Source organism: Megascapheus bottae, chromosome 23 (genome assembly GCF_031878675.1).
Source record: "Megascapheus bottae isolate mThoBot1 chromosome 23, mThoBot2.hap1, whole genome shotgun sequence".
Taxonomy (NCBI): domain Eukaryota; kingdom Metazoa; phylum Chordata; class Mammalia; order Rodentia; family Geomyidae; genus Megascapheus; species Megascapheus bottae.
The window spans coordinates 14,815,129-14,876,076 of NC_143531.1; the positions used below are offsets into that span (position 1 = coordinate 14,815,129).

Genomic DNA, 60,948 nt, shown 5'->3' on the forward strand with positions numbered 1-60,948 from the left:
CAGTTAGTACCGGTCCTCAATGAAAATTATATGTGCGCGCACACACACACACACACATACACATTCTTTATCTTTTTCCTTTTTTCTTTCCTTCTTTCCTTCCCTTCCTTCCTTCTTTCCCCTCTTTCTCTCACAAACATACTCAGACATGTACATACACATGCATATTCTTTCTCCCTCCCTCCCTCCTTCCCTTCCTTCCTTCCTTCCTTCCTTCCTTCCTTCCTTCCTTCCTTCCTTCCTCCTTCCTTTTTTTCTTTCTTCCTTCTCCTCTTCCTTCCTTCTCCTCTTCCTTCCTTGTTTCCTTCCTCCCTCTCTCTCACACACACATGTACACAGGTACATATCCTTCCTTCCTTCTTCCTTTTCTCCCTTCCTCCCCGCCCCTCTCTCTCTCCCCCCTCTTTCTCTCCCCTGATGGGCTGGTTTGATCTCCATAGACTCCATGGAGGGTGGGATTCTGGAGCTGCTCCCTGGATGGAGTTGCTGTGTTTGGTCTGATTAGCTCCAACTGAACTTTCATCATCTTAGAGGTGCATTTTCCCATGATCCTCCTCTCCTTTCAGAAAAGAATCAACTTCTGTGTTTACCACTGCAAAGGAAGTCAGAGAAAATATGATCCTAGACACCTGGGTTAATACACACTCGTAGACAGGCATCCTTGCTGTATACAGTCATGGAACTTGACAGAAACAATGAGTTTGGATGGTCTAAACCAGACACTTCAGGTCAAACACAGGAGACAAGCCAAAAATGCCTTCTCAGGGCAGCACAAAGGTATCAGAGCTGTGACACAAACTTGTCCTTCATACCTGAGCCTGCTTCACTCCTTGGTAAAACTACATTGAATGAAAGAAAGACAGATGGGGATGAGGAAAACCTTTCTGTTTAGTCAGTCATTGGACTTGAATTTAGGGCCTGAGTACTGTCTCTGAGCTTTTGTACTCAAGGCTAGTGCTCTACCATTTTGAGCCACAATTTCACTTCTGGTTTTTGAGTGGTTAATTGGGAATTTTTCTGCCTGGTCTGGCTTTGAAGTACAATCCTCAGATCTTAGCCTCCTGAGAAGCTAGGATTAGAGATGTGAGCCACCAACACCTGGCTTACTTATGTTTTTATAATAAAAACAGACCACTGTTACATTTCCTCGCTTACTAAAAAGTAAGAGAAGCATGTTCTTCCTTGGTTCCATCCAAAAGCCTAGAATTAGGACCAAAGATCATGAGATTCGAGTCACAGAGCTTCTCATCAGCTATGTGGTCTTGAGCATGACAAATTCTTTATCATGCCTGTGTCATCTCTAATGAGGACAATAATACCTGTCCTTCAATATCTGTATTCATATATTGTGAGCTGCAAAACCTTCTCCAAATTATAGAGCTGTCACTCTTTTACACACTTATGGGTGTATAAGATACCAGACACAGTTCATCATTCCTCAGGATTTCTAGGAATTCTGGTAAAAGCATGGGTCTTGTTTTCATTGTTTATTTGAGTGGTGCCTCATCTACAACTGGCACTGTGTAAGGAACACAGACAGGAAGAGAAGGAATCAAAGATAGATGCCTTCCTTGTTTGTTTGATGAGGAAGAAAAAGAAAAAAAACAGTATGTATGTCGAGGCGATTCACTGTTAATTTTCATAGAAAGAAAAATGTGGCCTACAGGTAAATGTGTTTTACTGCACTGGACAGAGCTATGTTTCCCTAGGGCTAATTTGGAGCAGCTAATCCTGCAAGACATTTATGAAGCAGTAAAGGTACAACAGCAAAACAAGAGGAAGGAACACAATCCATCACACACACACACACACACACACACACACACACACACACACACACACACACACCATGTCTTTGTAGCAGCTGCTTTTGGCCTTTGTCCTGCTGAGTCTGGAGAGATTAAGTTTAGGATTGTTTCCATTAGGCACAGATATAAATCAGAAATTTTGCTGATTTGAAACTAAAATAGCAAGTTTTGGAAACTTGCCCTCTTTTATGGAAGTGCAACCTTTATTTTAGTAAATAGCAAAGGCTATTTTTAGATAAAAAGGCAAACACTGGCTTCTTCATTTAAACAGACCTGTCAAAAAGCAAGGGTTAATTTTTGTGTGTTTGTTTTTTTTGTATATTGGAAAGCATCCTGGTTGGCTGAAATCAGTTATGAATTAAAATCCTTTGGAACATTCTCCTAAAAGTTCTATACTGCTTTCCAAAGAAAAGTCAGCTAGATTAAAAAAAATAACAAAGTGTGTTGTTTCTTTTCCTTGTGCAACAATTTGTAAAACATTGTTGAAATATTTCAAAACACAATCCCATTGTGGTGGTGTGAAAGATCTTAGAGATGATTTCAGTTCAGTATTTACTTCAAAAAGCAAATTTGTTAACAGAGATTATCCAAGGATAGATTTTTATGTCCCCCTTTAGCCCAGTAGGTGCCTAAACTACTTGATCCAATCATAAAATGTCACAAAGGAGCAAACTCAGACTTATCAAAAGGTGGTTTTGCTGAGCTTGCTGGAGCAGGCGAGACACACACCCGTGGAGCTGGCTCTCGGCTCTCAGACCATGCCACGCTCCCTAGGCACTTGAGACTCCAGGGTAAAAATGATAGAGTAAAGGAAAATTGGCAGAAGACAGCCCTGACCCGCCAGCAAGGACACCTGGGATGTATTCCCTAGTGACATTTAGACGTTGACCATCTGTTTCCATTTGCCTTCTGGACACTTGTAACGTGCATTGGCAGGAAATGTACCAATACTCTCATTCAGTCAAGGAATATGAATTTTATGCCTTTATTCTGCCACTCACATGTCCTGTGCAGTGGGGCTATGAAGCAGTGCGACTCACTAGGGTCCCACATATCAGAAGCCTACTCTTTGTCAGAAGGAAGCAGACTGCGTGACACACAAAACTGCAAAGTAGTGTTCAGGAGCTGACTTAACCTTTAAGATCCCTTCCCCTCAGAGAATAAGCAGTTCATCATCTATTTTTAGCACCACATTGTAACAGGGAGCCTTTTTGTATATATTTGGATATAACTAGCTGCCACTAGTTCTTTCTGATTATTCCATTATGACGTTTCCTAGAGCTTTTTGGTTCGGAGGAGTTTTCACACTTTGTTCTGTAGTTAACATTCAGTCCTTTTCCAGTTTTACTCTGCCTCAACGCTTCAAAATAGATAATTAGTAATTTTGCAGGGTGCTGGTGGCTCAAGTCTATAACCCTCACTACTCAGGAGGCTGAGATATGACGGTCATGGTTCAAAGCCAGTCCCTGCAGGAAAGTCTGTGGGGCTTACCTCTAGGTAATTAGCAAAAGGCTAGAAGTGGTGTGGCTCAAGTTGTAGAGAATCATCCTTGAGTGAAAATCTCAGAGGCAGTCCTATGCGTGAGTACACACACACACACACACAGAGAGAGAGAGAGAGAGAGAGAGAGAGAGAGAGAGAGAGAGAGAGAGAGAGAGAGAGAGAACTAGCAATACTTGTTTTATTATTAGTTAGCAATGCCATTACATGTTGGGGTGCTATCTTGTGACCCCACAGTCAGATAGCTGGTCCCGCATAATCCTCCACAGTATACCAGCTGCAAAGCCCTCATTTGCAGCAAGCACAATAATTGACAAATTCTCCACTTTTTGTTCTGGCTAGGCCTTTTAGGTTGTCTGTTTTGGTCTTGAAGGTCCCATTGACACTGGATCTTTCATGACCATCTGTGTAAACTGGGTCTGTTCTAATTTTTTGTCACACATAGCATGTATATATATATATATATTTTTTTTTTCTTCCCTGGTATATCTACTTCATGCCTTCTCTTGCTCTCCTACTTTGATGCTGTATTTTGGCTTAAAAATTTAAATTAATATGCTACAAAATCTACTTAAGTATAGGGGCATAACAATTAAATAAACATATAATACTAATAAAAGAAATATCGCCAGTACTATGTAGGCTAATGGGACCCATAGAAGAGAACTGCAATCATTTTGTTGCCTTTGAGGGTATCTTTGCTTTTTGTTTATGTGTTTGTTTTGTTTTGTTTAATGTTGCTCCTGCATTCCTGATCTTTTCTTCTTTTCTCGTTCTTCAGTTATTTTGACTTGCTCAATAGAGCCCCATAGATCAGCAAAAGGAAGTGGAGGAGAGAGCTAGAGTCAGAGAAAGCTGTTTTTCTAGAAGATCCCACCGAGCTTTAGACAAATCCTTAGATGTCAAATCCAGTCCTTTCATGTTAAATTTGCAAGAGGAAATTTAGTTTCAAAGAAGTTAAGTGATTCTTCTTTATTGTGTCCCTTTGAAGGTAGAACCGGAACCCCAAGCCTGAATCTTCCATACCAGAGACTCATTGGGTTTCTTTCTGTCTAAGGTCACGCTTCTTTAATGGTCTTTATTTTACTTTTGTCCCATTAGCAATCCTTCGTGACTTCTTTTCCCTTGCTATTTGTTTGAGAAATTCATCTTAGCTCTGTGATTGATTGATTGACTTGCTTTCTCTCTCTCATGTGGGGTTCTCATTTCTCTGTTACTTCAACTTGATCAGCTTCCATGCTACACCTTGTACTTTGCCTTTTTCTTACTTTTTATATTTTGTTTCAATCAGAGACTGGATAGCTTAAAGGGCAAGACTGAACAGGCCATGCCATGCCCTCATCTGGGTAACTTTTGAGCTGCTCTGATGGGGTCATCAGAGGGACAGAGAAATCTGGCTGCCCTTTCTTGCCTGTTGGGCAGAGATCAGGTAGCTGAGCTGCAGGCTGCAAACTCCACTTTTCCCCTACTCATTTCATTTCATTATAAAGTCCACATTCTATTTTCAGCTCAACCCAGAATTACACTCTGAAATCAATAGTTTAATTCTTTTAAAAATAACTATTTCACTGTGCAGTTAATGTACAGAGGGGTTACAGTTATATTCCTCAAGTAGTGAGTAGAACTAGGCCTGGTGCTGTCTCTGAGCTCTTCAGCTCAAGGCTACCACCCATCCCTGAGCTTGGGCTTTGTTCCTGAGCTCTTCAGCTCAAGGATTTCTCCCTTATCTTAAAATAAATCAAAATGAAAAATACCAATAATTCAGGGTGATCATTCATGGCATACTGAAGGTTTAACTTCTCTAATATTTTCAGCCATTGCATTTTGCCTCTTGGCCAATCAGCCTGATAAAGGGGTACTTATGTTTTATATATATATACATATATATATGCATATATATATGTATATTAAGTGCAGCAGGCAGCACAGCTAGGAATTGGCTGACTGAGCTGCTGCTATTTTCCCAACTTTAGTTTTATTCAAGGAAGGATAAAAGTCCTACCACAAAGGAAATTCCTCCTAAACTAGACAATGTCCAGCACATACTATGATTCTATATGTGTTCTTCTTTTAATTTAAAAAAAATGAGCCAACCTTTAGTCAAAACATTGTGAGCCTCCTAGAGAAATTAGAGACAGTTTCAGAATTCCTAGAGACGGGAAGTGGGAGTGGTGGGGTAATCCCATGCTCATGTGAGGAAGGAAGCTTGGAATGCACATACATGTGAGAGTGGTAGCCACTTGGAGGGCAATGAGTTAAAGCAGTTTAGGGGCGGGGACTTTCTTTGTGCCTTTTCCTGAAATTCTAGCCTATGTGCCTTGAAGTCACACAGCCCTGACTCAATCTCTGCTACTCAGTGGCCTAGGAAAGTAATTTGTAGTGAGGACAGTTGTGAAAATCCAGTTACAAACGCTCAGCACAGCAGATGGCATGCAGTAAAGTATTCAGTCTCACATGAAGACTCGACCCTCATAAACACCCCAATGTACCTCCAGCCTCTCAGGGCACATCGTCAGAGTTGACACGCAGCCCTACCTTTGCAGATTCACAGGGCAGTGTCAGGGGTCTGTGCCCAGGATCACTCTGCATTTCCTCAGACTAGAGGCCATGCCATGGCTCCACAGTCCCATTGGAATTGGCTGTGCTCTGGGCAGGCCGATTGGCCCAGAGTCAAGGTACTCTATTATCTCCCATGGCTTTCCTGAATGTTATACAACTCTGGACCTGGCTTGCCAACTGCGGGTAGTGATTTTCCTCTCTGACTGGACACAGGACTGTGTGATGGAAAGGAAACTGACCCAGCATGCCTGCTAAAACCCGTCAAGTGCTCTGGTTCTAAGTCACCCAGCCACACTCCCTGGAAACCAAATATACTCATCCTTCATGGCTACTGACTTCTTTATGACACATGATACCACAAAGCAGGTTCTCGAGGCTCTGCTGGGCTTTACTGGCAATTATTATTTGATACTTAATAAGAAACAGAGGGACTTGCAAACAAAATTCCTCTGAAGTTAATGGAAGCAGAAATAATACCTTGCAAGCATTCAGAGAGAGAATATCTGTTGATTACAGATATGGCTACCATATCTCCAATAGCTACCACCATCCAGTAGGCTGGCTCTAGCGCGTACTCTCTCTCATTCTGCTCAGATGACTTTTTCTATCCTTGCTTTGTGAGGGGACCCAGCTAGAGTTGACACCAAATCTCTTACTCATGTCTACATTAATTTTTCTTAGTCTCAGAGTTTCTTCTTTCTCGTAATTATATTTTATTTCCCTCCTGCCATCCTCCATATCCTAAGATGGAAAAAGAAGTTAAGCAAATGAAAGGCCAGCCAACTGCAAGAGCTGTTGAGCCAGGGTGTTGCATGCTCTAAATAAGCATTGGAATCCTTCATCCTGACGATAATTTCTCAAATATGAAATTAAATAAAGTACATTCATTTCAGCTCTCAAGCCATTGTTATTATTCTGGGCTTTGTTTTTTCTAACACATGTATTTATACAGTTCTTTTTTGGGATGACAGGATTGAATTATCTATTACCTTGCTTCTCTGATTGTTTATAACTGGTTAGACAGCTGTCGTTTAATACTACTAGCAGTTATCTTTCACACGATGGAGTCTTCTTAATCTCTAAAATATATTGCCTGTAGTCCACTCTATCCACTCTATTTTTGTCTTGATAATATTGGGATCAAAATATCAACTTGCTAGTGTTAACAGGCATTCCTTGGGGAAAATTCTAGAAGATAATTCATGGCGACAAAAGAAAGGGCTAATTTTTAGTAAGCTTTTGCTTATGTCAGTTCTGTCTTTGAATGAATTTATTTCTTGTAGATTCTAAGCAGTATATCTCATTTAAAGCAAAACATACTGAAATTCCACATAACGTACATAGTGAGTCTTCACTACGAATCTTTACTATCGAGTTTATTCCTTCACCTTGATTACTGACTCATGGAAGGTTTCAAATGTCATTAGGTTTAAATATCAGTTCTGGGGAAGAGAGTAGATGAATAGAGAGAGGAAGGAAGGAAATGCAGTTATTAAAAACCAATGCATATTGTACAAAATTTTAAAAATTGAAGGAAGGGGTGAGGTTGAGAAGGATAGGGAGAATGATGAAAGAAGTGACATTGATGAAGATTCATTGAATTCATTTACTACTTGGTGAAATTACACCGCCTTTGTATGGCTACTTAAAAATAAAATTAAGAAAAATAGCTACAACACAAAAATATAAACATAAAAATAAATAAATGAATTCTGCATGCTACCATTTGGTGTGCATACATTGTTTTACCTTGCAATCAATGATTTCAGTGTTTAACTCTAAAATCTTTGCTGAATGATTTATTGGACTTAATGCAGTTTTCAAAGAGAGACTTTCAATCTAGCTACTTTCCTGAAGTCAATAAAATGCCTCATAGGTGCACAAAACACATTCTAAATTATAAGCTTCAAATTCTTTTTAATGAAATAAGCCAGTTAGCTAACTAGCCTAGGTTTTTGTTGTTTTTTTTTTCTTTTGATTTTTCTAATAAATGAATGTGCCGTCACAATCAACAACCTTTACTTTGACTATTTTTTACTTTTTTGTTTTGCAGGAGCAAGACAGAAATATGGACTGTTCTTCAATCGGAAAGTTGCATTGCCGTGCTAAAAATTCATCTGAAAACTCTTTCCACATGTGTTTCTACTCATTTTTGCTTCTTAAAAGCCACGTGTGCAAGTTTCTCGACTTTCCTAAACAACTCTTTTAAGGCAGTTTTGTTATTTCAGTTTTACTAAGATGGTTGAATGGTTGCATTTCCCCTGTGGGAAAAGAACCCACAAGTGTTTATATTTAATACAGGATATATGTTTTCTATTCACCTCTACCCTCCTGCACTTGTGACGCAAACAATCCATTAAGCTTAGCGTGCTACATTCAAAACATACAACAGAATGGGATTGGTGTTGTGCGAATCAAATCGGCAAGTCTATTATTTGGATGACATTTAACTTTAGAGATTCTCATATTCTATCCAATGTAGCTAACAGACCAGTAGCATGTATTTAGCTTTTAAATAGATATGTCCGCATTTTGAGCCCTATATCAGCTAAACCTCATTTTTCTTTGGGTTGGACTTTTTAGGTTCTTTTTATCAGGTCAGGCCAAGTGCAATTGTGTGGTGGGGGGGGAACAAATGTTTTGATCTTTATTTTACTACTTTTATTTGCCATTTGTACAGCGACAAGAAAATTTTCGTTGCCTTAAAGCAGAATAGCTGGAAATATTGGACAACCAGTGAGTGCATTTAAAATGAGTTCTTAGTCTCTGAGTGGTATACAACATCCAGTTCCCTTTAAGAAATCAATTTCTGCTGAGTGTGCACTTTCTTCTTCAGTGATTCTCCATATCTGCATCCTCCTGCTCACATATATTGTTTAGAGTCTGAGGAGTTCTCTGTCATGGGAAGAAGATGAACTCTGATTCATCTATTCCCAATCATCTCCACAGCCAGTACTTTGAAGGGCAGCGCTTTCTCCTCCTGAGGTGAGAAGATAGAGGCACTTGCATTCATACTCCAGGCTGTCTGGATTGTAAGCCACTCGGAAGGATGTTGGAGGGAATGTTCACAGTTGCCTGAGCAGATACACATTTGGCTTGTCCCAGCCAGGAAGTGTGTCAGGAAACACTCAGCAAGTATTGTAGTGAAATAGCCATTACTTTCTAAAGCAATGTCCCTGTAAAAGCTTGAACATTCTCTTGGACTTTCTTTAAAGAATCTCCTTCCATTTCCTTCTCTATAAATCTAAAACATTCTGCTAGTGTGTGTGTGTGTGTGTGTGTGTGTGTGTGTGTGTGTGTGTGTGCGCGCTGGATCTAAACCTTGAAGTCAGGGCCTGGGCATTGTCCCTGGGCTTTTTTTTTTTTTTGCTAAAAGGCTAGGGCTCTACCACTTGAGCCACAGCTCTACTTCTCAACCAAAGCAAAATAAGAATCTACGAACTATTACCAGGTATCTTATTACCTTAACCAATGTCTTTCACTACTGAACTACCCTTTTATGGTCATATAGTCATTAGTTATGTATTTCCTAAATAGATTCCAGATCTTAACTCTAATCAGAATTGTGGAGTCTGGCTTTTGTAATTTCTTCCTAGGGTTATACATGTAGTTTAGTTTTCCAGGAAAACCATAGGAAATTGTGGAAAAATTCATCCATTTTCTTTTTTCTCCCCTTGGACTTTGACTTGTTTCTGGAAAAACGAAAACACTTATAAACATCAGGACTTGTTTTAAAATTGAATTTTCAAATTGCCAGGATTCTCAAAAACACTCACTGAAGTTTGTCCCCAGGATTAAACAACTTCGTATATAAGTGCTCTATATGTCTATGATTGAAGAAATAAGCTAGCATAAAGTCCGCTTTGACAACTTTATGGTAAATCTCAAATATTATCATGCATTCAATTTTATTTTTATATCATTAGGTGATAGCTTGGAGAGATAAAGTTACATTTTCTTAATTGCAGATTTGACTTTGCTTCTCTAAATGACGGAATGCATTTTCATTGTCTCCCTCCTTTGTAGAAACGAAGGCCTGTGTCTGCTGATTTTGGAAAGCTCACATTACCTAAATAATACTTTGAACTGCAGGACAGTATTGATTCCCATAGATTGACTATGATCTCACAATACGTATGTAGATTGTACATGGAAAGCCAACATTCAGTAATAGTCTTTGTATTTAAAAGTATCATGGTATCCATTTTTCCTACGTGGTGCTTGAGGAGTTTTATTCTACAGTTTACAAGGTGTAGGTTTGCACCCTAAATTCTCAGGGTATGTTATTTTACCCAACTACTTGAAAGGAAAAAAAAGGTGCCCTGTATTTTATCTGTACTGTTGAGGGGAAAAATGTGTGAGTTTGTGTGAGGAAACTGCCTATAAAAAATCAAACCCATAAATAACATTTTGTGAGGTTTTTACATAATTTTTAAGGAGATATGTACATGGAAAAGATTCTTTTTTCAAGAGACTGCTTATATATTCTTTAAATTCTGGATCCTAAATATACCTCACAGGTGCATAAAACCATTTACAAAACATGTAGCATTTGCTGAATGGTGTCCTGCATTTGAATCTAATCAGAACTATAGACATTGGTCCTCTGAAAAGAAACCATGATTGTCTATGACATGTGTGGACACTTAATCCAGAGGAGAATTCTGGCAGTTGGACTCCTTTGTATATGCTGTGTCTCAGAATAGAATAGACTGTTCAAAGTATCTTTATAAGCTATTAACATCCAGTGTCTCATATCACAACTGGAATACATTATAGATTTATTCCTGTCTAATTCTTAATGGTGCAGAATAAAACACATTCATCTCTAGTTTGATTTCTTTTTTTTTTTAACTTTTGGAATTTCTGTTTTAGGGCTCACGGTATAAAGTCCTTCCTAGGGCTTCCTGAATCAAATACCATATTTGTAACCATCTTCAAGCAAGGGGACCTTTCTTTCCCCCAAAATGAAGATGTGGGTTTCTCTATTTGCATATAAATCATATTCTTGTACGGTATAGACAGTGGTGGTTGAAAGGAATGTGAAGGCTGTAGAGGTTATGAATGAACTGAGAAGAATACATGGGTAATAAACAAGAAAGGACATTGATAAGGTAGAATCATACCCCAGATGTTAAATAAAGCCGGGGTCTCTGGAAAGAATGTGAAATTTCAAACTGCAATCAAATCTAAAAACCTTGATGGAAAATTTTCTACTGGAGGCTTGATGTGACTGGATGGTGGAAGGTCGTAAAGCCTGGCTCAGGAGACTTTGAATCCAGCCTAAGTGTGACAAGAATGACCTTTTCAGTACATTGCATATGGAGAAGACTACTTGGGCATGGACTCTCTGAGAAAAGCCTGCTAAATTTCCAGCATTTGTAAATGATTGTGCAATTGGCGTGAGTGTGTGTTTTTAAATTTTGACTGTTTTGGGAAAAAATGGGATTTTCCCCCAGTAAAAGCACTGTAAAATTTGTCATTTGTCCTTCTTTTAACTCACAAAATATGCTTTGGACATTTTCATTTTCTCCTGGCCTTTGGCTAAAATTCTTCACTGAACTAAAACACTCTATTAACATTACATATCCACTTTTTTTTATTGCTGTGAGAATAAATGTGCAAACGTTTGGTGGTTTTCTTTAACATTTCATTTTCTTCTTACAGTTCTGGAGATTGGAAGGCTGGTATTGATTTTTTCCAGTGGCCCAGATATGCCAGCTGGCCCACCCATGTCTGACATATAGACCCCTATAAAGTAACTAAAGAGCATTTATCTAGATGTGTGGGATGCTTTATTCACACCAAAGTATTACCAAGACCACAAAGTTCTACCCAAAGACCCAAGAAAGCAGTGGTGGTGCCTATGCCTCTTAAAAATCACAAATCAGAAGAGTAACACAGCAGACACCTGCCACTCAGCAAGTCTCAATATGGAAACGTTTCCCTTAAATCAACTATGACTCAACTGAAACCCCAAAACACTTGGTGCCGTAAGAAGAACATCTAGGGTGCCTCACAATTATATCCAGGGGCTGAAGAGTACAGAGCACTAAGGAAAATGGACAGTTCTTCGGGCCTTCTCTTTTCTAGTCATCCTTAAGTTTCAGCTCCTGTTTCCATGAATTTCCAAACTATGTTTGCCATGTTACCCCACTGTTTTTCTCTGCCTTGCATTATCTTGCTAGCCTTCCTTGCAGAACAACACCCAGCAGGAAGCTTTCCAGAGTCAAGGGCTATATATGAGGTGGGATAGTCCTGAACATTTAGACAAACTGGATGGGGATGACAGACATCTGTACTGCAGACACCTTAAACCTCAGATAATACATGCATTTCTCAAATAACCTCAGGCCATCTCTGGCATGACGCTAGTTCACAGGTTGTTGAGGACATTTGTGTTCTAGCCATTGTCCTTATTGTGGGAACCTTTTCACTCATTTTTCACTCTCAAACCTCTGCCCTCCAGCTCGTGGCTCTTCACCTTCCAATTCTTTGCCATTTCTTCACTAGAGAAATTTAGCCACCTAATGAAGCCCTAGTATTGCAAAACCACTGCCCTACATGGGCAGGTCATGCTGTTACCTAAGGGTGCATGCAGCTATCTTGATTCATGAATCCAACAAGAGAAGATTTTAGGGTTAAGAAATGGAGTAAAACTCCAGCTTACTGTTATTAAGTTATTGTTATTGTTATTAGAAGTAAATGTGGCTCATCTTACAGAGGTAGATACCAGTTATTACATTCATCCTGGTACAGACTTTTGTTGAACTGTTAGGGTCTTGCAGCATTAAGTCCCACCCACAAACCCATCTACAGGGAATGATTGACATGAAAGTTGTGAGAGAATTCTAAGCTATCTCAGAAATCACTCTGCACATGTGATTACCATGAGCACCAAAGTAAACCACATACAGAGAGAAGACTTAAAAGCACAATGACACTGTATGACATGGTAATGGGCATAGTGTATCATAACCTGTGTGTACCAGGTATAGGAGGATATAATGATGAGTAACATTCCCTAGCAAAGTTAACCTTGAGGAGGATTTAGTATGGGGTCTGCTTATCAGCTCACCCCAGGTCTTTCCCTATTGGTCATTTTTACGAGGCTGAGGAGCCAAAAGTTTAGCTTAAGGTCATGGAGGGCAAATAGGCAGAGGAAGGGTGGTGATTGCAATCATAATAATGAAAATTAAAACCAAGGAAATTGACGAGATGGGTAGAATTGGGAGAAATAGAGGAGAATGGTGAAAAGGGTGACAAGATAAGTTGTGCTCACACATGGATACACTGAATTGAAACCTCTTTGTACAGTGATAATGATACTATAAATAAACAGCACACACAGAGAAAAGAAACGTTTAGATTGAAGTACACGAGGAAACACTCTGAGAAGGAGGTGTTAGGGGAAGAAGTGGCACTTAGTGCATAGGCACTGAATCAAGGAATCTCCATACTTCTCCATGTTATCATTCCCTTTGCATATCTGCTTCACTCATGTCTAAATGCTTCCCTCAGAAACAAGCGCCCCCACTGTTCTAGTTACATATTTCTGAGCAACTGTTTACCTAAAAACTTAGTGACTTAAAAACAATCAAAACCATCTGTTTGATTCACACATCTGCAGTTTAAATTGGGTTGGATGTGAGAGGTTTGTTTGTGCTTCACTCAACGGCAGACAAGGAAAAGGAGAGTATACTTCCATCACAGATCAAGGACATGTCATGTGGGAGCTGAGCTGAGCCTGAAGTAAGTGGCTTCGTCATTTCTTCATTTGCATCCCTGGCTGCTTGGACTCCCTGAAAACATGGCTTCCTGGAAAATGTTACAACGTTGAATATCCCAAGAAGCAAGAAATAGATGCTGCTGGTTGCTTAAGGCCTATCCTAGAAATGATTGCAACGTTCCCTTCATTATCTCTAGCTGACAAGAAATCACAGAGCCTAATGTACAGGAACATAAATTCTACTTCCTAGTAACAAGAAAGCCAAAGAATTTTGGTAAAATATTTTTTTATTGTCAGAGTAATGTATAGAGGAGATATAGTTACATTCGCTAAGTAGGAGATGCATTACATCTCACACACTGATACCCCTTCTCATGTTTTTGTCCCCAGTTTCCTTCCCCACCCCCTCCCATTCATCTTGGTAAAATATTTTAGAACCACCATTTTCACTAATGGATATTTTAAAACTGTTTCTACAAAAGGAGTTCTAGAGTCTGTTCTGAGATCAGTGTAGGCTCAAATCACTCTAGAAAAAAAGCTAGAACTAAGAGCAGTCTAGAAAAGTTTTTGTGAGCATGTGTTTCTGTGCGTGTTAAAAATATGCTAGAGTCTGGAAGAGCAGATGCCAGCTTCTTTGATTTAAAAAAAATGAATGTTACTGCATACCAAATGCTCTGATTCATGAAGAGGTTAGGATTTCAGGAAGCCTTTAAATATGAAGAAGATGCTTATATGTTGACAGTGCTTCTAGGTCTAAGCCTTGCCAAAGATATTGAGCTTAAAAAAGGAAGCTAGTCAATGAATGGCCCATTGACAGATCATGCCTATGACCAAAGATGGAGTTTGGGACAGGCAGGAGGGTAAAGACAGGGCTCTATTTGATCAGAAGCAGGAACAGATCAAGGGAAGAGACTAAAGGAGGCAAAGAGGCAGTTTCCTTGTGCAGGGGTAAAGCAGCTACTGAAGGATAGCAAGGGAAGTGGTTGTGAACAAGTACCATGATCAAGGCCTTAGATAGAACTCTGTCCAACAGAAGAGGAGTGAACAGATAGTCACAGCGGATAGGCATGGCAGAAACTAAGATGGTTTATCTTACTCTTTGAATCTACAGCCTACTCAAGTCTTCCTTGCAGATATGTAGGCTTTTAGTTCCGCTGGATGGAGGGTAAAATCAGGCTTGTTAAAATCAGAAATGCCTTCAAAATTTAATTTTGCTGCTTACTATTAAGTTACTACCACATTCCTTATAAAACTAGCATAATCATAGCAATTGCATAGCATCTATACTTACACATACATTAGAAATAATTATGATGTAAATTATCATACATATTGCCTTTAGTCTGTACTTACCAATAAGGAATATAAACAACTGTGACTTACTACTCTGCTTTTGCACTACTGCCTCTGAAAAATTCAAATTTGTTATTCCACGGACTGATTTAAAACACTTGAAATGTTTTGGGTTGTTTATTCTATTTACAAATACAATATAAATTTATTGAAGAAAATATCATTTAAAAGTTGAAAAATAGGGGGAGATATTTTGAGACAGAGATGTTTTTAAGTCTATGATCTTCCTGCCCCAGTCCGAAATTATCATTTAGACTGGGGAAAAATTGTAATAATCTAGAGAGACTCACAAGTTATCTCTAGAAAAGAAAATTTTTACATATACTTGATACTTTTGTATAAATTTTTCTACTCTCTCTCTCCTTATATAAAACTATATATATCTTTATTGTTCTTGTAACATTAAAAGCCTATTTCTTAGGGCTAGCCTACCTAACAAATATAAAGTTCTGAATTCAGATGCCAATATTCTAAGGAAAACAAAAACAAGACAAAATAAAAACCAATTTACCTCTTTATTTTTCAGTACTCTTTGAGGAATAACTTTTAATTGCAATATTTTATTCTTCGACATGGATATATCATGGTATATTTAAGCTCTTATTTGAAATGTTTCATTTTTGTAGTTTGGGGCTTTGAAAATAAGTTTGGTTCTGCAACAAACATCTTTAGACATCAATCTTTGCATGAATCTTTCCCCCTTATTTCCATGAGATAAAACCACCCCCTTAGAATTACTGAATAAAAAGCCTGAGCATTTTTAAAACTTTCAACACACAAGACTTCGAGATCCCTGTCTCTTTCTCCATATAATAAATAGCCCCACTAACCTCAACACACCTAACCTATCAGTTCTTTTTGCTGTTGCTATTATTATTTGAGACGGCAGGGGTTTGTTGTGCAGCCCATGATGACACTGAACAAAAGTCCTACTACTTGAGCTTCCCCAGTGCTGAGATAACGGTCATGCACAACCGCATCAGGCATCCTATTCTTTAGAAACATTCTATTGAGCCGGGTACTGTGGCTCACACCTGTAATCCTAGCTACTCAGGAGGCTGAGATCTGAGGATCAAGGTTCAAAGCCAGCCCAGGCACAAAAGGACCTGAAACTCATATCTCCAATTAACTTCTAGAAAATGGAAAGTGGGACTTGGCTCAAGGGTAGGGCAGTAGCCTTGAGCTGAAGAGCTCAGGGACAACATCAGGCTGAGTTCAAGCTCAATGACCCACAAAAAAAAAAGAGGAAAGAAAGAAAGAAAGAAAGAAAGAAAGAAAGAAAGAAAGAAAGAAAGAAAGATTCTATTTGAATGAGGAGCTGTACTGAAAATATCCCAGTTAAAAACATCTCCCTTAACATTTCAATGATGAGGTCTCCGCACAATGTACGTCACAAAAGCTACAAACGCGTACATTCACATGGTTTTTCTTCTGGACTTTTCAGTTACTTTTGTTCTTCTGAAGGACAAGTATAAACAATTTCTTCTGATGTGAAGGCAGAGTACTTCGGTTTGGAGGGTATGTCAGAAATCTGCCTTCCTCACATAGCATCTTGGCCCTCCAGAAGAGTAAAGCAAGCTAGAGTGCCCTGACAGCCACAGGGACATTGACGCCATGTTGCCAGGAACACTAAAGATTCTATGCATGGTCCTCGCTTGAGAAGCTGACAGTGCACTTGGGAAGATCTTAACATTAATTTTTTTAAAAAAAGAAAGAAAACAAGGGACCGGGAGTTTGGACTAGTGGTAGAGTGCTTGCCTAGCATGCACAAAGACCCGGGTTTGATTCCTCGGTACCCCACATACATAGCAAAAAGCTGGAAGTGGTGCTGAGGCTCAAGTGGTAGAGCTCTAGCCTTGAGAAAGTCCAAGGACAGTGCTCAAGCCCTGAGCCCAAGCCCAGGACTGGCAAAAAAAAAAAAAAGAAAGAAAACAAAAGATAATGGCAGAATACAATAGAGCAGGCCAGTCATCCAAGTTGGTGGGGTTAAATTGCCAAGTGGGAGTCAGGGATTCTAAGTGAGGAAATGTGCTGGGACTTAGAAATGGGAAAACTCCCTGGTGTCATTCACAAGAAACATACCTATGCGGCGGGAACAAAATGTGGAACATCACTAAGCTCTGCTTCAGTTCTGCACCACAGAGGGTGTAAAATGATAGCTTCTACCTGACAGGACTGTTAAGAGAAGAAAGTGATTTCATACCTATCCGTGGCCCAGCAGAGCACAGAGCACGTAGATGCCATAGAAAAATGTTTGCTAAGTAATAGAGGTAGAGGGAAGCTTTTGGTAGACATAGGTCACTTTCATGTCTGCAACTTTCTGATCATGCAAGTACTTTTTATTTAGCATGCTTAGAGCACACATCTGCTTTCTGGATTTGGAAAGCGTATGAGAACAGGTCTAGTTTTGGGCATCTCTGTGTACCTCCATGCTTCTCCAACTGATCTCTTGCTCAGAAGCTGTGTTTACATGGTCAATCTTCAGGTGAACTCAGTGGGAGATGGTAAGGAGAAAAAAAATGGGGAGAAGTACCCCACCCAAAGCAGAATGGTGTTGACTGACTTCCACTAACAAAAGGAATCAGGCAATTGAAACCAAAAGCATGTTCTGGAAAGAGAACATCCACACTTCTCCATGTAATCCTAGAAGATTATGGCAGGAATCTTTCTAGTAAAAATAGAAGGGTGAAAATAGTTTATAGGTGTAGGTGCTGTTCCAAGTCAACTGTGAATAAATTAAATTTTTATTAATAGGAGGGCAGCTAAGGATTACTGCTGTCATTCTAGACTAATTCTAATCCCTGTGACCGAAGGTCGATAGTTAGCCAGAGTACTCCCAACGGTAGAATTTTTATGGATCTGAAGTTCTCGTACCTCATCAAGTACAAGCTGGTTGACCCCACTCTGGGGTTTCAGACTCACAGACAGCAAAGGAAGCTGATCAGTGTCCAAAACAAGAGGCAATTCTGGGTACTAGTGGGAATTGGTATGAAAAGTAGGGTTTGTCTCACTTTTGAGCTCCCAGATTGTGAGGAGGTTTGGCTGTTTGGGTTTTCAGTAGCTCATTTTCCAAAAGACTAAACTCCCATCTAGAGACTAACACTGCTGTTAGTTTTGCTGTGTTGCTTTGAAGGCTCAGCTATGTGTATAATGCTCGGAAAGAAAGGAAACATGTGCAGCAATGAAAGACAAAAGAACTCGATGAGATGGCCACATATTTATTTCATCACATTTCATTTTCATTTTCAGTTGACATCTATTAGAGGGCTTGGGGAACTTTTATCTCTGCGTGTGTGTGTGTGTGTGTGTGTGTGTGTGTGTGTGTGTGTGTGTGTTATGGATAAATGAGAACCTGAAATTCTGGGGAGCGTTTATTACAATAAAACCTATCTATTCTACTAATAAATATTTAAAACTATCAGACATGACTTGTATAATTCATACAAATAAAGACTTTCTTTATTTGGCCTGGGCATTTCGAAATCCAAATTCTCTCTGTCATTATGGCTATTGTGTAAATCATAGTTGTACAGATTTGATTGTGTCACACCACACAAGAGATTAAGAGATGGCTATATTAGTCTGTTTTTTTACAAAGAATATAATTCCATATGACAATCTCAGAAAGACACCACATAAGAAAATCAAATTATTATTATTACTATTTTTGTATGTGAAAATTCTGGGGTTTTGAACTCAGCTATTGGGCATTGTACCTGAGGTTTTGTTGCTCTTGGTGGTGGTGGTTTTTTTTGTTTTTTGTTTTTTATCAAGGCTAGTGTTCTACCATTTGATCTACCCTTCTGGCTTTTTGGTAGTTTATTGGAGATAAGAGTCTCATGGGCTTTGCTGCCTTGTCTGGCTGTAAGCTGTAAACCTCAGATCTCAGCTACTTGAGTTCAAATGGTATTTCTGAAATGAATTTTCTTATTCCTAAAAGCTCATTCCAGATATTCAAGGGCTGCAGGCAAAGGTCTGATGGCTACTAGCCGTCTTCCTGCATGGGCAGTAGAAACAGTTTGCTTGAATCCTGTGGGCCTTCAATCCTAATTCTCAGATTGCTAACCACAATAGAAGGCATCAACAGTCATTCTTATAGTTGAATAACAACATTCCTTTAGATGTCTTATATCACTTGTCTCACTTAAACCTGTACCCTACCAAAAGATTTTTAAAAAAAGGAAAAAGAAAATAGCTAGCCAGGTTTGGGGCTTTCCCTTCAGATTCACTGTGTGAAAACTTTTGAAAAAAATTGGATTTTCTTGAGTGTTTGTAGATTTTATTTTTAACAAATAGCAATTTCTTCTTAGAGCAGGAACTCATCTTACTCTGTGTGCATCCTGGGATTTGATAGAAGTTACAGAAAAGTACGAATGTTGTCGGAAGTGTCACATGATGACTTAACAGAACACTGAGGGTAGATACACTGCATAGGCCCAAATTCAATCAATTGAGGTTTTACCGTGGCTTTTTACAAAAATCTTAAATATATGTAAATATGTAAACACTGCTCTCAGAGAGCAAGTACTTCATCGGCACCTCACATGTCACGTTGTATCCTTTTCCGGAAGACAAACTCAGGTGAAATATCACCAAGTAGTTCTTAAAACCATCCACTGGAAGAACTCTCCGCTGGAGGGGCAAAGACCACCTTACACATCTCAGAGTTCTCTTGATGGAGTGGAAACTCACATCCTGCTATCAGGCTTTCTTTGCTCCTCCTTGAGATGTAGCCTCTGCCTGTGGAAAGCCTTTCATATTTTGTCTCAGATTGTCTGTAGAACAAAGAGAGCCACGGAGAAACAACACACGTCAGAGTCACCTCATGCTTGTCCACATTCAAGTTCATCATCTGCCACATTCTGAATGCACTTGGAGTTTCTAAACCCAAAGCAGTTTCGAGAAAGGAGTTGAATGGCAGAACTCTCCTAGGAGCAGAGAATATGCCTTCCCTTTCTGATGCACTGCAAATGCCTGGGATATGGGAATCCTGCCATCTATTTTATTCTGGAATGAAGGACTGAATTCTTTGCATCTTTTGAGGCATGTTCAGCTTCCCAGATCTTGCTATGTCTCCCACCCTTCATTCCAGAGCCCCACCTTTAGGGAGGGCACTCTCCTTAAAAGTAAACTGTAAGATTAGAGAGAACACAGACTAGAAAACACTCCCACAGTTCTGAGCTGAGTGAAATGTCAAGCCTAACATCCACATGGCTGGGTGGATGGGTGGTCATTACATTCTTTCTACGAGAAGGCTGATTTATTTTAAATCAGTGAGAGCTTGATAGTTTAAGTGTAAGTCACTATCACATATGCCATGAAATATAATCTAGTCACATGTATACTTAAAATCATTGATGGATTTCTTATAAGAGTTATAAAATGTCAGGAAATAAGGGGCTCCATTTTTATCAAAGAAAACAATGGAAATGGTGACGATATTTGGAGTGTACAAATTGCCTTATGATTAAACACTGCTCTCAGAGAGCAAGTACTTCACTCAGCACATAATCTTGGTCAGAGAATATGTCAAGAAGACCTTGACAACTACAAAAGAGAGAGTCTAGCACCATGGCTAGAAGATTGAAGGCCATGGTGCTAATAAGTTAGGCTAGTCTCTAGGATGGAAGAACTACTGTGAAGTTCATGGGCAACTATATATTTGGTTTGAAAGGCAATAGACATTCTACTAACAGATTATTTTTCATATATGCAGAATCCTGGCTCTCATGTTTGAGTTCAAGTGTAATGCCAAGTTTCCATTCTATAGAGCTACTTGTGCACCCATTTGAGCCCTTAAGTCATAGGAAGTGAATTTCCATGTTTTGAACTCTCTGGGAGACAAGTGGGAAGAAACCAGGTAATGAATGAACATCTGATATTGCTGTTGAAATTTGGAGACAGCACTCCTGCAGTAAATTAAATCTTGTGGGGGTTTCCTTGCAAAGTTATTTCTGTATCAAATATGATTTAACTCAATGTCAGATAAAGTAATCGTTAGACTTGCTCATTCTCTATGAAGCTGTATTTTCTTACTTCTATCAATTGTTCTTTAAGTCCTTCAAAGAAAACTAACCTTTCGTTTGGCTTCTAATGCTTTCTTTCCATCCTGGAGCTTTATGCTAAAATACTGAATGCAAGTTTCTGGTGAACTTGCAAGTTCTGGAGGTAGTTCTAGAACATTCCAGGAATACTCATCTTACCTGAAGGGAGCTTCGGATTTGTCCATCTGCATACAAATTAAGAATGGGTACTGAGAAAACTGCACTGTGGAGATGAACTCCAGGCCTGCCTCTGTCTCGGCCCTGGTTTCCAAGCCGGCTTTCACAAAAGAGGAGTCCACTGTGAGCCCGCCAGTCAAGACCACAGCCACCCTAACAATGGAGAAAGGGAAAAAGAATGTGTTCATATCACATTTAACTAAGTTGAACTAATAGAATTTTTACAGGGTCTGAACTCTTGACATGGAAAACTGGAAGAAAACGCCTAGAAATTGATAAGTGAACCCACATCCACTTAGAACTTGTTGAAATAACAAGTGAAAAACTTACTGCAATCCACGGATGACAGTGGAAAAGAATTTTTTAAACATTCACCCTTTCTTTGAATTTCCTAACTGTATCACTAGCTTTTAAAGTGAAATAACAAGACAACTCCCTTGATCTACAAAGACACTGCTGCATTAAGTACTGTCCAGCTTCTAACTTCCCATGGTCCCTTCCAACCCTATGACTGAGCACTTAATTACAAGCAGGAATCACAGCTTTCGAAGTAGTCTGAGGGCTACCATCACAAAAGTAGCTGTAGTCCTTTGCATAGAGCATCCATCACGCATACTCTGCTTACCTATTTGTCACACGGGTTTTAGACTCACGATACCACAGACTAAACTCCATGGCACCAGAAATATCAATGGCAAGACCACCCTGCACCTCCATGTTGGCCTTCAGTCCAGATTGCAGTTGAAGCTCCTAGTAGGGAAAAGAAAAGAAAAGGATAAGTAAAATGTAGTGAACTCCTTCCGAGGTAGATGGTGCTATTTGACTTGTGTTTGTGTTAGTCTTTTGCATCAAGGTCTTCTGCTGATTTGGTTCAGGGCTGAGGATGTGTGCCATGGAGCCACATCCCCAATGAAGGAGTGGTTTTCTAGACCTGGTAGCACTGTGATCATACAAAGACTACTTGGTGATTTACAAAATCAGGGAAATGCCAACCAAAAAGAGCCCAGGTCCAGATGGTTTCACTGCAGAATTCTACAAGACGTTTAAAGATGAAATAACACTTATACTCTTAAAACTCTTCCGAGAAATAGAAACAGAAGGAGCAATACCAACATCATTTTATGAAGCTAATATTACTCTCATCCCCAAACCAAGGAAAGACCCAACAAAAAAAGAAAACTACAGACCTATCTCTTTAATGAACACAGACACAAAACTCCTCAATAAAATATTAGCCAACAGAATCCAGAAACAAATTTAAAAAATCATACACTATGATCAAGTAGGCTTCATCCCACAGATGCAAGGCTGGTTTAACATTCACAAATCAATCAACGTAACACATCACATCAATAGAGCTAAGGATAAGAATCATAGGATAATTTCTCTGGACGTGGAAAAGGCATTTGACAAAATACAACATCCATTCATGTTGAAAGCAATAGAAAAAATAGGAATAAGAGGTACATTCCTCAAAATAGTGAAAGCCATATATGAAAAACCTACAGCCAGTATTATACTAAATGGTGAAAGACTGGAACCATTCACCTTAAAATCAGGAACTAGACAGGGATGCCCACTCTCTCCACTTCTCTTCAATATAGTGCTGGAATCCTTAGCCAGAGCAATAAGGCAAGAAAAAGACATCAAAGGGATCCACATAGGGAAAGAAGAAATTAAACTATCCTTATTCACAGATGACATGATCCTCTACTTGAGTAACCCAACAAACTCCACTCCCAAACTTCTAGAATTAATAAACTACTTTAGCAAAGTGGCAGGATACAAAATTAATCTTCAGAAGTCAGTAGCCTTCTTGTACACCAACAATACACAAACAGAAGGCCAAATCAAGAAAATGATCCCATTTGCAATAGCCCCCAAAGGAATAAAATACTTAGGAATATCCTTAACCAAAGAAGTAAGAGAATTATTCAATGAAAACTATAAAAGCCTAACGAAAGAAATTAAAGAGGACACTAGGAAATGGAAAGATATCCCATGCTCATGGCTAGGGAGAGCCAACATAGTGAAAATGGCTATACTGCCAAAATTGATATACAAATTCAATGCAATCCCCATCAAAATCCCAAAGACATTCTTTACGGAAATAGAAGATAGAATCCAAAGATTCATATGGAACAAGAAAAGACTAGAATAGCCAAAACAATTCTAGGCAAAAAGAGCAATGCTGGTGGTATTACAATACCAGACTTCAACCTCTACTATAGAGATTCCCTTCTTGAACACTTGTTTGTTAAACTTGTCATTAGAATATGATGTAAAAATCAACGTTAATAAATTCTTTAATAAAAAAACTCAAGTGCTAGGACTTACCTAGATCACATATTTTCTTTAAAGGAAGAGAAGGCAATTTAAGTAAGCTTTAATCAAACTCCTAGACAAGTCAAACGGGAATGCAATGGTATTTTTTAGAGATTTAGCAACTACTTAGAAACAGTCCAGCCTGGAGAATTCTGTTTGTCTCAAACCTGTTTTGTGCTGTTTACTTGCATTTAGGTTTAAGTTCTGTACTTTTTGTGTACATTATATTGTGTAATGTTGTAAGGATGTTTTCACTAGATTGAGATCAGATCTCCTGAAGACAGGGTTAAAAGTGATCATGATTTTGAGAGGAAAAGTGCTCAGGAACCTTAATTGTGATTTTTTTTTCTCCACAATCTTAAGTATTTGGCAAGCAAAAATATGACTGAGCTCTTTGGGCATCTGCTCTGCTCAGACCAAACAAGGCACTCAGGAGTCAACATTAAGTGTGATTTCACTTTCTAGAGAGGATCACGTTGAGCTCCTTGAATTACAAAAACTGTGGCAGGGTTGCTCAAATTACTGGTTGACGACCAGCTCTACTATGAAAGTATGGTCATGACAGGAAAATAATTCATTCTGAAGGCCACTCCCGTGGTGCCAGAGTCATTGGGAGATATGCCTAAAGATACATAAAGCTATCACCAGTCTAGAACAAAAATCTGGTAATCAAAGGACACAGGGACTGTGTAACACGTTGTTAACTAGTGTGAAGGAACACAATTTATCAGGAGAAAGCTGTAATGGTCATGTCTCAATTTTTACCTGTGCCTGTGAAATTGCAGGATGAGATTTTCCTACGTTTTCCACAGGCACTGTAATTGTTACTGTTGTTAAACAAATCCCATTACATCCCCTGTTCTGGGCACAGTTCTTTCTGTTTTCTTCTCTGTTCCCAATGTGAATCTCATATTCTTGTTAATCTATCTGGTGCAGCAGAAGCTTGTGACATGAGCCTTGACCTTCCCGCTAACCATTGGTAGGTGGATGGGTGCAAGCAATCTCTCTCTCTCTCTCTCTCTCTCTCTCTCTCTCTCTCTCTCTCTCTCTCTCTCTCTCTCTCTCCCTCCCTCACTCCCTCCCTCTTCCTCTTACTGTTTGTCCTCTCTCTTTCTCTTTCTCTCTCTCTCTCAGCATGTACAAGTTATACAAAGAGATTTTATTGTAATATATCCACACTTGCATGATAGCTTATTTTCCTTTTTTTTGTTGTTGTTGTTGTTGTTCATGCCAGGGGACCAGGAGAGAATTCTTGTATGCACTTACAATGATTTTTTTTTGTGGACTCCCTTGTGAGAACAGACCACTTAGCACCATCAAAGAATAAACCATCCATCCTTTTACAAAAGGGACTAAACACATGGTTCAGTGAATCTAGTTCCGAGGGATCTGATCTAAATGGACTATCAGTTTGGGAGCACTCGTGGTGTACTGAGTTCTACATCTGATAACTCACTCAGTCCTCCAACCTGTCTTCCACAAGCAGAAGTTTAGGTCCTTGATTGGCCCTCAGTTCGCATTTCGATTCAATTCAATTAACAAACACAATAGTAGAAAGACAACAGTAGAACTTTGCATTTGTAGTTCGTGTGACTCCTATTCTCTTTGGTCCCAAAGGAGTTTCGTATGGATCACATATCAATATTTTGACAATTAATCCAATTTTAAGGAAACACATACTTCCCTGGATTAAGAAGATTCCCTTCTTAAACTGACTTTATCAGAAATCCTTTTCTGAAGAGCCAGATTAGAAAGCATCGAAGAGAAAGAGACAGAGAGAGAGAGACAGAGAGAGACAGAGAGAGACAGAGAGAGACAGAGACAGAGACAGAGACAGACAGAGACAGACAGAGAGAGAGAGAGAGAGAGAGAGAGAGAGAGAGAGAGAGAGAGAGAGAGAGAGAGAGAGAGAGAGAGAGCGCACAAGAGCGCCTGGGACTGAGTAATTTGATCTGTCCCTGTGGCTATGAGGGGGTCACTCTGCCAAAATTTCCTTCAATGTCAGCACTTGACCTAGAGCAGTACGTGCTCTAAAGCTAAGATGATGTTACTGGAGTGGTTTACAGAGCCAGAGGGCCTCAGACAGTTTATTTAGATAGTTAGGCTTAATAGCTAGGGGACTCTACTTCATCTGAGGTACTCTGGCCTACTAAATAGAAAAGTACAATCCAAGGGCAAGCCAAGCTTGGCAAACTATGTGACCTATAGGCAAGTCTGCCCCACTGACTGTTTTCATAAATAAAATGTTATTGGAACAAAGCCCTACTCATTTGCTAATATATTGCTGATGGCTGTTTCCACACTACAATGACAGAGCTGGGAAGCTACGCCCTAAACTATTTGGCCCTAAACCATTTGGCCCACTTTCTATTCATGAAACAAGTTGGCCAACCTAGACCTAGATTATTTCTTACATTGATATCTACCAGCCATTGTTAGTGGCCAGTTGAGCACATGAAAGTGTGTTGGGATGTTATCCTGTGTCTTCCAAAAATGTGATGGAGTTGTGCAACATACAACTTTGATAAGCTGGGGGCTGGCGACTCACACCTGTAATCCTAGCCAGTCAGGAGCCTGAGATCTAGAGGATCAAGATTCAAAGCCAACCAGAACAGACTGTCTCCAACATAACCAGCAAAATGCTAGTCTGGAGGTATGCACCCACTGAACAGGCAAGCCTGGCAAGCTCAAAAACCTGAGGATCAAACCCCAGTACTAGGAGGAAGAAAATAAAAATAAAACTCTACAAATCAGGATGTCTAAACTGAAGGAGAGTAATTCATATTCTAATGATAACCCTGAACAACCTACTTCCAAATACGTCTTACATGGTTAAAAAAAATCTAAATTTTTCTTTTGTTTTTGTTATATATGACCACCCTGATGGATATGATGGGACATAATAAATCTAGAAAAATAAAAAATATTTAGTTCTATCTATTGATACCCTGGAAGAGAGTTTGTTGTTGTGTGCCAGTGTTGGGACTTGAATTTAGAGCCTGAGAGCTATCCCTTCGTTTTTGGTTTTGGTTTTGGTTCTGTTTGCTCAAAGTTAGCTTTCTACCATTTGAAGTATAGACTTCTGGCTTTCTGGTATTTAACTGGAAATAAGAGTCTCACAGACTTTCCTGCCCAGGTTAATTTGAACAGTGACCCTCAGATCTCTGCCTCCTTAGCAGCTAGAATTCCACATGTAATTCATAGCCACTTATGCTTGCTTTGGAAAGAGTTTTTTATCAAATCTGATACATAAGAACACTGCAACTCTTAAAACCTACTAATGAGGGCCAGGAGTTTGGCCTAGTGGTTAAAGTGCTTGCCTAGCATGCATGAAGACCTGGGTTTGATTCCTCAAAACCATATACATAGAAAAAAAGCCGAAGTGGTGCTGAGGCTCAAGTGGTAGAGCTCTAGCTTTGAGAAAGTCCAAGGACAGTGCTCAGGCCCTGAGCTCAAGCCTAGGACTGGCAAAACAAAAACAAAAACAAAAACAAAAACAAAACCTACTAATGAGTAACCAAAACTTCACACATTTGCATTCCAAAATTATCTGGTCTGAAGAACAATAAAGTTGTAAATCTTTGAGCAACTGTCCAAATGTTTCCATTAGGTATCAGGAAATTGTGGCTTCTACTTATCAAGTCACTTCCCAAGAACACAGCAGGAAGACATGGAGACAACATTTAAACTTAAGCTGCTACCTGTGAATTTATTAAGCACAAAAACAAACTCTGGATAAATCCTACACCCTGTAATCTTCACATTCTTATATGTCTCCAGTATAATAAGTCTTATAACACATAATGATTTCCCTGGTAGATCCTTGTTTAGGAAATATTACCATTCTAAAATATTACTTTATTTCCTGAAACTGGAAATAAATCAGGCCATTAAAAAGCATTTTAGGTATCAAACATTCAAACTCAAAGATAAATTCAGATGCATATTAATCCTCTTCTATTTCTCAAGAAATCTAATCAGACACACTATCTCTTACTAATTTGGTCACATAAGTCCCACAGTGTGGATGATATTCACTATCAGACTCTGGTATGGAATGTATGATAGATAAGGTTTGTGGTCAAGGGAGCCTGGACAACATGCTGAAGACTGAGGTTCAAGTGAATGAAAGTTGCACTCCTGTTCCTGAGGAGTGAGTAAACCTTTCTAAGAGTCTACCAACATGCTAGTTTGGAGCAGAGCACCCATGAAACATGTGGGTGATGTCAGTGGTGAAAACAATGCACGAATTGGGTATTCATCATCATTGTCAATACAAATATCACCAGTACATCTTGACACCATGAAGTAGAGTTCCTGCATCTTGGATAAGCATCATCTAAGCCCCTGTGTTCAAGAAAACCAAGAGAGAAGCCAATGCTGGCTTTGCTTCCTTTGTATCCCAGCTGTGCCCCAACAGTATCTCATCTCGGTTTGTTCGTGTCTTTTTGCCTCACCTGCTACTAGCTTCAAAGTAAGGAGAAACTGTAAGCAGCCAAGAAAAGCAAAAGAAAGTGCTAGTTACCTACAGCAAAGGAAAAAAAAAAGCAACAATACCAACAGGACCAAATGCATAGAAGGTGAACAGCAAGATGAACAAAACTTTGTCTGGGATACTCCAGGCATAGACGACAATTAAACTGTGACTAGGCGATTTTAGAGACTCACTAAATACTTGCCGTTTAAGTGATTTACCTGGGAATGGTCTATTAGCAGAATAAGTCCTTTCACCACACTGATAGGGTCGCTAGATGCTGACAGCATTTTGGACATCAAATCACTGTAGCCATTGAAAAATGTGACAGGCCTGAGCTGAACATCAAAGAGGATGGCTGACATGCCTGCATAGGAGTCCAGGTTCTCTTCTCCCTCATCAGGAGTGGCTGCAATTAAGCCTTCCATCCCCTGAGCTTCCAGGACCACCTAGGGAAGAAAAATGAATACAACATTTGAGGCAGCATTCTCTCCTGCTCTGGAAGGGATGACAGGGCTTTTGAGATACAACAAAAATTATGTAGGGTCGGGCCGGGAGTTTGGCCTACTGGTAGAGTGCTTGCCTAGCATGCACGAAGACCAGGGTTCAATTCCTTGGTACCACATACTTAGAAAAAAGCCAGAAGTGGTGCTGAGGCTCAAGTGGTAGAGTTCTAGCCTTGAGAAAAATCCAAGGACAGTGCTCAGGCCCTGAGCTTAAGCCCAGGACTGGCAAAAAAAAAAAATTATGTAGGGTCAAAACCTCCATGCAAATGGTAATTAGTGAAAGAAAAACCCAAGAAAACTCAAAGCACCCAAAACATTTGTGTACCTGAATATAAAGCAAATGAATTCTCTCCATGTTATCCTCATGGATGCGGTATGAATGATTTTAACCATTTTGTAGATAATGTAAAAAAGAAAAAGAAAAAGGCTCAAGTTCACCAGCTAGTACACGGTAGGGGAAGGATTTGAACTCATGATGGAGGACTACAAAGACCATGAACTAGTTTTCCATTTTATGATCTCCCCCTAAAGACTGTGCTTCTCCAGTGCTATCACATTTAACAGATCTGCCATCTTGGAGAGACTCTGAAAGGAGATGGGGAGGTACTGGCAAAATTGTCCCTAAGTCCCTGCTGTGACAAGACATGGAACTCTCTGAGAATCATATTTTTCCAAAGGCCCTGATTTCTACAACACATAAGAATCCTATGTATTTCCTCTCCCACATTCTCAGCCCCTTAGCCATTTGGCATTTGGCATTTTAGAGAGTACAGCATGAAACAGATGGTGATGCCTTGGGACCAGGCACAGCATTGGGACTGTGGCATAGGCCCAGGGTGTGGTGATTTCATACTGACAAGAGCTCAAGTTTCTGTAGCACTGGATCATTTTTTAAAGCGTAAATGACTTCAGTTTGTTCAGTTTGAAGACTGTAATTTGTTATTCACAAAAACTGAAATGAAGTATATTTTATATAAGAAAGCCTTTATGGATCATCACTTAATATGGGTAAAACTAACAGAGCAGAAACCAGCCTGTGGTCAAATGCCCATACTTTATACTTTCATTGTCTACCAAGATTGGCGACATGTAGGTTAATGCCTTAGAGAATCATATTCCATTATAGGAAATCAATCTCTATGTAGAGATATTATAATAAGATAATTTTAAAATTTAGAGAAGATCCTAAGGAATATATGTGAATAAAAATACAATGTTACTTTTTAAGAAATAAGTGGGAAATGCTGGCACAATTTTAATTTTGTGACTATTCATCATTGAAACTCAAAGATTATTCAGACTAAACCTCTTCTGCTTCTCAGAAATCCAAAAGACAAATGAACATTTGATGAGTCAAACAAATTGCATTCATTTTAGCTCTTCTTAAGCCATTCTCTTTGATTTCTATCACGTGGCCCTTTGCAGGTAATGGAATAACACGCAGCAGAAAACACAACCGGCTTACATATTGTGTGGTGGACCAATTTCTTATAAACTCTATATACAGTTTCTTATTATTTCCAAATGATTCGAAAATAAATCACCTGACTGCCATGCAGATGAGTCTTCCCGATGTACTGGAAGATGTTCAGATTACTTTTCCTCAGAATGCCAGAGCCAGAGTAAAGAATGTCAAGACTGTAAGTGGATGATGCATGCGGACTACCTGAGGACAAAACACCACATAACTTAGGAATGTTTCCAGCCATGCCATTTGGGTGAAGTGAGCAGGAGAAGCTCGTTGGGGGGTTACATACGTTCTATGTAGCCAGTGTACGCAGAAGAGGACCCACTCTTAGAGAAACGATCGTAATTGTAAGCCACCATTTCCTTGAGAACTCGGCGGACCATTTTGCTGCAACATAGAAAAAGGAAATGTCACACATCACTGTTTCCCAAAGAAAATTAGGGAATAAACTAAATCCTCAGTGGAGAAAGAAGGGGCCATTTTTTTTTCCCTCATGCCACTTCAAGACTGAATGAGGTTATCAGCTGAATGTTAATACTGAGATCAGGGCTCCTCTCCATTCCTCAGGTGTTTGAAATTTAATTTAGTATCAAAATGATAGCAAGAAGAGGATGCCTCGCTGGGAAATAGCACCAGCTGACTGCTGCCACACAACTCTGGAGCAGAAAGCACACAACCTTTGAATCATTATGATGCCTCTGCTGAATTCCATGAGGGAAGCTGTACTCAACTGAGGGGGTGGAACATTTTCTCTTTAAACATTTTTTTCTAACACCTCTACTGTGAATCAGCTAATGATACACAGCAATATATTTCCAAGATTTCTTCTATAGCCATGTAGTTTCTAATTAAAGAAACATAACTGATGAAACAACTCTATAAAACCCATGCACAATCATCTCTAAAGTTGGTTTGAATTCATTCTCCATGCCTATATCTTACCTATGTTATTAGTGTTGAGAGATTTGTGTTCCTTGTTGTGTGATCCTATCAATTGTAACAAAATGACAAGAGCACAGCAAGGTATCAGAACAATCAATCACAGAGGAAACTTTCCCAAGGCAAAGGCAGGAGACACAGCTGGGCCTCCCCAGGGAGTTTTGTGTAAGCACTGAAGAGCCAGGAGAGTGCTGGGATCTGGAAGATGGGAGCTTGTCCAGAATCACTGAGAACACACTCGTCTACTGATGGGCTATCTAAATCTTCACTTGGCCTAAAATGTGAGTCGTACCTAAGGTTTGTCAACTGAAATAGTAACTTCTCTAACTCTAGCTGTGATAAATCGCGCTTTAATGATTCCTAACATTTGGAAAGTAAAACCGTGCAGCCTCTTATTGTGCCATTTCTAAAAATAGGGTGGTTGAAAATACAGTTTGATTTCCAAGCATTCAGCAATACACATACTTACCAGAAAGGGCAAACATCCAAATCGTCAATGGCTGCATTAAGCCTGACTTACCAGCCTCACTAAGTAGTCCTCTTTGGGAAACCTGAGCTCGTATTATATAGCTCAGTGTAGTGGCCATGCCATCGTGGCTAGCTGCCTGTGTAGAAGTGAGTTTGAACGCATAGACATGTGAGAGGGTTCATACCTGGCAGGCATTTCAAAACGTAGAATGTCTTGAACAATGGAGAGCATGTATTTATTCATTTCTTTGGGAAGTTCCCCAATAGATAGCAAGATGTTTTTCACCTCCATGTAGGATGGATTGCTATTTAAAATGACAGCAGCGGCTGCAGTGCGAACTGTCTTCTCATGAACTTTACGATTCTGGTGGTATATCCTGTTCAAGGTTTTCTTCACCTGAGGGAACATGATGCTCAAACTTAGCACACATCTTGATTTTTTAAAATAACTGTACTATAGTATGTGGTAGTTAGATGTAATATACACTGGGATCTCCTCATAAATTATACAGGATTTTAGACAGTCACACAATGAAACCAAAGGAGGATATTCTTTGGAGGGGAACACAAAGGCACAATGCCTGTGTACCTCTGACCATACAAAATGAACCATCATGCTTAGCCAACCACCTTTAATATAAAACTGGTTGGAAGGTACTTGCCTGCAACCTAGAAATACTTTTCTCAGTGTTAAATACCTCTCACAGGAAGCTCATACTGAGGATTGTAAACCTTCGCCACCTAACAAAATTTTTATTTAGATACTAGCTTCTTGAAAATGTAGTTATATGAAATGAGGTCATAACTTAGCCAGGCTGTTTTCAGTATGGAAATATTTTAACAGCATGGTAAAACATATAAAGATAAAAATCTTTCTGAAGAGTTTTTTTTTCCCTAAGAAAATATGTTTTCCTTGTTCATCCACTATGGAAAGCAGTATGGCAATTTCTCAAAAGACTGAACATAGAGCTCCCCTATCACCCAGCAAGTCCATTCCTTGGCATTTACCCAATTGTCCAGAAACAAGGATATACTAAAGCTCAAGGATGCTTACTGCAGCACTATTTACCATAGCAAAGATATGGAACCAACTCAGATGCCCCTCAGTAGATGATTGGATCAAGAAGATGTGGTACTTATTCACAAGGGAATTCTATGCTGCCATCAGAAAGGATGACATCGCCCCATTTGTAAGAAAATGGAAATACTTGGAAAAATCATATTAAGTGAAGAAAGCCAGACCCAAAGGAACATAGGCTCAATGGTTTCCCTCATTTGTCATAATTAGTACACATCTAGGACTCTTCTAGCAGAGGATTACAATAGCGCAAAGCCTAGACACATAAGGCCATATAGGATGAGGCTAAATGAAAGGATCTCCAGGATATGGAAACGAGAGGTTTATCTTGTGTGCCTGTTGTCTTAATGTACTATTTAATGTACTATGTTATTTCTCTTCTCTTTTGTTGCCCTTTGGTTAATCTCACATTGTTATAGTATGTGACTTAGTTACCTGGCATATTGTATACCTGTTTGTTTATCTATTTATTTGAAATAGGAAAGGGAAGGAGGGAAAACAAGGTGATTGGGAGGGGGTGGGGGAGGAAAATGGGGACAAAAAAAATGAGAAGGGTTATCAATGTGTGAGAAACAATGCACCTACTATCTGGTGAATATAACTTTAACCTATCTATATATTACAATAAAAAGAAAGAAAATACTTTTTCATATTTGTGTCCCCTTAAGTGAAATTTAAGAATTATTTCTAAAGCAGAAAAAAAGAGATCATTTGGAAAAACAACTAGAGTGATTTTAAAGGAGCTTATGTTCACTTTATGTTGACATCTGGAATATTTTTTCTCCTTCTGTTGTTAATGATGGGAAAGTTCTCAGGACCCTTACCTCATCAGTGATGAGGGGGACATCATATCTCTGCAGAGTCGTGATGGCAAGGTGGCTGATAGACCCTTCTCCTGACTCTGCGAACTTGAGGAGGAGTGGAATGGCCTCTGGAAGTAAGGCATTCTTCAGAGCCAGCAAGTACATCATTGTGTCCTCTTTCTTCTGTGGCTTCTCAAGGCCTCCCAAGATCAGCTTCTTGGCTTCAACTACTGCCTAAAAACAACACAAACAAAAACAGAATCAAAGACACACGCTCAGACATATGCCCACAAGGTGGCCTACGTTTTCATTGGCTACCTGCCTGACATACCTAAGGAAAGCTAACAAGGAAGGCTTGATAAAAGTGCCTTTCGAGGAAAAACACTGTATGGAGACATTAACTCAAGCAGTGAGTGTGATAAGTATAGGTATATTTAGCTCTGGATACATTCTGAATGTGAAAAGAAAATATGAACATTCACCACAGTCTATCTGGTAGCCAAAGCTCCTTATTAAAAAAAGAAAGAAAGAAAACAGAGATTTTTTAAAATTAAAAGATGACCCAAAAGCATGAACAAAATTTGAATGAGAATGACAAAGCCAGTGAAAGTTTTCATCGACTTCCAAGACAATGTAAAAGATGTGTTAAGAACTAAGCTCTCCCATGATCAGAAGAACTTTAATTTGATCATCAATCGACATCCTTTTTACAGGACAGGCCTTGGAAAGCTAGTAAGAAGGAACTGTATAATAAGCAATAACAAACAGTAGATCAAGGACTAGGAGAGCCAGCAGAGGGCAGTGTGTCAGGGATTAACCAGATGGGCTGGAACGGTAGCAGGCCTGAGATGTGATATGTACTTACTTTGAGTTTGCAGCCTTCATTCTGACACAGCTTCTTGACCAGGGCTCCGATGACGATCATAACAGTCTCTCTGATGTCGTTGCTTCCAAAGGAACCTTTGAATTTACTCTATCAGCCAAATACAGATAAAATAGGTTACCAAGACATTTAAACATGCCAATGGACACTTCTTGTTTAGAGAAACAAGTAATCAATATCCAATGAAAAGAGTTTTTATGGCCTTGGAAAACAAACTCAGTATTTTGCTTTGAGATACTCAGAAGTTTGCTATCTGGTTTTGAATGAAGAGGTAAGAGAATGTCTCCTTAATCGTGGCCTATGAAGTCTTTCAAGGTTAAAGAGATTGGATTCTTTGAATTGTTAGAAAGCAAAAGAAAACGTTGGTCAACTTTTATATGTGAAAGCTGTGGGGAGTCATTTCCTTGACTAGACTCTCAAATATGCTTATTTTCCAAAAAGATTATAAACTATTCCACTAGATCATAAGTAGGTATGTAGCTGGACATGGTGGCTCACACCTATAATCCTAGCTACTCAGGCAGCTGAGATCTGAGGATCATGGTTCAAAGCCAGCCCAGTCGCTAAAGGCCACGAGACTCTTACCTCCAATTAACCACTAGAAAACCAGAAGTGGCTCTGTGCTCAAGGGGTAGGGTGCTAGCCTTGAGCTGAGGAGCTCAGGGACAGTGCCCAAGTGCAGAGTTCAGTCCCATGACCGACAAAAAAAAAGTAGGTATACACACTTGGAAAAACATCTTGAAGTCAAGAACAGTCTAGATTAGTTTCCAATATAATTTTTTATATTACAATGATTCTGTCTGTTCAATATACATAATGCCATAATTTTGAAGCTAAAACAAAGTTTCAAAAATTGCTTTTTGAAGTATAATACAGATGACCTTTTCCATCTGACATCTATTCTATGCCACAAGATACGATGGGCAAACTCAAACTGCAAGTTTCCACAAGCCTTGTTTAGGCTAATTAGTGGGGCCCTCAGGACACTACATGGAAGTTCTACTATAGGGCTAGTAATTAATGGACATAATATAGTCCAACAGAATCTGAATGTGAACATTCAGAAGCTCTTTTTTTCAGCTTCCATTCTACATAAAGGTGAACAATACAATTTTTAATTACTGCATATATTAGGAGTTTTTTTTTAATTAGCAGCTGAGTTATTTTCTTAGTGTCCTTTTGACGTACCACAAGAGTTCTAAGGAGCTCTTCATCTGGATGGGAGGCAAAACCACAAGCATAGAGAAACCTCTCCTGAAGGATAATGCTGCTGGTACTTTTGAAATCTAGAAAGTCCAGGATAGCTTCCAATGAGTCAGAGGTCTGAGCAGAGGTGACAGCGTCTACCAGCTGTGGCCTGCACAGTAGAAGACATTGGTGTGAGTAAACAGTTATCAGATAGCTCTGTCACTCCCAGACTCTTCGTCAATTTTAGTTTTCTACAGAAGTGATCTCTTTAAAGCAAAAGCAACCCAAAATATATAGCTCTCTGGAAAAGATGCTTTCTCCGCTTTATCTAAACCTCTCACTTCATTGTTTCTCTCTTGAAACGTTTATTCAGAATATACCAGCTAACTCTACACTATGAACTTATATACTTATATAGTGAATTATTTTATCACCTCTATTGTATCATTCTAATAGTACAGATGAAATATGCTCATTGTGAGTCATTAGTGAGAACTTACTATTGTATTTCTGATCAAGTGACCCTTGAGTGACTGTGTGGTAGCATAATTGTTCGATGTAAATATGGAAAAGCAGAACAATTGATTTGAAAGTGGGTCAATTGGTTTAAGAAGAAATAACCTATTGGGCTGGATGTTTGGCTTAGTGGTAGAGTGCTTGCCTAGCATGCACTAAGACTCTGGTTCAATTCCTCAGTACCACATACATAGAAAAGCCAGAAGTGGTGCTTTGGCTCAAGTGGTAGAGCCCTGGCCTTGAGGAAAAAGCCCAAGGACAGTGCTCAGGCCCTGAGTTCTAGCTCCAGGACTGGACAAGAAAAGGAATAACCTATAAAGGTTTTAGGGACAAATAACCCCGGGAACTTACAGGACTTCCTTCTTCTCTGTCTTGAGGATTTGGAGAATCTCTTCTCTCTTAGCAGTCCTGAGGTGCTGAATGAAGGCCAGGAAGCTTCTGACGGAATCAGCATTGGAGAGGTTGTCAGGCTCCAGCTGTTTCCTGATGGTCTGCCAGTGCTCTGAGAGCTGCAAGACACGACCACAGACTCATGTGCATCCCCACTGACCAAGGCTCAATGCTGCAGGTCGATCTGACGATTACAAGCCTTTTTGTCTCTTACCTCTTAACAAGTCTCCCTGCGTCTAGCATAACTCACCGGAAGTACAGAAGCAAATAGAGGCCTAATGACCTTGTGTGCCATCCCTCAGTGGAAGATCCATATTTCTCTATTACTATTGAACTTGAAGACCCTTGGACAACAACGAACTAAGCGTATAGGTCATTCAGTGGCTATCCCCAAGGAAATCATATCTGAGGCCAGTTTTAACTATCTTAAAGAAACTGTGCCGAATTTTAATGAACCTCAGGAAAGTGGAAGAGGACTAAAGATGAGAACTGCTAGTGAAGGGGCCAGGAATTTGGCATAGTGGTAGAGTGCTTGCCTAGCATGCACTAAGACCCGGGTTCGAGTCCTCAAGTACCACATACATAGAAAAAAGTCAGAAGTAGTACTGTGGCTCAAGTGGTAGAGCTCTAGCCTTGAGAAAGCCCAAGGACAGTGTTCAGGCCCTGAGTTCAAGGCCCAGGACTGGAAAAAAAAACTTCCAGTGAATTGCTTCAAATTTCCAAATTACCCACAGTGTACTGAAAATTAATTTTTATGAACCTCCTTATATTCTCCTTATTATTTTGTGTTAAACTCAGTATTTTACTATTATTAAAGTTGAAATAGTTCCTTATTTCTATCTATGTCAAGTACAGCAGTGATTAGGTAAAGATATATATGACATACATTGTGGTTATTGTACTATGGTTTTAAAAATAGCAATACTAATTAATGGTATCACCTGATTTTTAAACAACCAAAATGATTTATTTTTTAACCTTCACCACTTTTCCCCTCGTTATACAGAACAAGTTAAAATCTCAGGGTGGCTTCCAATTTTCTCACACTAGGTGGTGGCAACATACTGGCAGCCTTTAATGGCTTTTTCTACTATGCAATAGACACTTATTTTTCTTTTCTGAGGAAATCTCTTTTATCTACCTAATCTTAAGAATGTAAAACCTTTGAGGTGAAGAGCTCAGGGATAGTACCCAGGCCCCACAACCGACCAGAAAAAAAAGAAAGAATGTAAAATCTCAGATATACTTAGCTTAATATTTTCTAGGTCACTTCTGAGGTCAGGGTATATCAATATTAGTTCCTGAATGACATAAACCTGCATTCAATAATTAAGGCAAAAATATGAAAAATCACAGGGGCCAAGTATGGTATGAGGCTTCTCTTAAATCACAGTATTATTTATTTACTTATATGTGTGTGTGTGTGTGAGTGTGTGTGCGTGTGTGTGTGTGTGCTGGTCAACTCAAGCCTGGGTGCTGTCCCTGAACTTTTGTGCTCAAGTCTTGCACTCTACCACTTAAGCCATAGTTCTGCGTCCAGATTTTTTGGTGGTTAATTGGGGATGAGATTTGCACAGGCTGACTTTGAAGCACAATCCTCAGATCTTAGCCTGAATTAAACTACAGACATGAGCCACTGGCACCTGGCTGGTGTATTGATTTTTCTTTATAAGAGATGGAAGTGATAGGTTTCCTTCATTACTTTGGTTTTATGCTTTATCTTGAGTGTGGATTGCTAGGTTTAGCTATCCTAACTGTATGGTGGCTGGTAATCCTTTAGTAACTTTCTGTAGTTGATGCTTTCCCTGGAGACGTAAAAACAGCATATAAGCCACTGCAGCTCCACCTCAGCTTACACTTACAGAAAGGCATCCTTTGCATGCACTCTGGAAGACCTGACCCACAATGGGAATGGCTGTGTACTTGGAATCAACTGCTTTAATTACAGAGGCAAGCTGCTTTCCAGGTATCAGTCTTGGGCCTGCTTCGGTTGTCTTCAGCTCCAGTTTCTGCCTGCACAACACCACAGAGGAACATCACATTCTAAACTGTGTTCTGACTGAATGAGATAATAACTGCTATTCTTCAAGAAAGATGCATGCCAAAGTATTCAACCCAATGTATTCAATGTATTCATAGAAGTTCAACTTTGCTATCTTCCAGAGCAATTGAAACCTCGAAATAGTTATAAAGTCAGTCTGGAGGGACAATTTTATTCCAAGACTTGAAAATTTTAGTCTTTTTAAATGTGATGATAAGAATATAAGGAAGGAAATTTTCCCAGATATGATGTCAACTCTTTTGAACTAAACCCCATGTGTTGAAAATGAGATTTGAATATAATTACATGTCATTTATTAACCAATGCAGTTAGGAAAACTTATCTGCCAGAAACGGTCTCAACAATATATTTGGGGAAAAAATTTATGAAAATAACTAGCACTTTCAGGTCATAGGCATGGCTCAGTTGGTAGAGCACTAGCCACTGAGTGAAAATGTCAAATACCGAGTTCGAATCCCAGTCTTGGACCTAAAAAAAAGGAACAGTATCTTCTAGAACTTTGTCTGTCATCGATGGGGGTTTAAAATCCCCATCCCCTCTGTGACCATCCCAACTAAAAGGATGGGAAAGTATGACTTCTAATGCTGTATAATAAAAGCAAATTCTATTTTCACTAAGCTCTTTATCAGTGCATGATAAGTCTTAAGATGCCATCCACAGAGTCTGGCTTCTTGAAGCTGCCAGCTAAGTGGCTACACAGCGATAACCGATTGCATCAAGAAGCCACAGCTCTTTGAGTCTTCTTAGTCCAAGAACCAGACACAGAAGGAACAATTTTGAAAAGTTCTAGCTCTAGTCAGTGACTGTGCAACTGCTTACCAGATGCCAGACAGCTCCTGTCTAACACCAAAACCATGAAAGGATAACATAGTGACTGTTCTCTTTTGTATCTCTGGTTTTAGGATAGATGAAGACTTAGAAATGGAAACTGACAGACTTAGTAAGTAAAATACCTGTTGTCTATAAGAATATACGAAAATAACATATTGTAAGAAGAAAAATGCAATACTCTACTCCAGATGAGACCTCAATAAACTTTCAAGATTTTATGATGTAAGGCATTTCTCTAATAATTTCTTCTGCTGGTTCTAACATCAGGGCAACTTCAGAAGGAATTTTTTTGAGACACAATGGCATAAGGTACAATAGATTTAGTGCTGGAAATAGGTTCATTTTGAATTAAAATCTGATAATAAAACAAACTTTTATATTTGAAGTCTAGTTCTTCATCCTATACAACTACTCTGACCAGATAGATGACCTCAATTCATGCAGCAGGCTAAATGCTAAAATGCAAGTCTCATGAAAAATACTGTCACAACTCTTTACTATGGAACTTTATGTTTAAACAAAGATAATTTTTAAAAAAAACTATCTAGCAGAGAAAACAAAAATCCCACCACTTTTTAGCTTTATTATTAAAAACAATTTCTCAAAGGAGTTAGAAAAACAACTAGAGTGAAAACAAATGAAGTTGTTTGCCAATTATGTTTTAAATTCTGTTCAAGTAACAACTGCTATCGGTTCAATTTCATTAAAAATAGAGTTTGTTGTCTATTACTATGGGTGATGTGGGAAATAAAGATCAAGATGTAATTTATGCTTTCGAGAAAATCATTGTTAGTGGGAAAGCAGTATAAACACACACTCAGCACATACTACATACCTTGCTCACGTGCACACATACAACACTCCCCCTACACACATACATATATATACATACACACTATACACAAATGCCTCACACACACATATATATACATACCACACAGATAACACACATGCATTATATACACATGCACTACACAATATGTCCACATACATGCACATATATACACGCTACACACATACACATATACTACACATACATACACACCATTCACCTCTATTAACAGATCAATTACCATAATAAATCAGAGAAACACAATGAATGTAAAAGTTTCAGCGTTGTCTTACTTTGACGTTATTTTCCCCGTAATAGTTTGTAAGAAATTCAACCTAAAAGCACGACTCTCTTCTGCCTGCACCGCTGTCACAAAACTGTCTTCTGTCTTATAGGTAGTGACAGATGTGGCTTTCACACTGACACCCAAGACCTAAGTAAATAAGTAAGCAAATCAATCAGTCCATTAATATCTATTAAATAGCAAGTAATCAAGGTTTGAATTGAGTCAAATAGCAAAAAACTCTCAACTTTCAAAAGAGCTTTCCCCTTTACATGTCACACCCAACACGAGCGGAACTATTACTTAATTATAAGTTTCCAAATTGTATATATTGCTATTTTGATATATCTCTATAAAATGTAATTAATTGAAGGTCCCAAAGACAAAATAGGACTGAAGTTTTGATTATACCTGATTTGCAGTTGTAAACCCAGACCTCTCTATTTTGCATGAATCCAGGGCTTTAATTTTGACCACTTTGTCTTGCTGAGCCTGGTAGGTCACTTGACAACTTCCAGAGATATCTTCCTAAATAGAAAAGCAAGAACATAACCACTTTTAATCTGCTGTGGACCAATTGAATTTTAATACTAAGTGATGTGAAAAATGAGGTCTCTAATTATGCCATTAGCAATTACTTCCCCTTAACCCTCACCACCCACCTCCAAGAATGGCAAGAGAAAAAGAATGAAAGAACTCTGAGCAGCTGGGAATGTGCCTTAGTGGTAGAGTGCTTGCCTAGCATGCATGAAGTCCTAAGTTCTATTTCTCAATAGCACATAAACAGAAAAATCCAGAAATGGTGCTGTGGCTCAAGTGGTAGAGTGCTAGCTTTGAGTTAAAGAAGGCCAGTTCCTAAGTTCAAGCCCCAGGACTGGCAAAAAAAAAAATTGAAAACTTTGACTCTCCAAAAGAATGTTGAAGTTTTCCCTCTTTTATTGGTTCAGTTTTTCAGCACCTTCTCAATTGCTCAACAATGACACATGATTTTCTGCTTCTCTTTGAGGCCAATAAGCAGTGGAAAAATAGTACATATGTACCCAACTTTTTCTATCCAGTCACTGGTTGTTTGGTACTTGAGCTGGTAGCACAGTTTGGGTATTGTTAACAAAGCTGTAAATACAAATAGCTATGCAGGGGTGGCTCTTGTATATTGCTTTGGACTCCTCTGGGAATATGTCTAGGAGTGGTGTTATGGAGTCATAAGGTAGATCTATTTTTTGTTTATTAAGGGACCTTCACACTTGTTTCACGGTGGCTATATTGGTTTACATTTCCACCAATAGTATGAGGGGGAGTTCCTTTTTCCTTGCCAGCATTTCCTGTTTGTTTTCTTGGAGCAGAATCAGTACTTTTGATTTGCATTTTGCTTATGGCTAAAGACACTGAACATTATTTCTTCATGCATCAATTAGCCATTTGTATTTCATCTGAGAACTGTAGTATACTCACACATGAATTTCCCTGGTGAAACCCTTTGTTCAATAAATACATGTTTAAGAAGTGAAAAAAATAGTAAATGCCAGGCTATGATGGTAACTCACTCTTCTGCAAGTGAAAATTCTTATCCACAATTTGGGAAATCTTACTTGTCAAATAAGATGCTGAACCCCTAGTACATTTAGCAAATACCTCATTGACGGTTCCAGAGGTTAACTGCATCTGAAACAAACTGGCCAAGCCTCTCTTGATATTCTCAATAGCCACTGGCTCGTTTGGATATGAGTAGTAGTCTTTGACCTAAGGAGAGAATAAGCAAAATACAAATGAAGCAAAGGCACCGTTGATTAGATTTGGTTAAATCAATGGCTGGCCAGCTCACCCATACTAATATTAACAGACATCAATTAGTTATAAAGCTGTTATAAAGAAGCTATTTACACTTCTATGAAGCTGCATCATTTGGATACAAAATCTAGAATGTCTGATAATGAAGGTTCTCAGGATGATAAGCACTGCACAGGGAAGGAAACAAAGGAAAGAACATCAGTATAGACTGGAATTTCTATGACAGAAATTTATCCAAGGAAGAAACATTAGGAACATTCTCTCTGGACATTTCACTATGTCCTTAACCTGTAAAACTGACTGAAACAAAACTAACCAGAGCTTTAAAGAACCACAAAAATCAGCCAATTACAAGGTTGTTGAAGAGAATGGTCATTACCATATCCAATACTTCTGAGCTGACACAACCTTGGGACCCCAGAACAAGAGTGACAAGGATTTAGGTATGGCTACAATGTTCACAGGCTAAATTCACAGTGATGTTTTCCCAGGACATTCATGTTGATCCTGGTAAAAGGCAGTGTAGAAGGTTGGAGGATTTGAAATGAAGACTGTACATTTGTAGAATCTGCCTTCTGCTTTGGGGGTACCCTTTAGAAGATAAGGAAAGATTTGCAATGAGGAAGGTCCTTGAGATTGGCAGTAGTGAGGTTTTTTTTTTTTTACTACTTTTACATTTACAGGCACAGTGTCTCTCATCATTTTTGGCAAGTCAGTTCATACAAAAGAAAGAGCGTTATCCAGGGTACACCTGTAATCCTAGCTACTCAGGAGGCTAAGATATGAGGATCATGATTTAAAGCCAGTCCAGGCAGGTAAGACCGCAATAGACCACCAGAAAACCAGTAGTAGCACTATGGCTCAAAATTATAGACTTGACATGAAAGAGCTAAGGGACAGTGGCCAGGCCCTGAGTTCAAGCCCCAAGACAAAAAGGCAGGAAGGCAGGCAGGCAGGAAAGAAGGAAGGAAAGAAAGAAAGAAGGAAGAAAGGAAAGAAGGAAGGAGAAAGAAAAAAACAGGACAAAAATACAGAGCATTATCTAAAGAGAAATCTGTGTTGTTTTCATCTTGTATTTATTCCATAAGCTCACAGGGTTTAGAAATAGAGGATAGACATGTCTTCCCTATAGTATTTCCTAGGGTTTATGATAATTATAGTTCTGCATTTATATAAAAATATGCTGAGCATCTTCCTTTAGAAACAAACATGACTTTTCCAATGAAATAGAAAACTCAATAGTTATGTAATGAATTCACTTAATGTCCACCTCAATAAGAAAGGAATATTTTACTTGACTCATTCACACAACTGTCTCAAATCTCTATTTTTACTTCTTTCATGTACTATGCCCAGAGACAGATTTACCAGATACTTTATCATTACATTGGACAATCCTATAACTTCTGAAACAGTTTGCCCCTATGAAGGTCAGAATAGTGTTGTTTGTCCCAGTTAAAAAGGAACTGGAATAATGACCTCAGTGTCTGAAAATTCATGTGGTCATATTCTCAAACTAATCACTGGCAATTTCTCAACCCCAAGCTGAGTTTCTGACATTCTGTAGTATAAGGTGGGCCTTGTTTCCTTTAGTAGTGGTAGTGTACTTGGCTTTGCAAATACTTTAGGTTGTGGCACTTCCAGATGGTGTCTCATTAGAAGCTTATAACTGGATAGCTTAGGCCCAGGAGAGCCAGAAGTATTCATCTAGTGGCCAAGTGCATGAGACTGTGGCTGGTAATTCTGAAATCCTTCAGACAACAAAAGGATCCATTAAGTGTCTCTGTATGTTGAGTTGAATCCTACACTATCATCATTTCTGATATCCTGCCAGGATACAAAGTGTACCCTAATTATAGAATTATTTGGAAAGTTTTATCTACCAGTTCAGGACTAAATCTCTGGACTATGCATAAGTACTCTTCAATTAGTGATGTACTTCTATGGATCAAGGTTTGGTTTTGATGAAAATAAATTTATATAATTCTTTTTTTCCTCTCAGACTGAAGAACATAAACTAGGAAACATGAAGAAAAGTGCAGAAATTTCTTCTATTACTTTTGATTGTTTTCATAGAACTAACAGAGGAAAAGTAGAGGAAGTTACGTTTTTCTTAGTGTGACTACTATCTCTGAAGCCAAAATTTGATTAATTTAGAGCAAACCAGTGAGATTCAAAGCAAAGATAGTTATCTATATTAGCCAAATGTCAAAATTATGTATTAATCATATGATAACTCAGATTCTTACAGGTCAATCCATGTGCTGCCACAGTCATTTTAAATTCATTATTTCACAACAGGAACTGAATAAGTTTTATGATATTCAAGCCATAAAACTAATTACTTCACTCAGTACTGACACAAATTCTGAACATGCAATCACATTGGCTCTTATCTAAATTCATAGGCCCCCAAGACTCCAGTGGCGCTAGCAGGCCCAGTACCCTTACAAACTAATCTTTAACTTAAAAAAAAATCTAGGAGATTGAACAGGTTCTTAGGCATGAAACTGGTTAAATTCGGGGGAGGGGAGGAGGAGGGGAGGAGTGAGGAGATCGCTGGGTATCAGTAGGCATCAATCACTTTTTTCCTTAGGAAGGAGTTATCTCTTGGAATCCAGTCCTTCCGTGTATATAGTCCTCAAGAATAAGATAAGCTGAAAGAGTAAAAATAAACTGGAAAGATCCTGGTGCACAGACATGCTTCATATTATCTTTGATGTCTATGAAGAGCAGAGCTGGGAAATGGCAAATGAGGAAACAAATGCATGAAAGAATGGATTGCAAATAGGAAAAGCCTTCAAGGTGAGTTTGAAAGGAATCACAGTTCTTTGGGAGGTTGGCATATGCAACCATGCTACCAAATTCAGGAACAAGACCCATGCCTAGAAACCACACAAAGTGACAAGCCAGCTCGACAGCCCTGATTGATTCAATCCATGTGGATGGCCCAAACCAGAAACAGAAATCTAGAAATTATCTACCGAATTACACCAGCATACCAGGCCAAGAAAGAATGTATGCTTTAACTGGAGACACCTTTCGACCATCAGCTCTGATTAACCTTAACCAGACAACTGCTCCATTCCCAGTTTAGTGTACAATTTGTAAACAAAACTAGAGTCGTGCTCAAATATTTATGTAGGGAAGTCACAGAATAAAAAAAGAAAATGTGCCAAGAACATGTATTGAAGTCTTGGTTCTCTTTTATAATGTAAACATGGAAGTTTCAAATAGGGGAGAAGAGGGGTTCTCTGCAAAGACAAACTGCATGCTTATCAGCATCTTTGAAATCACAGACAATTTTAGTAAGACAATGTCAAACTGGGGCAGAAAAAGAAAATAACACATCCCAAGAAAATTTCTCCCCAGCAGTTTATCCTGACTCTGCATTATTTCTTTCATAAGCTGAAATGACAGTTAACGACCTGACCGTGATGTGACCAAATCTACTTGGCATCTTAGTGTCTCGGGACAAGTTACTTCCTCTCTTCCAGTGAGTACTTCGTCGTATAGCTAAGAGACATAATGATGAACTTTAACCTGTGGCTGCACAAATCACAGCTCTTCTAGAACTGGCCCATAAGTGTCATCGAAATAATGATGTGGCAGCTTCAGGCCAGCCTTTGAACAGTGAGAACACTGAGTTCACGAAAGACTTTGTACTCAGTTGCTAGTGAAGGAGTTATTAAATGATGGGCTGACATTAAGATGATAAGAGCAATTAGTATCTTATGAACTCAAGTGTCTTGCCACATTAGAAGTCCAGAGAAGACCAGTATTTCATACGGAGCCAGATGTAAATTATACCTCACATAGAGGGTGAAGAATGGAAGACAGAATGCCACACACTAGCCAAAGAGACAGCCATCTCCCCTGAGTACTTTCCAATGACAAGGCATAGAGCATGAGAATATGAGCACAGACTGTCTCAAATTCCAGCTCCACTACTTTCCAACTGTAGGGCAAGTCTCTTTAACTCCTCATGGACTCGTGTGCCACAAGAAGATGATAAGGTAGGATCTGCTTCTCGAGCTGTCACTGGGCTAAAGAGACAAGGCATGTAATATCTTCAAACACAGCCTGGCACACAGTAAGTGAACAATAACTTTTATTCATTAAGTAAACAATTTACATTCTCTGTGTGTGTGTGTCTCTCTCTGTCTCTCTGTGTCTCTGTCTCTGCCTCTGTCTCTCTGTCTCTCTCTGTGTCTGTCTGTCTGTCTGTCTGTCTGTCTGTCTCTCTCTCTCTCTCTCTCTCTCTCTCTCTCTCTCTCTCTCTCTCTCTCTCTCTCTCTCTCTCTCTCTCTCTCTGTCTCTGTCTCGTACAGGGGATTGGGGCTCTGCACTGTCACTTAGCCTTGTCTCTACCACTTGAACCACAGCTCCACTCCTAGCTATTGGATGGTTAAGTCCCATGACTTTTCCTGCCCGGGCAGGCTTCAAAGTGTGGTCCTCAGATCTCAGCCCCCTGAGTAGCTATGATTACAGCCAGCAGTTGGCTAAGACCTCCAAGTATGACTTAGTGGGCTCCACATAACCTTATAGATCATTCCTTTATTTTACTAGGACTTAACTGAGTTCCTCCAACACTGAGTAATGTGCTGAATACACCGAAATCAAATGCCCACAAGAAACTTTATTCAGAATGTGAATAAGAAGAAAGTATTGCAATGCACTATGTGAAGTGCTTGGGTAGAAATCTCTTGGAGGGGCCAAGCATTTGGGGAGGATATTGAGGAAATCTTTATGGATACAAAGTCAAAGAGTACAAGACAATTATATGTGTACTTTGGGGAGGGAGCAGAAGGCTATGGAGTAGAGACTGGAAGCTGCAATCTAGTAATGAATACACAAAGCCAAAAGAAAAATGATAAGGGCCATAAATGGAGTCCAAAGTGCCAAGAGCTTTCTCAACAGAATGGCTATCTCCAGCTAGCTAGAAGGGAACTGAAGAGGGTCTGTAAGGAAACCTGGAATACTACAAGGATTTTGACAAGTGAAGAAGAAGAAAACATTCCTGAAGACAACAATTCATGTTTGGTTACAGGAAAGGGGATGATTAAAAAAATACTATTTCTCAGCCAGGTGCTGCTGGCTCATACTTATAATCCTAGCCACACAGGAGGCTGAGATCTGAGGACTATGGTTCAAAGCCAGCTTGGTTAGGAAAGTCCATGAGACTCTTATCTCCATTCAATCACCAAAAAAATGGAAAGTGGAGCTGTGGGTCATGTGGTAGAGTGCATCTTGAGTAAAATGAAACTCAGATGCAATGCCCTGCGCCTGAGTTTAAACCCCAGGACTGACCAAAACAACCCAAAAAAACAAAAAAACAAGAGATCCCTCCTCATGACTCCTTTTTAATACTTTATATGAATAAAATGCACATCTTGATTTTTAAAAATGTGTAAAATTTCTATGATAAAGCATTTGTTTCTAATCTTCCTTTTGAATCTAAAGCTCTTCATTTTAAAGTTGTGTAAAGTTAAAACTATCGAGTTTCCTTTATGTTTTTCTTTACTTTAGTGGCAGATTAATCTCTCATTTTCACTAATATTTTTTATAAATATCAATAAAATATCTGTAACTTCCATAAACTCCCACAGGTAATGCCTACTTCACTGGTCAAATTGCTTTTGATTCCAAATATATTAAGACCATTTTAAATAGATTAGATTCAAACCATAAAGAATGCTCACTTGTGGAATTTACCAAGCAGATTTCTGAATACTTAGATTCATCATTGGACATATTTAATGCTTTCCAAGTCACAGGGTTTTAAAAAATATTCTCTAAATACTTTTATTAAATAAGCTCTACCTTTGACATGTCATGTCATTTCAATGTTTCCACTTCATGGTTTTGACCAGATATTGATATCTTTAAAACAACTTAATATCACTTATCTAAGCTTTATCTTTTCATTCTAAAATTGTTTACTCTTCTGAATTTTATACAAGCATGCTCTGATAACTTGCAGTGTTAGTAATGTAATAAGTAATGCACATTTAACGTGTGCGCCTCTCATTAAAAAATATTTGATTCTGCTGTAAAGACTTCCACAGAAACAAAATAAATAGACCATGAAATATGAGAATTTGGGGTATTGGCTTAATTTGAGATTTCTGTTTAGTTCTTTATTTCTCAAAGCAATTGCAAATGGGAAGTTGAGAAAAACAAAGATGTAGAACCACCCAGCCCTTTACCTTTCCATGGACTAGGTGAAGGAGCAGAGGTCTTCGCAGAGCTCCCAAGTTTTCCTTTCCTATGATTTTGGGTGGGCTTTTTCCTTTGAAGATGCTCTTGTCTCCTCTCTGTGGATTCACATTCTGCACATTTACATCCGTTATCTGGAGTTGTATAAAGACACCATTAGAGCAACTTTGCAGGTCTGTCTTCATCAGTTTCTTAGAAAGTAATATGGTAAAAGAATCAACCAAATAAAGTTGTCATTTTCCAGTCCATATGTATACATATAGATACACATGCATGCATACATGCATGCATGTGTATGTATGTATGTATGTATGTATGTATGTATGTCTATATATATATAATCCTTGTCACTCATTTTAAGTAAATAAAAACACTGAAGTATGAGAATTCCGAATTAGACAAAGATATCAGCACCCAAAGAATACCATGTTTTCAGGTTATAAGTCACATGCAACCTGAGGGGAAAACTAGAGAGAGAGCAAAGGGAGGGGTGACATTGCCCCAGAAGAAATATACTCATAACCAGGTACCAGTGGCTCACGCCCATAAACCTAGCTACTCAAAAGGCTGAAATCTGAGGATCCTGGTTCAAAGCCAGCCAGGGAAGGAAACTGTGAGACTCTTATCTCCAATAAAGTACTCAGAAATGCCAGTGCTGTTGCTCAAGTGGCAGAGAACTCACCTTGAGCAAAAGAAGCTCATGGACAGAGTCAAGGCCCAGAGTTCAAATCCCAGGATGGAAGGAGAAGAAGAAGAAGAAGAAGAAGAAGAAGAAGAAGAAGAAGAAGAAGAAGAAGAAGAAGAAGAAGAAGAAGGAGGAGGAGGAGGAGGAGGAGGAGGAGGAGGAGGAGGAGGAGGAGGAGGAGGAGGAGGAGGAGGGGGAGGAGGGAGGAGGAGGAGGAGGAGGAGAGGGAGGAGGAGGAGGGGGAGAGGGAGGAGGGGGGAGGAGGAAGAGGTAATATGCTCATTATCTGACTTATAAAATGGTAATCCCTCTGTATATCACCTTCACACAACAATAAAAAATATACACATAAAAGTGAAATGTGGAGCCAGGAGTGTGGCCTAGAGGTAGAGTGCTTGCCTAGCATGCACAAAGCCCTGGGTTTGATTCCTTGATACCACATACATAGAAAAAGCCTGAAGTGGTGCTGTGGCTCAAGTGGTATAGCACTAGCCTTGAGAAAGCTCAAGGACAATGCTCAGGTCCTGAGTTCAAGCCCCAGGACCAGCAAAAAAAAAGTGACATGCATTTGGTGTTTCCATGTCACTGTCAATGGCCTTTCATGTTTAGGCTGTTATCTGCCTCATCACTTCACTTTCTGCAGTATTTGCCTTCCTGGACTCCTCCATTCTTCCTCACCTGAATAGAAAAATTACAGATGAGCAGCCTAATTACCAAATGCAGATCTATATAATGTTTTGTGCTGAATGGTGTGCCATTCTACTGACAAATAGCTCAAAGATGTGGATTATGATGCTTTGATTAAACCTGGAAAAATCTAACAACCATTCAGTATATCCAAAGACCACTTGGTAAATAAATGCATTGCAATGAGCTTTTATTATAAAAAGTCTCCATAAACTACTCTTCCCAGTATTTTATTCTGTGTATCTATTTCATACTAACATAGAGGAGAAAAACTGATTGGGAATAGAATAAATATAATTTCTTGAAAAACAGATACAGAATTACCACATGTAAAAATTGGAAACAGGCCTATAGGCCATCTACTTTGGCCTCTATTTTCACTACATGGATCTAAACCATCACAACTTTCCAAACACTGTCATTCATGGGAGTACTTGATTTATTTAAAGTTGGGTGTATACTCTCGTACTCTACCTGTTACATGAAGGCACTCAGACACCTAGTAATTTATCTCCCTTTTCAGTTATTCTCAGGCCTTTCTCACATGACATGGACTGCAGATCCCCCATTCTTAGGACATGTTGAATAGATTGCAATTTAAATTTTCTATTAATGTGATATATAGAATTACCATATTAATCGTTATGATACAGATGATATATAGAATGCTTCAGCATTTTGGAAAAAGTAGATCATTTTTGATTAATGAAAAACTGTGGCCTGAGTATTTCTTTTAGTGAACGATAAGCAATGACTTATCTAACCAAGAGCACAGAATGGTGTATCTCTCAAAGACATTGGTGACGTCTATTCTGGGCGGGGGGGGGTCTTGTGTGTACATCTGGTAGAAAATACCCACCGCAATTTGAATCAGCTGATCGTCATCACCATCAGGATTCCTCCACAGCAAAACAACATCCACGTTGGATGAAATCCGATAGCCCACGCTGTCTTCAAGTTTTCCTTTACCCCCATCAATAAACACGTCAGTGGAGTATGTCAGCTTGTAAAGCCGCTCATTATTTAATGAGAGACCAGTTGTGTGACCTGCCGGAAACAGTGGCACAAGTTCAGTTTTCATTATAAGGCATTTGCCAGACCAGGAAATGTACTGTCTGCTCACCAGGCCATCCTTAGCTCACTGGTGCCTGGTAGACACTTTGAAAGATAAGGGTTCTGCGTCTGAAATCTGTGGCTGAAAAACATAAATAAACTAAGCAGGTAACCATCAAATAAGATCTCATCTCAGAAAACTTTAGTGTGTATCTCTAATTAATAATCATATTATCAAAATCTTGCCTCCCATGAAGCAATAGGACATTTTTAGCAGTTTCATTGTATTGCTTTTAGTTATGTGAATATGAGCTAAGCACAGGTCTTGATAGGAATTTCCTTATAAACAATCTCATAATTAACAAGAAACCACTTGTATAATTAACAAGAGTCATTTATAATAAGCATATTGTAATTGCAGCAGTTGAATGCTAAAATAGTAGTTACAAGAAGTAGAGCTATGACTCAAAGTGGTAGAATGCAAACCTTGAGCAAAAAAGTTCAGGGACAGTGCCCAGGCCCTGAGTTCAAGTCCCATGACTGATCAAACAAACAAACAAAAATATCTCTCCCCCAACCCTAATACCTTAGTAAATGTTTGAAAAATTGTAACCATCTCCTCAATAACTAACTGTGCCACTGGCTGGGTCAACAGTAATAACATCTCTTTTCCAAAGTAAACAAAGGTCAAATATATCACATTAGTTCACATGTGCTGTTATTCACCACAAAACTATTATGATTGCATTATTTTGTTTCCGTCTTTGAGACATGGTTTCAAAGACCTGAGCCAGGCCTTGAAAAAAATGATTCTCCTGCCTCAGCCTCCTGAGTGCTGAGATTACAAGCATGCAACATCACACTCAGCCCTGAGAGAGGCACACTTATTTAAATTTGATGAAGAAATAGAGAAGCATAGAACGCACCTTTTACCCAAGGCCACCCAAGTAATTAGTGATGGAGCCATAATTCAAACCCAGATCCTGTAGTCCTAGGTATCATATACTTTCCTATGCTATATTTCTTACATTTTTAGATTCAATTCTTTAATGTTCCTGGGGAGTGAGCTAGGAATTCATTGTTTGTTCAAGGATGTACTGAGCGCTTGTCACTGTCCAAACGGTATTTACCTTTAACTGAGGGGAGACGAGTAACAGAAATGAAAGCATACTAGCAATCCTGTAGCATGTCAGAACTAGTAATGGAGAAAAAACAAGGCTATTCACTGGTGGCTCACACCTGTAATCCTAGCTACTCAGGAGGCAGAGATGTGAGGATTGTGGCTCAAAGCCAACCCACATAGGAAAGTTCATGAGACTCCTATCGCAAATTAACCATCAAAAAGCTAGAACTAGAGCTGTGGCTCAAGTGGTAGAGTGCTAGCCTTGAGCACAAAAAGCTCATGGACAGTACCTAGGCCCTCAATTCAAACCCAGGACCCAGCCTTCCCTGCACTCCTCCCAAAAGCAAGAAAAGGGGAAATGGAAATGAGAAAGGAAATAGGGACACTGAGGAAAACACCCCGGAGAAGAAGTGAAAGGTTTAGGCAGGCCGTGTGGAAATTGGTGAGAAGGACATGTTCCTCTCCTCCGCCCACTGCTCCTACTCCCCTTACTCCTCACAGAGGGTGCAGCAAGAGTAAAGGCCCGGTGAAAGGCTCATGCACATACAATGCAGGACAAGGAGGGAGGCCAAGGGGTTGAAACAGTAAGTGAAATCATGGCGGAAAGAGTTTGATACATGCCTCTGGGGTCCAGGTGTTTTGGGAAACATTTATAGACTTTGGAGTTTGACTCATAGACAGACAGACGTTGCTGGAAAACTCAGGTTGTGACCTAGTTTTAGGTGTTTAGCTGTTCTATGCTCTAACAAAGCTCCAAATAGACAGGTAAGAGATTTTAATAGGAATGGAGAAGACACAAAGGAAGTACCCGGGTCAGGTTCTCAGTGCAAGTAACTGTTCAGACATGAAGTCAGGTAGAACTGAGCAGGGTGTAAGGTGCAGAAGGCAAAGATGAGAACCCTAACTTCTCCTGGCCTCTTCTGTACCCAGGCTTTCTTCGTTCTGGCAAGGCATTCTGCACCAGATTCACTTTTCAGGCCAAGAAATGTATATTGTTCCTGCAGGCCTTTTTTTTTAATGACCTCTATTCAATTTTATATAGGGCCCCAAAGAGAACAATGTTGTCTTATCTAATTCTGGGGCAATTCTGAAAGGTAAGCATTATTGTAGAGCTGACATAAGTCTCAACTCAGCACAGCAGGCACAATGAAGAACTGGATCCTTACGTCTGTTGAAATCCAAGTTTGTGGACTATATAAACTATCTTATTTGTCATTGTTATTTTGGGGATGAAAAATTTGATTGCTGTTTGTTTTTGCTTTTTCAGAACACAGTCTCACTTTGTAGCTCAATCTAGACTCCAATATCCAACCCTTCTGCCTCTATTTTCCTGAATTCTGTAATTACAGTTGTTTACTATGATGCCCAGCTAGAAGATGTATTCTGATTACAATGACTGTGATGATTTTGTGGGCAGATAGCCTATTTCATTTAATGTCGACAGTTTTGGATAGTATCAAGCTATTACTTTTTGTTGGCCTTTCTTTTACTTTTTTTTTGTTCAACAGAATGTGAAAGGAAATACCATATGAGTTCTTGATAATTACTTAGATGTAATGAAGATCAAGGAAGAAAGGGCTTTGCTCACCTAAAGCTTTCCTACCTTACTCCAGAGGCCTAGAATAATTGTTTTTTTGACTAATGCTCAGAGTCTAAAGTGGTTCAACTAAGTAGACTACACTACATTGTGGACCCTGCTGCCCTTTTTCTTGTTCAACAAGCGTTCTCCTGTTTATATGACTCAGAGATCTGGAAACCCAGTGCCATTTCACTTCTTTTTTTGGCTATTGCTCTTTAGAGGATGCATAGCAGTATTTATGTTTTGGAACTGATATTTACAACATCAAAAAACAAAAGATAAATTAACTTTAGTTAATAAAGGAGAAGAAGCAGCAGAAGAGGAGGAGGAGGAGGAAGAAGAAGAAGGAGGAGGAGGAGGAGGCGAGGTAGAGGGAGAGGGAGAGAGGGAGAGGGAGGGGGAGGGGGAGAGGGAGGGAGAGGGACAGGAACAGGGGGAGAGGGAGAGGGGGAAAGGGAAGGGGAAGGAGGAGGAGAAAGAGGAGGAGGAATTGGGGCATCGTGGCTCATGCCTGTAATCCTAGCTACTCAGGAGGCTGAGATCTGAGGAGCAAGGTTCAAAGCCAGCCTGGGCACTAAAGGCCATGAGATTCCTATCTCCAATTAACCACCAGAAAACCAGAAGTTGCGCTGTGGTTCAAGGGGTAGGGCGGTACCTTGAGCTGAAGAGCTCAAGTACAACACCCAGACCTAGAATTCAAGCTCCATGATCCACAAAACAAAAACAGGTCGTGGCCTAGGAATGTGGCCCAGTGGTAGGGTGTTCTCCTTGCATGCACAAAGCTCTGGGTTCCATTTCTCAGTACCACATAATCAGAAAAAGCAGGAAGTGGTGCTGTGGCTCAAGTGGTAGAGTGCTAGCCTTGAGCAAAAGAAGCTCAAGGACAGTGCCCAGCCCAGGACCTGAGTTCAAGACCCCAGGATTGGCAAAAAAAAAAGTCATCTGGGTGCCAGTGGCTCACACCTGTAATCTTAGCTACTCAGAAGAGTGAGATCTGAGGATCCCAGGTCGAAGCCAGCCAGGATGGAAAGTCCATAAGACTCTTATCTCCAAATAGCTACTAGAAAGCCAGACACAGAGCTGTGGCTCCAGTGGTAGAGCACCAGACTTGAGCATAAAAGTTTAGGAACAGCATCCAAGACTGGCACACATGCACATGCACGCACACACACACACACACGCACACACACACACGCACACTACTTCATTTTCTTTCCTTAAGTACATTTAAAAATGTTTAAGTAACTGAAAGTATTTAAGTTTTAAATACTGTATTCATTTACAAAACATCAGATGAGTGCAGTAATCCTGCTAAATATCGAGGAGACAAGGCAGAGGGAAGTCAAGGGAAAGTTTGAAGACACATACAGTAACGATAAGAGAGCTAAAGAATACAAGAGAGAACTATACAGTTAGCCGTCACAGAGAAAGAGAGAGGGAAGAAGGGAGGGAGGGAGGGAAAAGAAGGGAAGGAAGATAGAGAGGAAGAAGGGAAGGAATCTGAAGAAAGAGAAGTGAATAAAGAGCAGTGAGAGGAGAGAAGAGGAGAGAAGAGAGGAGAGGAGAATGATAAGAAGACTGGAAGTGAAGGAACTATTGGAGGGCAAAAGCACTGTGTAAAGAAACTCAAAGATAGCGCTAAAAATAGCCCCACTATCAAAGCAAACAACAAGAAGTTGGGAAATTTCAAGACTTCAGAAAGCTTACACTCAGTAAATCGGAGATTCTATTCCAACCTGATCTTAATCCCACTCCATTTGCCATTTTCTAGCTATCCACTAGTTCTGAGAATTCACTACACAATTGCATCGGTAATTTAAATTAGAGTTGAGTTTGGGGATAATATGCAAGTCCCAAGATTTAGAAGCAACTGATTTTAGGTAGATCCTACATGTGGATTTTGATGCGTTAATACTAATCATTTAGGAGGACAAAGAATCTATCATCAAATCCTTGACTTAATACTGAAGGCTACGCCCTCTGGAGGGAGAGAGCTCAGTCTTTGATGGTAGTTGCTGCAGCTTCAGCTTCAGGCTGTCCTGCCTGACTAGGCTCTTCCTAAGAGTTTGGAAAAAGCTTCTAGCTATGTGTACACACACCTTATCTTTTCACAGTAACCTTTGCAAATGTAAGATATTTCTGTAATCTTTTCTCAAAGGCAGCCTCTAAATTGCATAAGCTTCAGGTTCTAAAATCTGAATTTTGCCGCTGACCTTGTACACAGTACTGTCATGTTCTAGACCACATTTCTCCTATGTGCAATGATTGTATGAGTGCCCAAGTAGGTGTGTGCATGAAAATGCCTCACAAGGGGTATCAAACAGTTTGGGGTGGAAGGGAGAGAGAATCTCATGATGGCTGCTATGTCTGTTATTTTTGCCAAAATAATCATGATATTAGATTTGATAAAACCATATGTACGCCTCCAATATTCCAAATATTTCACAACCCATTTGAAAATTTTCAAAATAGCATACTATTTTCTGACAATTCTCTGACAGAAATGAGTTGTACAAATCTGGACTTCTTTCTCACTATTTTTTTCCAACTAAATAATGTCCGTATCCTTAAATACTAACCAGTTTAGAAACTGGTAAAATCATGATTCTTTTTTTTTTTTCCACCAGTCCTGGGCTTGAGCTCAGGGCCTGAGCAATGTCCTTGGACTTTTAAATAGGATTGAATTCAAAAACACAGGGAGTTTATAATCTAGCTGACTTAACATTTGATTCCACATTAACACATCCCATACAGCCCTTTGAGACCATTCCTCATTATACACATTTTTAATGCTTTTTTTCCTAAATGTATAAATTTGTACGTTTACTTAAAAAAATCTGTTTTATCTTGAAGTATAAACTACCAATGCTATTTTTTAATTTTTAAAATTATCTTGAAGTTATGGCCAGGAGTTTGGCCTAGCGGTAAAGTACTTGCCTAGCATGCACAAAAACCCAGGTTCGATTCCTTGGCACCACATATATAGAAAAAAAGCTAGAAGTGGTGCTGTGGCTCAAGGGTAGAGCTCTAGCCTTGAGGAAAAAGTCCAAGGACAGTGCTCAGGCCCTGAGTTCAAGCCCCACAACGGGCAAAAAAAAAAAAATTATCTTGAAGTAGTTATATCCATGTTATTTTTCCAACAATAATGAATTCTTACTTTTAAAAAATCTATATCATGCTTATATTTTCTTTAATTTAGCAAGGATTCTACCACTATTAAGTGGCAATAGAATAAAATACATACCCTATCATTTCATTCATAATTCTGTGGCAAATCAGATGCCTTTTTCATCGAGTCTAATTCTCCTTGATGTTACATTGCTAAGCAATTAGAAAGAAATTTAAGAACTGGGATTTCTCGTCACATTTTTCTTCAATTCAAACAAAGGAATTGCACTCTGCAATTTTAAAAATCCCTTTTAAAAAATCCACCATGAATGAGAAATTGGAGCAAGAAACACACTGCTCTGAAGTGCTGAAGAGGATTTTCTATTTTCATGAGAGAGAGATTAAAATTTAGTTTTTCATTTGCACCTACTGAAATTTTCACAATCACAAAGTTGCCCCATGTTGAAGATGATTTAGTTAAGAACTCCTTCATTTCTCTGTCTCTCTCTTTTTCTCGCCCAGAAAAGGCAATACAAGCTTACCTCTAACAGAAGCAGAATATGAGGAAATGAAACAGAGAAAAAGCACAGCAAGAAGAATCATCCTGAGTAGATGCCCTCTCCTACATCCAGCTCCGAACCTCTGAGAAGTGGACTCTTCCGACGACAGCCAGCTAGGAAGTGACCCACCTCAGAACCTGCAACAATAATGTTTATCTCTGGGGAAAAGGTCAGATTCCAAACTCCAAAATCAGGACCTAAGCTCACCAAAGGGCTCAATATTAATGATTAAACGTCGGTGGGCTGTAGTTTTCAGTTTCTTTTTTTTTTGTAATTTCTTCACTTGATAAGGAAAAAAAAATCAAGAAAGGTTTCATTTTAGACAGCTACACCAAATCAGTCTTGTCTTCCTTTCTTTCGATATAGATGAATGGAGGAACAGTAAATAAGGAACATGGATGTGCCCCCTTCTCTGCTCAATATGTTAATGTAGTATTAACTGCCAATGTTTCTTTGCATTGGACCACTTTATGTGACAGGTGGGCAAGCCTATCCATTTCTGCTAAACCTAGTTGAATTATACAGATCTTCTATGATCATTATTTTTATATTTTCATGACGAGTTGTAACAGTCTGCTCTGATTTCAGAATTTAAATCTCATCCCTCCCACTAAGTCACTACTTCACAATAATAGGATTTAGAACTTTAAAATTCCTGAGACATGGATGCTTTTTTCTCTGGGTGAAGCAGTAGGGGGTTGGAGTTAACCAGCCTGGTCATGATTAATGTGCTAAGTAGTGTTGAGAAGACCAATTGAGTAGAGCAGAACTGAGCTGTATTTGTGTTTATGACAAGAAGCACTCTGAGCTTTTACTACCTAGAGTCCTGTACTCTCTGAATTACATTTCTTAGAAGAGTCTGAGGGTCGATCTCAGTTCTCACCACTTTTGGTACAGAATATTCATTAGGAAACTTCTCTGGAGATAAGGGAACACCTTGGCATAGCTAATGCCATGTGAACAGAACCAACCCTTGCCCAAGAAACTTGGACATTAAGCCTATTAAAAATGAGGTGACGGGGCCGCGAGTTTGGCCTAGTGGTAGAGTGCTTGCCTAGCATGCACAAAGACCCAGGTTCGATTCCTCGGTACCACATACATAGCAAAAAGCCAGAAGTGGTGCTGTGGCTCAAGTGGTAGAGCCCTAGCCTTGAGAAAATCCAGGGACAGTTCTCAAGCCCTGAGCCCAAGCCCAGGACTGGGGAAAAAAAAAATGAGGGGCCGGGAGTTTGGCCTAGTGGTTAAAGTAATTGCCTAGCATGCACGAAGACCCGGGTTCAATTCTTTGGTACCACATATATAGAAAAAAGCCAGAAGTGGTGCGGTGGCTCAAGTGGTAGAGCTCTAGCCTTGAGAAAAATCCAAGGACAGTGCTCAGGCCCTGAGCTTAAGCCCAGGACTGGCAAAAAATAATAAATTAAAATAAAAAAATGTTAAAAAAAAAATGAGGTGGCCCTGGGAGGGAGGTGGGGTGAGTGAGAGAGAAGCTTTCTCAAAAAGAGGAAAAATGCTAGTGAAGATTTATTGGAATGCACTATATAAAATGGGTATTTAAATTTACCCTGGTTCTTCTCAAAACCTGTTTAGATCCCTAACCTGGAGCTTATATTGTATAGACAACTCAAGTAAAAAGATGACAGATAAGGGGCACAAGATAAAATACAAAATGGAAAAATTTTCTCCAACATCAGGTTTATTTCCTTTTGAAGTATAGTTTTATAGAGAGAATTAAATTATGCAAATAGATTCCTTTTCAGCCCTTATTATGTTTAAGTAGTTTTACAGTCGTCTTGAGCAATATCACTCTTTTTATCATTCTCCTCCACCCCTCCATCCCTCCCAACCACACCCACCCCCTCAATTTTCCTAGGGCATGCATCAAATATCATGACTGCATTCTTATTCAAAGTAGAACCTCATTCATTTTCTTGGAGTTTAACAAAAAAGATAATTCTTATGAAAATTAGCTTTTTAAACATTTTTGGAGACATGAGTGGTATGGATTATAACTACAAAGTCACGTGAAAGTACTCTTTCCTTTCCATTTGAATGCATATCTATTCCATTCAATATTGCATACATAGCATGAAGAGGCCATTGGAGTCATTTAAACTTGACATTTACTCTTTACTAAATAATGGAAGTAGTTTACGTCTTATTTGAGTCTATCAGAACTGCCTTTTGCATGTTCATTTGAGACTCACAGTTCTATAGATGTTAAAGTTTGTGGTCAGGCCATGTGGTGCATGATACGTGTCTCTTTGGGTAAAGTACTTTTTGTTGTCAGGTCTTTTCCAGAGTCCAACAATAAAAGACATATCACTATTGCCTAATAAAGCAAGTGCTGTTTTATGTGAGCATTTGATTTCCCCTAGAAAGCTCCTATGAGTCACTGTCCCAAGTAGTCATTCCAATATAGCATGTTCAAGGAAGGCTGGTGGGAGTAGTTGCAAAATAGCATTCCTTTAGATTTTGTGTATAATCTTTTAACAAACACATGTGAGAAAAGTCTTCTTGTGATCATTTCACTGAGATAAGAATGACACACACTCTTCATGTTCAGAGAACTCCATCCATATCCTCCTTTGAACAAACACAATGAAGACTAACATGTATGTGGAGATTCCTCATAAACTCACCAGCTGTTTCCTACTGGCACATGCAACATGGCAGGAGTACTACCATAAATATGACAAAGGCTGCCATGGATGAAACATTTATTATGTACAGCATACCACTGTAAATGACTTATATTTTTTGAAGTATATCATCATGATGATGATTTTTATCTATTAGAAAAACTCGGTTCAGATTAACTTTGCCAACTGCTTTACAGTATATATAAAGCCTAGGTTCAATATGCCTCTTTGTTTAAGAACAATAATGGGAAAAGAATGATTCTTTTACATGACATAAAATTGTTATTAGTTGGGACTGTCTTTGTTAGTAACGCCATTACAACTGGGTACTTTTTTCTTGCAGTAGATATTCCAGGATGAAAATACAGGGGGGAAATTGATTTGTACTATAATCAGGACAACACTGATAGGTATATTCCCAGCAACACTATTGCCAGGATGCTTTCTTGGTGGTCACGGCAAGGAAACATTTTTTGTATTATCACTTCGTCTTGAGTCACAATGAAACAAGGGTGGATGACTAATTCCAAAGTACCTCGTGTTTCTGTGGAGTATCATAGGTTGTTAGGAGTTAACTTATTTTCTGAGATTAGAAGATAAATGAACTTTATCCCACTAAAGGTCAAAAAGAGATCCATTAAATTACCCTCTTAGATATAGATACAATAAGTGGGATGTAAAATAGCTATATAAGAAGGAAACGTCTATTTACAACATCACTTTTTTGTTTTTACAAAAAAGTATGAATTGGTTCTCTTTCTTTTTTTTAATTCAAAAGACTCCAAATTATCCTTGAAAGATCAGTCTTCTGGTATTTTCAATTTAATAATGGGCTTCACATTTTGAAGAAATCCTGAACAATATTTGTTTGGCTAATAATTTGATACCCTTTAAATAGGCATTGTTAAGAATTTTTTCTGAGAAAGTAAAGACACTCAAAAGTTGTTTTCTTTTTTTTTTTTTAACGCTTTTTTTTTTTTTGCCAGTCCTGGGTTTGAGCTCAGGGCCTGAGCTATGTCCTTGGACTTTCTCAAGGCTAGAGCTCTACCACTTGAGCCTCAGCACCACTTCCGGCTTTTTTCTATGTATGTGGTACCAAGGAATCGAACCCGGGTCTTCATGCATGCTAGGCAAGCACTTTTAACCACTAGGCCAAACTCCCGGCCCAAAAGTTGTTTTCTTAACAAAAGTAAATTTGAGACTTAAGTATGAGACACTTACAATCAAATATAAAAGCCATTTTTTTCAAAATAAATAGTTTACCCCCTCAAAGAAATAACCAAAATATTAT

At 39.1% G+C, this 60,948-nt stretch overlaps 1 protein-coding gene across 1 annotated transcript; it reads right to left on the minus strand.

The window, feature by feature from the left end:
• Positions 1-18,444: 18,444 nt before the first annotated feature.
• Mttp (microsomal triglyceride transfer protein) lies at positions 18,445-57,113 on the minus strand. Its single transcript, XM_090356768.1, has 18 exons — positions 57,001-57,113; positions 50,455-50,642; positions 48,214-48,357; positions 41,849-41,956; positions 40,628-40,744; positions 40,227-40,366; positions 38,071-38,221; positions 36,170-36,327; positions 35,303-35,471; positions 34,097-34,204; positions 33,253-33,465; positions 31,536-31,747; positions 30,233-30,330; positions 30,020-30,141; positions 28,191-28,418; positions 21,796-21,920; positions 21,153-21,323; positions 18,445-19,724 (listed from the first exon to the last, which is right to left on the minus strand). The coding sequence occupies exons 1-18, from the start codon at positions 57,059-57,061 to the stop codon at positions 19,553-19,555; spliced, it is 2,685 nt and encodes an 894-aa protein (XP_090212894.1). The 5' UTR covers positions 57,062-57,113; the 3' UTR covers positions 18,445-19,552.
• Between the last annotated feature and the right edge of the window lie 3,835 nt (positions 57,114-60,948).

What these genes read in the sequence shown, in the direction of transcription:
- Mttp (XM_090356768.1), bottom strand. Translation starts at nt 57,061, where the DNA reads ATGATTCTTCTTGCTGTGCTTTTTCTCTGTTTCATTTCCTCATATTCT. An exon ending in ACGGGGAAAATAACGTCAAA is followed by an intron (nt 38,222 to 40,226) that starts GTAAGACAACGC and finishes GGTGTTGTGCAG; the next exon opens with GCAGAAACTGGAGCTGAAGA. An exon ending in AAATCCGAAGCTCCCTTCAG is followed by an intron (nt 19,725 to 21,152) that starts GTAAGATGAGTA and finishes TTTGTTCTACAG; the next exon opens with ACAATCTGAGACAAAATATG.